The following is a 72,089-nucleotide window of genomic DNA, read 5'->3' as shown; positions in this document are numbered from 1 at the left end:
CCTCTCCTTTATTGAGTTATATCTCTTTTTTGTGCATGTAACAGGTTTGCAAAGTGAAAAAGCCCAAAGTCCAGCCCAAAGGGAGTTCCCATCTCCCACAGAAAGCTCTGCTCTGAACCGCTTGAAAACAGCTCGTTTGTAGTCCAGACCTTCACTTCCTTTACTTGTGACATTACAATGAAAACGCATCATAAAGCTTGCCAAGCGTCTAGCGGGGTCAGGCACGCCCTCAAACCAAGCTAGTCTGAGCGGAGGCCCTTTGGCTCGACTCGCCTTTGTTTGGTTTTCCATTGTAGAAATGTTGTACCTGTACCTGCTTCCAGGTACTTTTTTCATATCACCTGACCTCCGTCAGGTTCCAAGCGAGCTGAGGGATACTAAAATGTAACGTGAAAACACGACAGACTGCTGATTGGTCAGAGAGAATATTCACTATTCACTGCATCATCATCGTTTCATATGGAATTTCATCACTAAATCCACTTCTGAGAAGTTTTGAGGTGAGAAATCAGCTGTGTAGATTTCAAATATTGACAGTTTTACGAGAAGTGATGGCTGAACAAAAATGTGCTTGAATATTGTTGAGTTGAGGAGCTCTGCAAGTGGCTGCGGGGGAAGCCTGTGCCAACCATGTGTGGTTGTGTGGAGGAGCATGTGTGGCCGGCCAGCCGCCCGCTCACAGAGCCCTCTGCTCAGCAGAGGAAAACACAGCTGGAAGGTTTTCATTCCGCTTATCTGTCTTTACATTCTGAGGAATGTTGAAACGTTTTAACTTAAAAAAGAAAAAGATGTGTGGATCGCTGGTGTGTGTGTCGCATTGAACATTACGTCGCGGCAGTTGTGTGTGGCATCGCTATGACGACAAGCTACGTACTATCTCTGGGTACTATCTGCAATGGAAAACGGAGCAGGGCCGAGTAGAGCCGAGTCTATTGATTTGCGCTATAGTAGCATTTTTCAGCAAGGCAGCATAGATCGTCAGAACACAGTTCAACGTTTAGTCCTGCTGGTAAGATGTGGAACAATGGTGTTGTGTGGTTGTGGACTTGAGAGTAACTTATACCATCTGCTAGGTTACGCTCTCAGTCTGAAGCGGCTTTGATTTGGATCACACTACCTTGTTTCTTATGACCCGCACTTCTCTGCTTCTGATTGGCTAGTAGTCCTTACCTGGGAACTGCGCATGTGCAACTCCCAACAAAGATTTTGTAAGTAAGATGCATCACTCTGTAGCTCAAGAGTGGAGCGTACAACACACAGAGTGAAAAGAGGAGCTGCAGCAATGTGCAGTATGAGAAAAATATGGTGTTTTTTGAAAATGAAACCATGTAAACCTGTTCTGGTACAACCCCTAATTAAGATTTTGAACCTGAAAATGAGCAGAATACCACCTGTTTAAGGTGATAATAGGGTGACTTTGTAATACTCTTTGTGTGGCTGTTGAATTTCAGGTCTGAGTCCATGACTACACAACTAAGATTTCTGGCTTGGTTTGTCGTTTTTTAACATTACCAGTTGAAGCTGAATGCTGAATTCTGGCACATCCAATACTTGCACTGAAAAGTGCAATGACATAACATTTGTTATGAACTGATGCTATATAAATAAAGTTGAACTGAATACAGAGATAAAAAGTACTTAGATCCATTGTTGAAGTAAAAGTACTAATATCACAGGTAAGTGAAAGTCTTTCATTCAAAATTTACTAAAAGTACAAAATCTATTAATATAAATAAAATACTCATAATATGGTTTGACCATTTCAATTCAGATATTTATAGTAGTATTAATGGTAATAATCGTAATGTTAATGATTATATTAACAATATTAATAATAACAATAGGACTAGTAACAATAGTTGTAGCAGAGGGTGTCGAGCAGGAACACAGGGGCAGCAGGTGACCCTCAACCACAGATCCAGACTCCACAGCTCCAGAGCCAGAAACACCTGCAGGAAGTGATAGGAGGAGAGAGGAGAGGGACGAGAAAGCACAAGACTACCGGAAAGGGGAGAAGTTGTGTTAGTAACATGCAATAATGGGATGAGGTTGCATACAGAGGGAGAGAAAGAAGAGGAGAGAGGAGCTCAGTGCATCATGGGAAATCCCCCGGCAGTCTAGGCCTATAGCAGCATAACTAATTTCAAAGTACAAATTATATGATAGGAATATAATAATTGATGCATTAAAGGCAGGGTAGGCAAGCTGTTTCTAACACTTTTTGTCATATTTGTTGAAACTGTCTTTATATACCAATACATATTAAACAGTTAGGTGCTCTGAAAAAGAGATTTAAGAGATGTAGGCTGTGTTTGAAACGGGCTAAACTGCTGTCTCAGAAGGTGTCTAACAGGACAGCGAGGCATCGAGTGCCGTTCGAAATGGCTCGAACGATCTCCGATAAGGAACGTAAGTTTGTATTATGGAGTTTAGGTAGATGGGTGCAGACCCAGTAGTCACTCTGTATGCAAGCATTAGTAACTTGAATTTGATTCTGGAGGCCACGGGAAGCCAGTGGACGTCACTGTGTAATGAAGTGACATGCGTGCTTTTGGGCTGATCAAAAACCAGACGCACTGCTGCGTTCTGAACCATTTCACCGCACAAGCTGGAAGACCCACTAGGAGGGCATTGCAATAGTTGAGGCGAGAGATAACCATGGCCTGTACCAGAAGCTGGGTGGTGTACTGAGTGAGGTAGGGCCTGATTTTCCTTATGTTTTATAGAGCGAAGCAGCACGACCGAAAAACAGCAGCAACATGGTCTGAAAAGGACAGCTGGTCATCAATCATGACACCCAAGTGTCTCACCACCCTGGTTGGAGTGATGGTTGAGGAGTCAATTTGTAGTTTGATGTTATGGTGGATAGATTGCTTGGCTGGAATGACCAAGAGTTCAGTCTTAGAGAGGTTTAGTTGAAGGAGGCAAGCCTTCATCCAGGCAGATATGTCTGAGAGACAGTCCGTGATCCGCACCGAGACGGTGGGATCGTCTGGCAGGAATGATAGGTAGAGTTACGTATCGTCTGTGTAGCAGTGGTAAGAAAACCGTGCGAGCGAAGGATCCGACCCAGTCAGGTGGTGTAAATTGAGAAGAGAAGGGGCCCTAGCACTGAGCCTTGGGGCACCCCTGTGGAGAGGCAGTGGGAGGAGGATAATTGTCCTTGCCAGAAAACATCGTAGGAACGCTCCGAGAGGTAGGATTCGAACAACAGGAGTGCTTTACTCGAGATACCCATTGCTGAGAGAGTGGATAGCAGGATCCTGTGGTTGACTGTGTCAAAGGCAGCTGATAGGTCAAGCAGGATAAGAACCGAGGATTGGGCTGCAGCTTTAGCTGACCTTAGGGCTTCTGTTACAGACAACAGAGCCATTTCAGTAGGGTGGGCACTCTTAAAACCAGACTGATATGGATCTAGGAGGTCATTCCGTGAGAGGAATTCTGACACCTGTTTGAAGACTGCCCGTTCAATAGTTTTGGATAAAAATGGTAGAAGAGACACTGGTCAATAGTTCTCAACTTGAGTTGGGTCATGTGAGGGCTTTTGAGCAAGGGTGTAACCCGAGCCCTTTTGAAAGTGGTTGGGAAGGTTCCTAATACCAGAGAAGTATTTATCACATGAGTGATTGCCGGGACCACGGTAGGAGATATGGCTTGGAGGAGATTTGTAGGAATCGGGTCCAGTGGGCATGCAGTGGGACGGCTATGGGTCAGGAGTTCTGATACTTTGCTCTCTCTGAGAAGAGTAAATGAGGAGAGTGAAGAGCCATTGACCTGGGAGGGCAGAGGAAAAGATGTAGTAGGACAATGGTTGAGTTTGAGTGTTTTAGAAAATTGGCTAGTTATAGCTGCCTCTTTGCCTGTGAAGAAGGCAGCAAAGGTATGAGCAGACAAGTTTGTGGGTGGTGGAGGTGGAGGAGGATTTAGTAGCGCTTTAAAAGTGTAAAATAATTTCCTATTCCCTGTTGTTCCCACCCTCCATCCCCCTTCTCTTGCATGTGTTGTCCTTTCTCTGTGCTGTCTGTTTGTGCCCCCCGATCCCCATGTCTGACCCCCTGTCTGGCCTGGTGAAACAAATCTAGTAAGTAAAATCTGTCTGGCACAATATGGTATCCAGCTCATAGTACTGTATACCAGTATACTGTACGATGCATCATTAAACTAACAAACATCTGAAGTACAACGACTTCCCAAAACTGTCATACCTTGTTGGTTCCACCGTGGTTTGAACTAACTTAGTCTGAACCAACATAGTTCGAACTTACATGTTTCCAGGTGTATTCGTCTGATTTTCACAGACCGAAGCTCACAAAACGTTGTCATATTCTGCCTGAATATGTCAGCTGTGACCGATATTAAGTGACATTATTGTGCTAACTAATTATTTAAGCTTTTCATATTTGAGATGTACCGGCAATAACAAGAAAATCAACAATAGTATTAATGAAATCAACTATATAAATAATATAAACCTGTCATACCAAGTCTTCTGCTTGAACTGGGCAGCTGCCATGTGCTCCTGTACCAGCGCAGTCATTTTTTCCAGTTGCTCTCTCATTTGAAGAACACAAGAAACAGCATTAAGGAGTTCTTTCCCACTTGAGGGTCCCTCCCACATTTCTTTCAGGAGGGTTAAAGGCCCCCTCACCTCATGACCAAATAGCAGCTCGAATGGTGAAAACCCAGTGAAAGCTTGTGGCAATTCTCTGGAGGCAAACAGAAGGTAAGGCAACCACCAGTCCCAATCAGAGCCAGTGTCATCAACAAACTTACAGAGCATCTGTTTGAGTGTCTGATTAAACTGTTCAGTCAACCCATCAGTTTGTGGATGGTAAGGTGTAGTTCTCAAACCTCTGATTCCCAGCAACTGATACACATCCTTCAGCAGCTTAGACATAAACTTGTTGCCTTGGTCAGTGAGTATCTCCTAGGGAAACCCAACCCTTCAAAATCTTAATTTGGGGTTGTACCAGAACAGGTTTACATGGTTTAATTTTCAAAAAACACCATATTTTTCTCATACTGCACATTGGTGCAGCTCCTCTTTTCACCCTGTGTTGTACACTCCGCTTGAGCTACAGAGTGATGCATCTTACTTGTACAAAATCTTTGTTGGGAGTTGCACGTGCACAGTTCCCAGGTAAGGACTACTAGCCAATCAGAAGCAGAGAAGTGCGGGTCATAATAATATAATAACAATAATCCTTATTTGTAGAGCACTTTTCAAAAACAAGTTACAAAGTGCTTTAACAAGTGTAAAGAATAATAAAAAAACAAGATAAGAGCATGAAAAAATTATATAAAATTAGTAAAATACAATAAAATAAAAGGGATAAAATAAAGTCAAATAAGATCGGGAAAGGCTCTCCTGTAAAAGTATGTTTTAAGAAGGGACTTAAAAGAGTTCACTGACTCAGCTGACCTGATTTCCTCGGGCAGGTTGTTCCAGAGCCTCGGGGCCCTGACAGCAAACGCTCTATCCCCTTTAGTTTTCAGTCGGGACTCTGGAACAGCCAACAGACCTCTGCCCGAGGATCTCAAGGTACGTGCTGGTGCATATGGGACTAAAAGGTCAGAAATATAACAAGGCGAGAGGCCATGAAGAGCTTTAAAAGTGATCAATAGAATTTTAAAGTCAATTCTAAGGAAGTTTTTCCTTGCCTCTGTCGCCTAGTGCTTGCTCTTGGTGGGAACTGTTGGGCTTCTGTAAATAGCATCACAGAGTACGGTCTAGACCTGCTCTTTTATGAAAAGCGCTGTGAGATAACTGTTGTTGTGATTTGGCGCTATATAAATAAAATTGAATTGAAAAATTGAATTCTAAAACATACTGGGAGCCAGTGTAATGAAGCTAAAATAGGAGTAATGTGGTCATATTTCTTTGTCTGGTTAAAAGCCTGGCAGCTGAGTTCTGGACAGTCTGGAGTCGATCAATAGATTTTTGGGTTAAACAGGTGAAAAGGCTGTTGCAATAATCCAGGCGTGATGACATGAAGGCGTGTAAAATGGTCTCGGTGTCCTTAAAAGTTAACATAGATCGAATTTTTGCTATATTTCTAAGTTGATAAAAACATGATTGAACAAGCTTTGTGGTGTGCTGCTCGAAATTTAAATTACTATCAAACCACTATCAAGCCACAGGCTTAATGTGATTTACTAGGGAACCATCTGCCATCTGCTGGGACCCGATGACCAGGATTTCTGTTTTGTCTGAGTTCAGCTGGAGGAAATTATTTGACATCCATTTTTTAACTTCACAAAGGCAGTTGTTAAGTGAACTCAGCATTCCAGGGTCTGTGGATCTGACGGGCAAGTATATTTGTGTGTCATCAGCATAAATATGAAAAGAAATGCCATGTTTATGGATAATATGTCCAAGGGGAAGCAGATACAAGGAAAACAAAATGGGTCCTAAGACCGACCCCTGAGGCACACCATATTTAACTGGACAGAATGAGGAGATATAGTTGTTTACAGACACACAAAACTTCCTATTTGACAGGTAGGATGAAAACCATTCTAGGGCAGTACCAGAGATCCACACCCAGTGCCTCAGTCTGTCTAACATGATGTTGTGATCAATGGTGTCAAAAGCAGCACTAAGGTCCAGGAGTACCAGGACTGAGCACATGCCTTCATCAGCAGACATTAAAAGGTCATTGGTGACTTTAAGCAGGGCAGTCTCAGTGCTGTGGTACTTCCTAAAACCAGACTGAAACTTTTCAAATAATTTGTTATTTCCCAGTACAGTGAGCAGCTACACAATTCTTTCTAGAATCTTTGCAATAAAAGGCAGTTTTGAAATTGGTCTAAAATGATGTGGGAGGGAGGGATCTAAACCAGGTTTCTTTAAAAGTGGGTTCACGCAAGCCGTTTTAAAATAATCAGGGATACAACCAGTAGATAGGGAGCTGTTGAAAACAGAGTTCAAATGGGGCCCAACAGAATCTAGTACTTTCAGTAAAAAGTTTGTAGGTATTACATCAAGTGGGCTGGAGGACACTCTCATTTGTGATACTGTTTTTAAAAGCTCAGACAAGTCGATGGGATAAAACTGGTTAAAACTCTCTTGTTGCTGGTGAGGAACCTCTCAGTAAGAGGCCACGGGGGTAATAGAGGCTCTGATTGACACCACCTTATTGGTAAAATAAGATAAAAACAATTCACAGTCATCATTACTTCCAGCTGAGGCACAAGGAGGGGTTGGGTTTACCAGCTGATCCACAGTCTTAAACAGAAACCTGGGATTGTGTTTGTGTAGTAATGAGTTCAGAAAAATAGTGTGTTCTCGCATCCTTAACCATGTTATTGTAGTTAATTAATAAATCCTTCAGACTGAGGTAATGGACTTCGAGACTGGATTTTTTCCATCTGCGCTCTGCTTTCCTGCATTCCCTTTTTAGGCTGCGAATGCTGTCATTTATCCAGGGTTGCTTACTAGCTTTAGACGTAGGCCTAACCTTTAGAGGAGCAGTAATATTTTGACGACAAGCAGATATGATTGAAGTGATCGACCAGATTGTTGGTGTTGGAATCAGACAGGTGTTGGCTTTGGCTCTGAAAGAATGCGCAAAACTTTGAAACACTGTTCATTAAAGATGCGAGAACACACGGAGCTCGGTGAGGCGGCATGAGTAACAGGTGAATCACAGCTAAAAACAATACATCTGTGGTCAGATATGGTCATGTCCACTAATTCCACAGAGGAAATGCTGACACCCAGGGTAAAAACCAAGTCCAGTGTATGAGCACGGTTATGTGTTTGCCCTTTGACATGTTGTTTGAAGTTAAAAGAAGTGGCCATATTTAAAAAGTTAGTTGCATTAACATTGTTGGGGTCATCAACATGAATATTAAAATCGCCACAAAGAACAATTCTGTCATAATTTAAAACCAGAGTAGATAAAAATTCAGGAAGTTCTGATAAAAATCCTCCAGGTGGTTTTGGGGGCCGATAAATTATAACAAATATGATAGGTTGCAGCCCTCCAACTTTAAGAGTGAGAACTTCAAAGGAGTTAAAGTCATCACAGCGTACTTGATGACATTTAAAATTTTTCCTATACACGCTCACTAGCCCACCACCACGACCACTGACCCTCAGTTGACTAAAACAATCATATTGAGGTGGACACAGTTCAGCTAGCTGGCTATAGTCATTCATTTGCAACCATGATTAACCAGACAAGATAAAATCATTTAAGATAAAAGTCTTACTTGAAAGTGATCTCACATTGAAGAGAGCCGTTTTAAATGAGTTTGTTCTGGGTGCTGGAGTTGGTGCAGTTGTCCTAATCCTTAAGAGATTACTATTATTTCTGTGTGGGATGTGCACATTTCGGTTTACTGGTCTATGCGTGATGATGACAGGAATGGAAGTCTTTGGAACAGCGCTGGGAGCAGACGGCTTTACACGCCAGCAGGTGGAGACAGTTGTTTGTGGCAGTGAGCCAGAGATCTGTTCAGTGAGCGGTGGTGCGTCCAGGTGTGCTGCATGAATGATTAGTCATTCACGTAAGTCATGTGTGGACCGCACCACATGCTGTTTGTACGCAGCTAACATTTCTGAGCCCCGTTTGTTTGGGTGAAGTCCGTCTGTCTTAAAAAAGACGAAAATATTAAAATTATCCACATAACACACACGGTGAGCCCTGCAGGCGGACTGGAGCCAGTCGTGGAGGCCAAGGAGTCTACTGAAGCGGCCAGCACCGCGACCAACTGTGGGAATAGGACAAGAGATAAAAACGGACTTTCCACACTGCTTTAAAAAGTTAAAAAGAAGGTTAAAATCTGATTTTGTCAGCTCAGACTGCCGAAGAGCTGTGTCATTTGTTCCGACATGGACTATCACTCTTGTGACGGGAGCGACGGCATCAGGTCCTGTAGTTTTTTTTAAAAAGAAACAAGGTAGTGTGATCCAAATCAAAGCTGTTTCAGACTGCGACCGTAACCTAGCAGATGGTATAAGTTACTCTCTAGTCCACAACCACACAACATCATTGTTCCACATCTTACCAGAAGCCAATACAAAACAAAAAAACAGCTTTCTCTTTTTTAAGTTAAAACGTTGCAACATTCCTCAGAATGTAAAGACAGATAAGAAATTCCATACAAAAACTGTAAAATATAAAACCTTCTGTTGCTGGCCTCTGTCTGGCGCACACAATGATGATGCAGTGAATAGTGAATATTCTCTCTGACCAATCAGCAGTCTGCCGTGTTTTCACGTTACATTTTAGTATCCCTCAGCTTGCTTGGAACCTCGACGGAGATGAGGTGATAAGAAAAAAAGTACCTGGAAGCAGGTACAGGTACAACATTTCTACAATGGAAAACCAAACAAAGGCGAGTCGAGCCAAAGGGCCTCCGCTCAGACTAGCTTGGTTTGAGGGCGTGCCTGACCCCCGCAAGCTGCTTGGCAAGCTTTATGATGCGTTTTCATTGTGACGTCACAAGTAAAGGAAGTGAAGGTCTGGACTACAAACGAGCTGTTTTCAAGCGGTTCAGAGCAGAGCTTTCTGTGGGAGATGGGAACTCCCTTTGGGCTGGACTTTGGGCTTTTTCACTTTGCAAACCTGTTTCATGCACAAAAAAGATATACAGTATAACTCAATAAAGGAGAGGGAAAAAGCCAAAAAGCATAATACCACCTCTTTAACTGACTTCAGGGAAAACACTTCTGGGTACTTTGTAGCATAATCCGTAACAACAAGCATAAATTTTCCTGACTTACTTCTTTCCACTGGGCCAACAATGTCCATTCCAAGACATTCAAATGGTGTATTGATCACTGGTAGAGGCTGGAGGGGAGCTCTGGTTGGACGTTTTGTTGATGTTTGCTGGCACTGAGGGCAACTCTGGCAGAACTGGGCTACATCCTTACGTAAACCAGGCCAATGAAAATAGAGGTGGATACGAGCTGTTGTTTTATGTTTCCCTAGGTGCCCTGCTCAGGGAATGGAGTGACCTAAAGTAAGTACTGATTCTCTGGCTACTTTAGGAACCACCAGCTGTTTTCTTGATCTGTGTTGATAGTAAAGGAGACCGTTCTGTAAGATATAGCCTTCAAACCCGTGCTCCAAATCCGATCTCCCTTCATTTGCCTCTGCTCTTTGAATGTAGTCAGCTAAACTAGTATCTTCTTGCTGCAGTTGCACCATTTTCACAGGTAATTGGAAACCCATTGGCAGCTCAGGGGTTGACCTCACAGGGTTTTTTTCCACTGTGTGATAGAACTTTTCCTGTCATCTCTGCCTACGAGACTTGCAAGACAATCCTGGCTCTGCCTCAACCTCGGCATCATAAAAAGGCAGATAATGTAGAGTGCAATCTGTCTCACCTGGATGCAAAGTTGATGCCCGTGCCTGAGCCCAGGACAGGGCAGGTGGGACCTTGTTGGATTAGCTCAGGAAGCACTGGCAAATCATGACCTAACACAACTGGGAAAGGCAGATTATCAGTGACACCAACATTTAGCAGGTAAGTCTGTCCTTGCACTTTGGTGGCTGGTTCTCCTTCACAGGTGGCTTACTTATTGGTGATCATGGGTGCTGCTGAGCCAAGACAGGTTTCTGACAGTCCTTTGAAGCCTTCCAGTACTTGTAAACCCTTGTAAGGGGTAAGTACCTTGTAAGGTACTTGTAAGGAGGGATTTTTACAGCGTGCATCTACGAACACATCTACCAATGACGCAGCCTCTGCCACAGTCCGTGGGTCATGTTCTGTGATCCAGACCTGCTGCTCAGGGGACAGCATACGCAAGTATTGCTCAAGAATAATAATTTCACCAATATCATCAACAGTTTTATCTCTGGGTTGAACCCATTTCCCATAAAGCTCCTTAAGTCTTACATACAGCTCTTTTGGGGTCTCCTCAGGCTCCACATTAAGAGATCTAAATCTCTGCTGATATGATTCAGGGTTAATATCATATTTCTTGAGTGGATGTGAATGGCACATTTAACTTTATCATAATCAAGAGAATCATCAAAATCCATGTGTACATAGGCACTTCTAGCCTTACCAGTCAACAACGGAATAAGTCAAAAGCCCCAGTCATCTTTTGGCCACTGAGAGGCCACTGCTATCCTTTCAAAGGTAATAAGGAAATGTTCAATATCATCTGCATCACTTATTCAAACTTAGGCTCTTTAAAGAAGCATGAATGAGACTGAACATACTGAGAGTCACCCTGCTGGAGGGCTCTTGGTGGATAAGCTACCTGAGATGGTGAACTGACCTGGGCTCCATTACCCTGGGTATTCTGCTGGGGAGAGGAGGATCCAGAAGCAGGTGAGGTCCTTGCTTGAACCTCCAATTGCAGAAGACTGAACTGGTGTTGAAGTGCCTTGAACCTCTTCTCTTGCCTGCTGCTGCCCCGTGTGAGTACTAAACCTCATTGTCTATTTGTCCTTCAATTTCTGCTTGTAGTCCTTGACCGCCTCCAGTTCTTTTCCCTCCTCCTCCTCATGAAAAAACGAAAAAAAAACACCCTTGTGTCCTCTCCTGAATGATCCCACCCCTGCCACCAATTGTCAGGGACCAAGCGGTAAAGGCAGGGACACAAGGTCAAGGTTTTGTAAAGTTTAGGCTTTATTTAGCCATCAAATCAAATAAAGTTTCAAACCACATTACAGATAGTGATGTGTCTGTCTGTATCGAGGCTTCAAAGTGTGTGTCGATTAATCCAGGATGATTTTTGTGTAGCGAGGCTTGTGTTGGTGACGTATGTAGTGACTTCCGAAGCCTTGAGAGCTGGCCGTACCAAGGACTCATTCAGGGCACAATTAGATTTTAACTACAGCTTATTTTAAATGACTAAAAAATTGAATCAGAGTCAGAATTGCTTTGATCAAATAACTTCAAAAATTGTGATGAAAGAGAGGAAAATTTTAGTTGAGTAAGAAAGTGTTGACATTTTTTTTTTTTTACATTTTGTGGTTTTGGTAAGAATTAAACTCTTACCCCATATTACCCTAATATACACTGCTCAAAAAAATAAAGGGAACACAGTGTAACTGCAAGTCAGTCACACTCCTGTGAAATCAAACTGTCCACTTAGGAAGCAACACTGATTGACAATCAATTTCACATGCTGTTGTGCAAATGGAATAGACAACAGGTGGAAATTATAGGCAATTAGCAAGACACCCCCAATAAAGGAGTGGTTCTGCAGGTGGAGACCACAGACCACTTCTCAGTTCCTATGCTTCCTGGCTGATGTTTTGTCACTTTTGAATGCTGGCGGTGCTTTCACTCTAGTGGTAGCATGAGACGGAGTCTACAACCCACACAAGTGGCTCAGGTAGTGCAGCTCATCCAGGATGGCACATCAATGCGAGCTGTGGCAAGAAGGTTTGCTGTGTCTGTCAGCGTAGTGTCCAGAGCATGGAGGCGCTACCAGGAGACAGGCCAGTACATCAGGAGACGTGGAGGAGGCCATAGGAGGGCAACAACCCAGCAGAAGGACCGCTACCTCCGCCTTTTGCAAGGAGGAGCAGGAGGAGCACTGCCAGAGCCCTGCAAAATGACCTCCAGCAATGCGAGCTGTGGCAAGAAGGTTTGCTGTGTCTGTCAGCGTAGAGTCCAGAGCATGGAGGCGCTACCAGGAGACAGGCCAGTACATCAGGAGACGTGGAGGAGGCCATAGGAGGGCAACAACCCAGCAGAAGGACCGCTACCTCCGCCTTTTGCAAGGAGGAGCAGGAGGAGCACTGCCAGAGCCCTGCAAAATGACCTCCAGCAGGCCACAAATGTGCATGTGTCTGCTCAAACGGTCAGAAACAGACTCCATGAGGGTGGTACGAGGGCCCGACGTCCACAGGTGGGGGTTGTGCGTACAGCCCAACACTGTGCAGGACGTTTGGCATTTTCCAGAGAACACCAAGATTGGCAAATTCGCCACTGGTGCCCTGTGCTATTCACAGATGAAAGCAGGTTCACACTGAGCATGTGTGACAGACGTTACAGAGTCTGGAGACGCCATGGAGAACGTACTGCTGCCTGCAACATCCTCCAGCATGACCGGTTTGGCGGTGGGTCAGTAATGGTGTGGGGTGGAATTTCTTTGGGGGGCCGCACAGCCCTCCATGTGCTCGCCAGAGGTAGCCTGACTGCCATTAGGTACCGAGATGAGATCCTCAGAGCCCTTGTGAGACCATATGCTGGTGCGGTTGGCCCTGGGTTCCTCCTAATGCAACACAATGCTAGACCTCATGCTAACTGGAGTGTGTCAGCAGTTCCTGCAAGAGGAAGGCATTGATGCTATGGACCGGCCCGCCCGTTCCCCAGACCTGAATCCAATTGAGCACATCTGGGACATCATGTCTCGCTCCATCCACCAACGCCACGTTGCAACACAGACTGCTGCCGGATGCTTTAGTCCAGGTCTGGGAGGAGATCCCTCAGGTGACCATCCGCCACCTCATCAGGAGCATGCCCAGGCTTTGTAGGGAGGTCATACAGGCACGTGGAGGCCACACACACTACTGAGCCTCATTTTGACTTGTTTTAAGGACATCAAAGTTGGATCGGCCTGTAGTGTGGTTTTCCACTTTGATTTTGAGTGTGACTCCAAATCTAGACCTCCATGGGTTGATAGATTTGATTTCCGTTGATCATTTTTGTGTGATTCATTCATTCAGATCTAGGATGTGTTATTTTAGTGTTCCCTTTATTTTTTTGAGCAGTATATATTTTTACAGCAGGTGAAATCATCTCCAAAAAAGCCCAGCCCACAAGTTATTTAAAAAAAAAGATGAATAAAATGTTGTCTCTATTATCTAAAGTCACAAGCCAAGTCAACATAACCCTCTCCCTTGTTTCCACTTTCCCTTTGACCCTTGTCATTGTATCATAAAGACACACCTTATTAAAAAGTTAATCATTCATGTATTGGCATCACAAACATCATTCATTAATTTAGTCAATTCAAAGCTTCACACACCAAAGCCGTGGTGCCGTTATAATCACTCTGTTTTACATTCATTGTCCACTAATGGTCAGGCACTATCTTATCATATTTCCTGAACCATCCCTTAGTTATGCTGCTATAGGCCTAGACTGCCGGGGGATTTCCCATGAAGCACTGAGCTCCTCTCTCCTCTACTTTCTCTCCCTCTGTATGCAACCTCATCCATTATTGCATGTTACTAACACAACTTCTCCCCTTTCCGGTAGTCGTGTGCTTTCTCGTCCTCTCCTCTCTCCTCCTATCACTTCCTGCAGGTTTTCTGGTTCTGAAGCTGTGGAGTCTGGATCTGTGGTTGCGGGTCACCTGCTGCCCCGTGTTCCTGCTCGACACCCTCTGCTACAACTATTGTTACTAGTCCTATTGTTATTATTGTTATTATAATCATTAACATTACGACTGTTATCATTACCACTACTATAAATATCTGTACCATTTTTTCATTTAGTCTATAGCAACATCACCTTTACTGTCTGTACCTCTGTGTGTGTATATTGTGTAGGCTGCCTCCCTCCCCTCTCTCTCCTTCCATTCCTCTCTTTTTCTCTCTGTTCCTCTCCTGCCCTCTCCCTCTCTCTCTCTCTCACTCTCTCTCTCTCTCTCTCTCACCCCAACCAGTCGAGGCAGATGGCCGCCCACCCTGAGCCATGGTTCTGCTCGAGGTTTCTGCCTCTTAAAAGGAAGTTTTTCCTTGCCTCTGTCGCCTAGTGCTGCTCTTGGTGGGAACTGTTGGGCTTCTGTAAATAGCAGCATAGAGTACGGTCTAGACCTGCTCTTTTATGAAAAGCGCTGTGAGATAGCTGTTGTTGTGATTTGGCGCTATATAAATAAAATTTATTGAATTGAAATGCTGTATGTTGAGTTTATTGAAAGCTTTTACTATGAAGAGGACATTCATAAGTTTCTGGCTGGCTTGACACATCTCTGAAAAAGCCATCAGTAAACCTGTGATTGGATTCCCCTGAATTTTCTCATGGAAATGAAAATAAGTATCCATAGGTTTATGAATGTGGATCAAACGCCATGCTAACCCTAACCTCTGGGAAAAATTTAGAAAGTTGCGTGGCGCTGCGGAGAGCCCCCAGTTGCAGAAGTGCATGGATCATGCGTAATATTCATCCAGCCAACGATCACGAACCGCTCACAGCCTGTTGGCACCGGAGAGGAAGTGGGGCGGACCAGGGAAAGGAGATCGCGAGCGACTGACCCGCTGTGATTGTTTCCTCTGACGGGATGAAGTCTGACGCTTCGCATGATCCATGATAAGATTATTGTCAATAAAGCATGCTGTCAATATTTTAGAGACCCCCCAAAATATTGCAATCATCCTTTTAGGGGACCTGATGTCATATTAGGGGGAGCTAAGCTCCCCCTGGCTCCCCCGTAGTTCGCACCCTGAATTTCCTCAGGGAAATGAAAATATGTTCGTTTTATGAATGCAGATCAAACGCCGGGCGCACACACACTGCAGCACGTGTCTTATTGTGAGCATGTGCAAAAGTGTCCTTAAAATCAAGTAATAAGGGGGGGGTTATACGCAGTTAATTGGAGTTGATCTTCCAATCTTCCTAACGGGAGTCCCGCACACCTACTGAGATAAACATGCACATGAGTATACAAGGATTTGAAATAATTTGACTTTGTTCTGACCCGCTACATAACAGCTTAAATAAAATTTGGCCCGATGCCAGACTTATTTGCCGACCCCTGACGTATAGTATTTTTACAACAATAGCTAACACTGAGCGCTTCAGTTTACCAGCTGTTAGCAAGTTAAGCAAGCAGCCAAAAAGCAGTGGGTGGTGTCACGAATGTGATTCAAAGTGTTTTTCCCCCTTTTGCAGCGATTTTCTTTGATCATGTTTCTCTCAGCGCTCTGAAGTGTTTTTTGTAAGACTTGAAAAATCTCCAAAGCACCGTCACTGCCAGCTGCCATGTTTTCAATGACACAAAACATACTCGCATTTTTGCATGTGTATGATACGCTGCCGTTTGCTATAGCGTTGCAACACCTGGCAGCTGTAGGGTTAGCTGGTCGACATGCATATATTTACTGACTTAGATTTAGGCACTAACTTCTGTGACGGTTAAGGTTAGGGTAAGTCGCCTCGATGGGCTGCCAACTCCTTACACAAACATCACTAGCTAGCTAGTTAGCGACTGGAAGCACTACTAGTGTTTCAGGTCACCCCAGGGCGTCATATAGAGACACGCGTGGATGCGTCTCATACACACGCACCTCGGGGCGTCTCCTATTCACGGAAAATTGACGTTAATATCTTACACTAAAATGTGACGCTACGTTTCAATGACACGCCAATGGGTCTTGACCATGTGTGGCGCCCTGGGTATTTCAGTGGCTAAGGTTGGTTCTAGAAGTGTTATGGTATTATTTAAGATTGTTACCATAGCCCCCCCCCCCCATCATTTTCGTTTTGTTTATTACTACTAAGCGTGCTTTGTGTCACCGTTAATCTGGAGAAAACTCACCTGACTCAGAGCTATACTTATGCCAGCAGTAGCGGCTTTGGTACTGGAGTGACTGGCGCTATAATCCCGTTTTACAAGGAAGTTAGCCCAGTCGTAAACGTAAGACAGTCAACAAAGCAGCAGATGAAGCCAATATTCATTCAAGACTGTCTTTGTGTTATATTTACAGCAAAATAAACTGAAACTGGCACCTGAAATCACCATGTCTTCTTTTCGGGTATAACACATGCACCCATATGTGATGACTTGGGAGTGAGAACAGGTTGCTCAAGACATTTAAAAAGCAGGAAATGTATCAATGTATTGGCAAAGTAACATAATAAAAAAGATTTATGTCAATCGGTTAAAACCTGGAAGGAATAGTTAAAATAACCATGACTCATGAATGTCACACGGGTGTGATTAGGAGTGAGTCAATAACCATATAAAGTTGGTGGTCGCTTGAAACACTGGTGAGTTATTCCTACTTTGGCATGGTGTTGTGCATCTGCCATCACAACCCCGTTCTACACATTAACAGATGCTGCTGTGTATTAAGTGTAGACCACACAATTCGATTTCATGTCAATTGAATGATGTTTGTCACATTTGGCTTGCTTCCTGTTGTTTTTTCAGGTAGTGCTGTGACTATGACACAATATTGTTGTGTAGAAATATTCAGTTCAGTTAATGGAAGCAGATATCTGAATATCTGAGCGTTATCCCAACTAAGGCCTGTCATGCATTAGGTGCCCCTGTGTATTCTTGCAGTGTTCATGGGTCCTGATATGTGTGCCAAATTGCCAAGAGTGGTCGAGTACACCAAGGTACAAAAAAGGGTTTGAGCTCTAAAAGTAACAAAGGGTATTGAAATCTGCTTTATTGTATAACCTAATTTAAAATGCTGTATTTCTTCAGGCTGCTTCTGTGACATAGTCAGAGGTCCATTACAATCAAAACTATTTGAGGAATGAGGACAGGAAAGCAGGTATTACCACAGTCCTTATCATACGTAGTCCTAATCATAGCTCTGGTCCACCTCTGAATGGACATGAAAATTACTTATCAGCTGTCACAGTGACATTACTGGTGAAGAACGTGTTAGAGCTCTTGTATTCTTCTATCCTCCCACAATGTTGATATTACACCCTTCTGCTGAGTAAATGCCCATGAAAACCCAAGATGCTGCACACATTGAAATTAGGGATTATTATGATAGAGGAAAAGCGAGACAGGATTGAGAGGTGATTTTCTGTTGAAACATGACAGCATAAATACTTTGATAGTTCTGACTCTGCCCCGTTGTCGGAAAAAACAACTGACATGGGATATACTTGGGTGCCTGACTGCCAGACATATAATTCCTCTGTCATCATTATCAGAGCCATCTCTGATTCAACAGCACCAATTTGACTTGCAGTTTGGCTGAGGGATTAATAAATACTAAACAAACATCACATCCCCATATTCCTGGATATCTTGTTCAGTCTGCTGGTGAGTGACGGCTCAGCTCTTACAGACTAGTTTATCCATGCATCACTGATGGTTGAAATATCCAGGTGAGCAGCTTGTTTTTATGAAGTGCAGTATTTTAAAATGAATGACAGTCAAAAATAAATAAATAACTCAGTAATTGACTGAAATTGCCATTAATGCACCAAAATGATTGATTTGAATGAATGATAATTTATTAATGTGATATAAATTGATATTTCTGTGTTACCTTTGTATCAATATTCTTATTTATTTACTTTCTCATTTAATTTTCCCTTTAATTTATTCTTTTATTGATGTCTGTATTATTTTCCTATTGCATTTCCCCTATTTATTTCCGTAAACTTATTTATTTCTGTGTTTTCTTTTTGCATTTCTGCTTCATTATGCAAATGAGGGGCCGTCACTCAAGGTGTGTCATGGGGTCTACTTTTCGCCTTTTGGTTGATGGACATCAGCGTGCATGGACCGGCTTTACATGTCTTGCTCCTACAAACACACCGGTGGCCACTGAGACAGGCAGACAGAGAGTCAGGCTCACCGCTGTCATTCCGAAGTGATTCCAGCAGTTCCGACCAGGACTCTGTTCAGATTTTATGTAGAAAATATTTTCTGTTTTTTTCTCTGATGTCCTCCGGCTGCCCCGCCTCAGCTATCGACCTTATTCACCGACCTTATTTGATGGACAGATAGTATTAGCTGTACTTGTTAAGTGAAGCTGTCTTCAGCTAGTTAGCTCCATTAGCAGCAGACAACAAAAAGGTAAGACATCTGTCCATTAGGAAGATCCATAAATCACCAAGTTATGTTCTCCATCAGTTATGTTCTCCATCAAATACAATCCAGTTTCAATGATCTGTCATTTTTCCAACCTAATTCTTGTCTCATTTGCAGAGGTGGGTAGTAACGAGTTACATTTACTCTTTTGAATAAATTGTACTTGTCAGAGTACTTTTAATGCATCATACTTTTACTCTTACTTGAGTAGTTTTCAAGAGAAAAATCATTACTCCGCTCCATTTGAATACTTTCATTGCGCAACTTCGCTACTTATTTATTTACTGCAGTCAAACATCCACATGACTCTGGTAGAGCAGAATAATGGCTGGAGCTACAGCAGGGTAGTATGGCTTTCAAATGGCACTAGCAACTAATACTTAGGCTCCAGATTAAAATGTAGCGCACCATGTAGCCAGCCCCGTCTCATCCCAGGGCGTCCGATACCAACGCTTTCTCAAAGGGCTGGGATCCGACCCCCTGGGATGAGACGGGCTGGCTGCAGGTTTCGGTGGTGAAGTCAGTAGGCCACACCGTGCTGACACCGAGCTGACACCGAGCTCTGTCTGTTGTGTGTTAATGCTAATATGATTAATAATAAATAGCCACACACAGTATATCGTGCTTAAAAAGTCATGCTCGTTGGTGTAGCCTGATGAAGACAGACCAAATTCTGCACACACAAAACTACTCTTAGTTCATGTGGATGTGACTGATGTAATGTTTCAACCACAGATGATCTTCCTCAGGTAAACCTGAAGAAGTGAGCACACCTGTATTTAATAGGCAATAAATTATGAAACATCACAGAATTGTCTCCTAATTTGATTTGTTTGCCAAATTTAGGGGCAGCTGTGGCTCAGGAGGTAGAGCTGGTTGGCTGTTAATCGGAAGGTCAGCGGTTCAATCCCTGGCTCCCCCTGGTTGCGTGTCGAAGTGTCCTTGGGCAAAATGAACCTCGAATTGCCCCTGGTGGCTATTCCGCCAGTGTATGAGTGAGTGTGAGTGTGAATGTTAGTTTCCGTTTGAGCACTTAGGCTCAGTGTATGAATGTGTGTGACTGGTGGATGTAGTGTAAAAGCGCTTTGAGTGGTCGAAAAGACTGGAAAGGCGCTATACAAGTACGGAGCATTTACAAATCATAATTTAATATTGGGGACAGCAAGACAAGAATTAATATTTTTAAATAATCTTCACTTATCATCACTCTTGATGGGAATATTGTGTAAATGGGTGGTGTAAATGTGGCAGGCTGTCATTGACTTGTCATTTCATCACAAATCACAAATGTTTACGTCTTTACCTTTACCTGAGGAAGACCATCTGAAATAATTCTAGTCACATCCACATGACCCATTGTTTTTTCTGAAGTAGTAAATTGTACTCTTACTCTTACCACTTTTACATGTTCTTTGAGTACTTGTTTTTGCAAAGTAACAGTTTTTTTTACTACCCACCTCTGCTCATTTGTGGTCTGATAAACCGTAAATTTATCCAATTCAGTGCCTCATATTGCTGTTTTCCAAGCTACTGCAGCTGTCATATTTAGCGGAACCCAGGTCAGAAAATACCCTTCGTGGCCCTCATGGTTGGACCCTGAGCCCTCTGGGGCAGTGCTGTTCCTGGGGGTTTGGCTGACGTATTGCGGTAAGCGTGTCGACTCATTTCCGTTTCCGGTGCTTGTGTGTTGGTACCGTGTTGTGCTGCTCTCGCTAAATAACAGTTACATTTGTTTGATTACAGCGGCCAACTGTTCGCTAAACACTTATTCTTTACAGTAATTTTGCCTAAGCACTCACAGTTCTTTCCATCTTTTAGTGACTGCTGTTCAATCTCATACTTGTTCTAAAGTTTTGGTAGCTGACGCTACAGTACTTTAGCTTAGCCGTTAGCGACTTTAGCTTAGCAGCTAGCGATGGCTTCTCCTTCTACCTCTCTCTCTCCTACTTTCTCCTGCTCGGTGTGTCAGATGTTCAGTTACTCCTCTGCCTCCTTTAGCGGTAATGGTACATGTAATAAGTGTAGTTTATTTATAGACATGGAGGCGAGGCTCAGTGATTTAGAAGTCCGGCTCCGCACCTTGGTAGATCAGTCTTTAGCTACTGTAGCTAGCCAGTCCCCGGTAGTCGGTGCGGAACGGCCTGAGTTAGCCTCTGGTAGCCGTCCTCCGGCATCCCCTGTGCAGCCAGGAAAGGGGGGCTGGGTGACTGTCCGAAGGAGGAATAGTCGTAAGCTTTCAAAGTCCACGGGGCATCATCAACCTGTTCACGTTTCTAACAGATTTTCCCCACTCAGCGACACACCCGCTGAGAAACCAACTCTGATCATTGGCAGCTCCATTTTGAGAAACGTGAATTTAGCGAAGCCAGCGGCCATAGTTAAGTGCATCCCTGGGGCCAGAGCGGGCGACATTGAGTCTTATTTGAAACTGCTGGCTAAGGATAAACGTAAATACAGTAAGATTGTTATTCACGTCGGCGGTAATGACTCCCGGTTACGCCAATCGGAGGTCACTAAGATTAATGTTGAGTCGGTGTGTACATATGCAAAAACAATGTCGGACACCGTAGTTTTCTCTGGACCCCTGCCAAATCTGACCAGTGATGACATGTATAGCCACATGTCGTCATTCCGCCGCTGGTTGTCGAGGTGGTGTCCAGCAAACGATGTGGGCTTTGTTGATCATTGGCAGACTTTCTGGGGAAGACCTGGTCTGATCCGGAGAGACGGCATCCATCCCACTTGGGAAGGAGCAGCTCTCATTTCTAGAAATCTGGCCAAGTTTATTAGTGGACCAAATCCATGACAACCCAGAGTTGAGACCAGGAGGCAGAGTCGCAGTTTAACACACTTCTCTGCCCTTCTTTTTCAGCAGTTACCCACCCAAAACCCTACGCAGAGTCGCAGTCTAACACACTTCTCTGCCCTTCTTTTCAGCAGTTACCCACCCAAAACCCTACGCAGAGTCGCAGTCTAACACACTTCTCTGCTCCTCCATTTCAGGAGTTACTTAGTGAAAATCCTATAGTGACGGTGTCTGCCCCCCGACCATCGAAATTATTTAAAAAGGTAAACAGAAGAGAAGCTGTGCATAAAAACCTTATAAAAATTAAAACCACAAGAGCAATAGTGCAAACGAATAGGAGAGTTAAATGTGGACTCTTAAACATCAGATCTCTCTCTTCTAAAGGTGTACTAGTAAATGAACTAATATCAGATTATGATATTGATTTATTTGGTCTTACTGAAACCTGGCTGGGTGATGGAGAATATGTTAGCCTAAATGAATCCACCCCTCCCAGTCATATTAATACTCACATTCCTCGAGGCACAGGCAGGAGGTGGAGTTGCAGCTATCTTCGACTCTAGCCTATAATCAGCTCTAAACCTAAACTAAACTATAACTCATTTGAAAGTCTTGTTCTTAGTCTTTCGCACCCAAGTTGGAAATCACTGCAACCAATTCTTTTTGTTATAGTGTACCGAGCACCTGGCCCGTATTCTGAATTCTTATCTGAATTTGCAGAGTTTTTGTCAACTTTAGTCCTTAAAACGGACAAAGTTATTATTGTAGGGGATTTTAATATTCATGTAGATGTTGAGAATGACAGCTTCAGTACTGCGTTTATCTCTTTGTTAGATTCCATCGGCTTCTCTCAGAGTGTTCATGAACCGACTCACTGTTTTAACCACACCCTTGACCTTGTTTTGGTGTATGGTATTGAAATTGAACATTTAGTGGTGTTCCCACAGAATCCCTCTTTATCCGACCACTGTTTGATAACTTTTGAGTTTGTATTGCTGAACTACTCGCCATTGGGCAAAAATTTCTATACAAGATGTCTGTCTGATAGTGCTATAGCTAAATTTAAGGATGCGATTCCATCAGCTCTAAATACATTATCTAGTCACAAAGTAACGGAGGACTCCTATGCTAATTTCAGTCCCTCCCAAATCGATCATCTTGTTGATAGTGCTGCAGGCTCGCTGCGAATGACACTCGACTCTGTAGCCCCTCTAAAAAAGAAAATACTAAAACAAAGACGGTTAGCTCCATGGTATAATACTGAAACTCGCAAATTAAAGCAAATATCACGGAAACTTGAGAGGAATTGGCGTTCCACCAAAGTGGAAAATTCTCGTTTAATTTGGCAAGATAGTCTTAAAACTTATAGGAAGGCCCTCCGTAATGCCAGAGCAGCGTACTACTCGTCATTAATAGAGGAAAATAGGAACAACCCCAGGTTTCTTTTCAGCACTGTAGCCAGGCTGACAGAGAGTCACAGCTCTATTGAGCCAAGTATTCCCATAGCTCTCAGTAGTTACGATTTCATGAGCTTCTTTAATGATAAAATTCTAGCTATTAGAGACAAAATTCACCAAGACCTGCCCTCAATTGGCACCGACTTATCTCTTAACTCAGGAACCTTAGAAACAGCTGTAGAACCAGATACATGTTTAGACTGTTTTGCTTCCCTCAATCTTTACCAACTAACTTCAATAATTTCTTCATCTAAACCATCAACCTGCCTCTTAGACCCCATCCCGACTAGGCTGCTTAAAGATGTTTTACCCTTAGTCAGCACCTCTATACTAGATATGATCAATCTATCTTTATCAACAGGCTATGTACCACAGTACTTTAAAGTAGCTGTAATTAAACCTCTTCTGAAAAAGCCCAAACTTGATCCGGATGTTTTATCAACTATAGACCTATATCTAACCTTCCATTTCTCTCTAAGGTTCTGGAGAAAGCAGTTGCTAAACAGCTGTGTGACTTTCTACAGAGCAATAGTTTATTTGAGGATTTTCAGTCAGGATTTAGAGCTCATCATAGCACAGAGACAGCACTGGTGAAAATTACTAATGACCTCCTTATTGCATCAGACAAAGGACTTGTCTCTGTACTGGTTTTATTAGATCTTAGTGCTGCATTTGATACCATTGACCATCAGATCCTATTGCAGAGACTGGAATATTTCATTGGCATTAAAGGAACCGCTCTAAGCTGGTTTAAGTCCTATTTATCAGATCGATTTCAGTTTGTACATGTTAACGATGAGTCCTCCATGCACGCCAAAGTTACTCATGGAGTTCCTCAAGGATCTGTCCTTGGACCAATCCTCTTCACTTTATATATGCTTCCTTTAGGCAATATTATCAGGAAACATTCCATAAGCTTTCATTGTTATGCAGATGATACTCAGTTATATCTATCGATCAAGCCAGATGAAACTCATCAGTTAGCTAAACTTCAAATGTGCCTTCAGGATGTTAAAACCTGGATGAGCTGTAATTTTCTTATGTTAAACTCAGATAAAACTGAAGTTATTGCTCTGGGGCCTAAGCACCTCCGTGACGCATTATCTAAAGATATAGTTTCCCTGGATGGCATCGCCTTGGCCTCCAGCACCACTGTGAGGAATCTTGGAGTTATCTTTGATCAGGACATGTCGTTTAAGTCCCACATTAAGCAAATTTCAAGGACCGCCTTTTTTCACCTACGTAATATTGCGAAAATCAGGAACATCCTGTCTAAAAATGATGCAGAAAAACTAGTCCATGCATTTGTTACTTCTAGGCTGGATTACTGCAATTCCTTATTATCAGGCTGCTCGAAAAAGTCCATTAAGACTCTTCAGCTGATCCAGAATGCTGCAGCACGTGTTCTGACAGGAACCAGGAAAAGAGATCACATTTCTCCTGTTTTAGCTTCTTTGCATTGGCTTCCAGTAAAATCCAGAATAGAATTTAAAATCATTCTTCTTACCTACAAAGCTCTTAATGGTCAGGCACCATCTTATCTTAAAGAGCTCATAGTACCTTACTACCCCACCAGAGCACTGCGCTCCCAGAATGCAGGGTTACTTGTGGTTCCTAGAGTCTCCAAAAGTAGACTAGGAGCCAGAGCGTTCAGCTATCAAGCTCCTCTCCTGTGGAACCAGGTTCCAGTTTGGGTTCAGGAGGCAGACACCATCTCCACATTTAAGAGTAGGCTTAAGACTTTCCTCTTTGATAAAGCTTATAGTTAGGGCTGGCTCAGGTAGTCCTGAACCATCCCTTAGTTATGCTGCTATAGGCCTAGACTGCCGGGGGATTTCCCATGATGCACTGAGCTCCTCTCTCCTCTACTTTCTCTCCCTCTGTATGCAACCTTATCCCATTATTGCATGTTACTAACACAACTTCTCCCCTTTCTGGTAGTCTTGTGCTTTCTCGTCCCTCTCCTCTCTCCTCCTATCACTTCCTGCAGGTTTTCTGGCTCTGGAGCTGTGGAGTCTGGATCTGTGGCTGCGGGTCGCCTGCTGCCCCCGTGTTCCTGCTCGACACCCTCTACTGCAACGACTATTGTTGCTAGTCTTATTGTTATTATTGTTATTATAATCATTAACATTACGATGGTTACCATTAACACTATTATAAATATCTGTACCATTTTTCATTTAGTTATAGCAACATTACCTTCGCTGTCTGTACCTCTGTGTGTATATTGTGTAGGCTGCCTCCCTCCCCTCTCTCTCTTACATCTCTCTCTCTCTCTCTCTCTCTCTCTCTCTCTCTCTCTCTCTCTCTCTCTCTCTCTCTCTCTCTCTCTCTCTCTCTCACTCTCTCTCTCTCTCTCTCTCTCTCTCTCTCTCTCACCCCAACCGGTCGAGGCAGATGGCCGCCCACCCTGAGCCATGGTTCTGCTCGAGGTTTCTGCCTCTTAAAAGGAAGTTTTTCCTTGCCTCTGTCGCCTAGTGCTGCTCTTGGTGGGAACTGTTGGGCTTCTGTAAATATCATCACAGAGTACGGTCTAGACCTGCTCTTTTATGAAAAGCGCTGTGAGATAACTGTTGTTGTGATTTGGCGCTATATAAATAAAATTGAATTGAATTGAATTGAATTAAATAGATTAGAGATTGGGTGGGTTGAACCCTTTGAGGAAAATGATGACATTCTGAATTAAACACATAATTTTTTATGAAGCTGATGATGGAAATACGTGATCCCCTCTATGCAGTGACACATGCATGTTGCAGAAGCAAAAGTCCTTTCCATGATGAGTCATGTTACCACCATTTGTGCCTGCTTCAACTTGCAAAACACAATTTTTAATGGATTGGTGAGTGAGGCGCACACTTCTCTACAATTAGTTACTATAATTCATTGCTATGTGAAGATTTAAAAGTACATTGTGTAAGATATGGTCATAATTTTAATTTAAAACATTCAAAAAATTAACTAACATTTTTAATGGAATGTTAAGTTTTTATGTTACACAAGCTCTCTGAGCTTTTTAGTCAAATAACCAAAATACAGTCGACAGTATCAAGAAAGGAAATATTCTCACACTGATTTTCTTATCAAAGACACAACTGCACACCTTATGAATTTAAAACCTGGCTCCAGTTCTGGTGCCCATTCCGGACTTAGTCAGCACATAGGACCACTAAGTTAGCATAAAGCTAACTAGCTGATTTTAGGAAGAACCGTTTTAACCCAGAAGCCAGCATCATTCATGGCGAAAATGTTGAAATTGTAGAGACATATAAGTACTTAGGAACCATGTTTGACTCCAACCTCAAGTTTGACAAAAACACAGATTCAATCACTAAGCAGGGGACAACAAAGAATTCACTTGTATCTCAAAGGATCTTATGTAACTTTTATTATTCATTTATTGTCTTTTAACATTTTCTTTTATCTGCTGCTTTTATGGATTGTCTGTGAAGGACAAGAATAGCCTCAGCAGCATTGTTATAATCTGTACCAAGATTATTGGAGTTCAGCTGACAGACCTGAGCTCCCTCTGGAAAAAATGGGTGCTCCAGAAGGCGAGACAGGTCATGAGTCATCCTGACCACGTTCTTAGTCAGGAATTCTGTCTAATGCCCTCAGGACGGCGCTACCTCACCCCCCTAAGGAAAACTAACAGAAATGCAAATTCTTTTATTCCTTCTGCCATCAGGCTTTTAAATACTGCTGACAGCGGCAACTAGTCATGTGCCAGGCATCGTAAACCTCTGTATTTATTTATTTATTATTTACTTAGTATTATTATCTATTTATTTATTTATCTTCTTGAACTTTGCTCCCTGCTTAGTCCATGTATTGTGACCTGGGTATTCGCTGCTTTGTTCTGGTGCCCAAATGCAATATGATGTCATTGACAGTGTTTCTCGATTGATTGTTGTCTTCTTGTCTTGTTTGATACGACTGGTAGGCTAAAACTGAATTGCCCTACGGAGATAAATAAAGTTGTTTGAATTTGAATTTGAATTTGATTTGCTGTGTATGAATTGCACACATCCTACCCCAACACCAACTGCTGTTGTAAGCCATTTCTTTATCATTAGAGGTGGTTGGTAAGCTACGGCGCAACCTAGGCTTGCACTAGCACTGTGGCTAAAACATATTACGTGTGAGGCGCAGCATGTTAATCCCAGTGTCAGGTGTCATGTGCCTTGTCTTACTATATATTTTTGGGGAAAAGGTTGTACTTCTGAGGTAGTACAGTTACACCTGAAACTGCCAAGGTTGATAGTAAAAAGCAGAAAAGTAATTCACTGTATAACACTAAATTTCTGTCAATATGTATTTTTTAAGGGCTCTATATATTCCAGTTCATTTGCTTTACAATATAAAAACCACCATTTGCATAGAGAAGACAAGAAACCAGAGATATGAATGGAAAAACACAAGGCAGTGGAAACCTGAGGAAAGCTAAACCTGAGAAAGCTAAAATTACTAATTGGTTTACTGATCAGTTGTACTTTGTTCGATTGATTTGCAATTAATTCTGGTTTGCGGTGCATAAAAGACAGAGGCTGGCGCCAACCTTGGAGCTTGTGGATACCTTATACTCACTTAGAGGGTGAAGGGGGGAGAACATCAATACGTTGTTGTGAGTCTGGCCTGGGACTCACGCTGATACTGTCTTCTTCATTTGTTGGGGTTATGAGGCAGAGTGTATGGAACAAAACATTTTCTGAAAGTGAAGTGATGGATGATTTATCCTCTTAAGTGCAGGTGGGAGGTGTGTAACCCTGATCTGACAGTGGCATTAGTGTTTTCTTACGCTTTGGGATACATGTGGTGGAATTAATGTTTTATACTCCATTGGGATGCATTATACAGAGCTGTGCAGTAAATATAGCTCACCTTCCAATAATATTGTACCTCACTAAAAAGATTTTGTGAGCATATGAGCATATTCCAGGCGGCACGGTGGTGCAGTTGTTAGCACTGTCGCCTCACAGCAAGAAGGTCGTGCGTTCGAACCTTGGTCGTTCTAGGCCTTTCTGAGTGGAGTTTGCATGTTCTCCCGTGTCTGCGTGGGTTCTCTCTGGGTGCTCCGGCTTCCTCCCACAATCCAAAGACATGCAGACTAGGTTAATTGGTGTCTCTAAAAAAATTGTCCCTAGGTGTGGATGTGAGCGTGAATGGTTGTTTGTCTATGCCCTGAGATGGACTGGCGACCTGTCCAGGGTGTACCCCGCCTTTCGCCCGATGCCAGCTGGGATTGGCTCCAGCCCCCCCGCGACCCTGTACGCAGGAGAAGCGGTTGATGATGGATGGATGAGCAAATTCCAAATTAAACTCATTCTATGCTAATGTCAGGTGATCAATTTAGAGACCTTGCTTTCCAAATAACCTTGACAATTGGTTATATAACATCCCGAATGGGAATTCCATTGGCTTATCTTTTAAAATTGATCTTTTGATCGGAATTTCAGCATTTCAATCAGCCATGGAAAATGTTCATGTAAGAATTTACATTTTTTCATTCATCATTTTTTTTCCTTCAAGTCCTGCTAGCTTGTTAAAGTTTAATCTGCATACCAGTAGTTGAGTAGAGCAGAGAACTGATTGTTGTCATTGGGTTTGCTACAGTACGTTTTTGGTCCCACACATCAGAGAATGTAGTTTATCTAACTTTGCCCAAATAGTGCAGCTGGGCGACCTCTGAAGGTGTTACGATGGATTTAGAATGATCATGTTCAATTGTCTTTGCACTGACTTCTGCACCCTAAAAGCACTTCTGCAACTTTTCAATTCAACAATTTTTCGAGCAATGATCTCAATAATCACTCTTTACCCAGCCTGCATTCTGTTTCTTCTATTCCATGAGTCTGTTCCTGATGCCTTTTTTTTTTAAAAATTCTGGGATTAACTGGGGTGGGATATTGAACAATAGATTCTTAGTGGTGGTAGTGTTGATTACTGATTGGTTGTGTGAGTAAATCAGAGGTGCTCACTGATGGAGTGCACTTGAAGGGAGTTGCTTCCTAGATTTGAAATTAACAGGATGGCAGAGGAAAGCTGGGAAATAACTAACAGGAGTCTTCAAGTGAGACATAACAGTGAACGTAGTATTCAGTCTGACAGAACTTTTTCTGGGCTGCTGTTGGATGTGTACAGTATATTTCCCATTCATTCCATTTACATTTATTCATTTAGCTGACGCTTATATCCAAAGTGACTTACAATTGCTATATATGTAAGAGGTTGCACGCCTCTGGAGCAACGAGGGGTTAAGTGTCTTGCTCAGGGACACATTTGATGTGTCACAGTGGGAATTAAAAGTATCCAACACCAAAGCCATGTTTTTTATCCACTGTGGCTCAGGAGGTAGTGCGGGTTGGTCATTAATCGGAAGGTCGGCGGTTCAATCCCCGGCTCCCCCTGGTTGCGTGTCGAAGTGTCCTTGGGCAAGATACTGAACCTCGAATTGCCCCTGGTGTAGTGTGAATGTTAGTTTCCGTTTGAGCACTTAGGCTCAACTGGTGAATGCAGATGTAGTTTAAAAGCGCTTTGAGTGGTCAAAGACTAGAAAGGTTCTGTACAAGTACGGAGCATTTACATTTTAATTTCATCTGCATGACTATCTACTATTTACTGTAGATACTGTATGTATTAGAACAAAGAAAAATAAATGTACAATGTACTCAATGTACTCCACTGTGCTCACTGTCCAAAGCCCGTCATAATGTCACTGCTGGCAGTGAATCACAGCAGACAGGAGGAGGAGGAGGACAGGAGAAAGGACTGACACTGACTGATGTCTGAGGTCTGCATTGTTTCCAAACTTCACTCAGTATTATGTTGTCTGGAATATTAGGCTATTTATTTGACTGACATTTAAGATTTCTTTCCAGTAAGATATTTTTGAGTGTATCGTAGAAGACTGGACGATTGACCTCTGCACAGGTCTGAGCTCTCCGAGTGCCCTTCTAGTTGTAAATATTTGCTTAAAGCACTTTGTGTTGCATTTTGTGCATGAACTGATGGTAAGGTATTGTTAAACTTGCAAACACATTCAGCATTTATTTCAAATTAAACTCCTTTTAGGAAAAGAGAGTGGTTATGGCCTTTTAACTGCTGGAATGATTTAAATGTGAAACATCTGTCCAGGAAGTGTTAAGTTACATTAACGGTGGCTTAACAGGAGCTGAACATACAATTGGAAATAATTAGTGAATGAAAACAACAGAGAAACACAGAGCAGCGGAATTGTGAGACATGACATGACTCTGTTGATGCAATTAGCGCTGTGAAAATGTACATTTTTCTAAATGTATTAAGACAGCAGGTAAACATATATGTTTAATATTAACATTTTCTTGTTATTTCAATTTAATCAAACCTTTTGTAAAGAACATACCATGTAAAATAAGTTGTATGTAAATGTAATTTTTTTGAAGACAGGTTGGGTTTTGTAATATTGAGTATATTTGATACTTGTGTCAAAGTCAGTTTATAAATGTGTTGAACATAAAATTGAGAAGATGACTCCATTAAACAAGTTCCCAATAATATTATATTTTTACATGAAGAATGGGCATGTTAAGGGTTCATGTCCACTTGAAGGTGTGGATGGAGAGGAATCTCAAATTCTCATACTGATAAGAACAGGAATTTCCCTTATCCTTGCTCCCCCACTCCCCTTTTCCTTTCTCTCCTCTCCTCTGTGCCTGATGTGTGGTGAGCAACAGCAGCCTGGAGGAAACAGAGATAAGGAAGTGAGAGAAAGGGAAGAGAGAAAGTATTGACCACAGATGCTTTCTGAGTCCAGACTGTTAGCCTTTTAGCGCTGTGTGTGTAGTGATCTGGTTACCCAGCGTACCACCACCACATTCAGAGACACACTAGAAGCTTCCCGGGAGACACCGGAGAGCAGATCTGCTGTCTCCAGTATGGCTGAGAGAAAGATCTGTCTCGGACGTCACGGTGTCTGACCAACTGCCCCCAGACACACACATGGAAACACACACCACAGTTACCTGTCCACGATAGGCAGCGGATGACAAAGGTGGAAATGCCCTGTGAACCAGTGGCAGAATGTGCAGCTTGTCACTCCTGGAGAGGGACTGTTGTGCTGAAAACAGACCTCAAATCTTGGCTTAAGAAATAAGTGATGGCAAATTTATCCAGAAACATATTTTTTTCTATAAAGAAATGTTGTCACATACTTTTACAAATTATAAATGATATCAAAAATAAAAGTTCTCACCATTTGTATGATCATGGGTTTTAGCTGTAGTAGAGAAATAGTGGGAAAGGTCAGATATTATATTTTGTTTGATTGGTTGGTTTTGACACAGCTGTTGATTTTATTGGATGGATTACTTTGGAGGGTATCCAAAGTGTTTTTGGAAGGCAGGAATTCCACAAAAGGGTAATATTTTATTAAGGTATATAAAAGTTGTCTCTATCAACTAGGTAGACTGAACCCAGGACACACGTACTGTACCCAGGTATTAAGCAAGTGATTCAAACTGTTAGAACTTCCAACGGTCTTATGCCTGTAGGTTCACCGGTGCATTTTGAGTTCTTTGAGGCTACAGAGGCTACAAGGCTTTTTCTGTTGTTGCATCAACAGAATAAGGTACTAAGATGTCTTGAGGATATCCTTGAAAAAGTTTTAAAGGTCCTTTTACATGTCCACAGACTGTGACAATACACTAACTTCTGTGGTTTAGTGTCCAGCACAACAAAGAAAAGTTCCATTTCTGTCATGTCAGTTGTCCCTAGATGCTTCAGAGCCTCAACAATCATCCCTGCAGCAAATAAAAATCTGTTGTAACCTGTCTGAATGACTACAGCCACATTGCCCTGACCCCCATAGTGATCAAATGTTTGGAAAGGCTTGTCAAGCCTTACATCACAGCCAGCCTGCCCATCACTGGACCCCTTACACTTTGCATACCGTACACAGAGGATGCATTTCTTCCACACTGCATACAGTTCTATCTCACCTGGATAACAGAAACACATACGGCAGAATCATGTTTATTTCATCTCAGCTTTCAATACAATCATCCCACTGACACTAGTGGAGAAACTGTCGCTGCTTGGCCTCAACCCTACTGTTTGTCACTGGATTCTGGATTTCCTGACAGAGAGACCACAGTCAGTCCATGTTGGCAGGACCAGATCGGACTTCATCACACTAAGCACAGGATCCCCACAGGGCTGTGTGCTCAGCCCACTGCTGTTTACACTGCTAACACATGACTGCAGCGCGTTCAACATGATGGTGAAATTAGCTGATGACACCACAGTGGTAGGGCTCAGAGAAGATCATAGAGGTCTCCCTACCTAAGACCTTTTCCAGGTGCGTTGCCTCAAGAAGGCGCAGGACGTCCTGAGAGACCCCTCACACCCTCTGCATAAACTGTTTGTCCCTTTACCATCAGGCAAACGGCTCAGGAGTATCAAGACAAGAACTGTGAGATTCCTGAAGAGCTTCCTGCCACAGACCAATCTGAATTGTACCTTGTTGCTCCAACTCTGCTACTATATGCATACATGTATAGGTATATATACATGTACATCTGTATATATTGTATCCATGTGTATTTATGCATGTATACATGTGTCCCTCCTGCTATATCACATTAATTGTAGATTTGTTAGGCTACATGGTTGTGCTCTCTGTAAGTGAAAAACAGGTTACAGGTTTAATGTTGATCATGTAATGTTACTGTTTTATTCAGTTAACGTTACACTGGTTTGATAGTCTACGGTTGGTGTTGACTTACAATAAGTCAACTGTCATTAATTGCATTGCACATTACATGGTTGGGTTCTGTAAGTGAAAAACAAGTTACAGTTACAGAATTCGTTATAGCCATGCAGTATTATAAGCAGCCTGGATTGAACGCCGCAGGTGATACAACATTCGTTATAACCACGAGAGACTTGAGACTTGACTTAGACTCTTGCTCAGAGACTTGAGACTTGACTTGGACTCTAGCTCAGAGACTTGAGACTTGACTTGGACTCTAGCTCAAAGATGTGAGACTTGAATTGGATACTAGCTCAAAGACTTGAGACTTGACTTGGACTCTAGCTCAAAGACCTGTGAGCATCTCTGCTCAGTAGTACCAAGTGAGTCCGTGAAGGTAGTCATCCAAAGGTTAAAATCAAGGGCAACTGGACTTGGTTGAAGATACTAGAATATGTTTCATCCCTCATCCGAGAGACTTTTTAAGTTCTGAAAGGACGAGTAGGGAAATTTAACCTCTGTGAGGATTATTGATGCTGCTGGTTCGTTAGTGCTCCTGACTGTTGTAACGACAGTCGTTATGGTCGTTAGAACCACCTGGGGCCAAGTCTGAACGACCATCATGAAGTGAACATTTGTAAAGTTTACTGGGAAATGATGAAAGCACAGCATTGTGTGTATATATATATATATATATATATATATATAATATAATACAGGTCTGTGCATTCCTCACTGTATTGGACCGCATACACTAGATTGCTTTTCTTGTGTTTGGGTGTGCGGTCTTTGGGGTTTACCAGTATCTGTCTTAGCGTGTTCTTGGGTTTAAAAAACACAGGGATGTTGTGTTTGTTGAAAATCCTCCTGAGTTTCTCTGATACTCCAGACATGAATCACAATGTTGTTGCGGTTGACCTTCTTTCCTCCTCCCCTGTAGTTTTGTTCTTCCTGGATCTTGTGGCTGTTTTCACTAAGGTCCATTTTGGGTATCCACAAGCTGTAAGTGCCCCTTCAGGTGGTTCTGTTCCTTCTCTCTGGCTTGGGCACTTGTTGGCCCCCCTGGTGATTCAAATAGGCCACCACTGCCATATTGTCGGTCCTGACGAGGACGTGGCGACCTTGGAGGTCGGGCAGAAAGCTCCGCAGAGCGCGGAACACCGGCAACATTTCCAAGCAATTTATATGCCACGAGAAATGACGCTCCTGCCAGGATCCTCTCGAAGAGAAGCCGTCCATGACCGCGCCCACCCCGTGAGGGAGGCGTCTGTCGAAATAATTGTCCGACCACATGTCACCCCCAACGTGGGCCCCTGGGACAAGAACCAAGGTTTCTTCCATACAGACAGGGAATGAAGGCACCTGCTCATAACCCATATCAGACGAACCCTTGGGGAGAACCCCTTGGTCTTCAACCACCAGTGCAGGGCTTTCATATGCAGCAGGCCAGAAGGTATTACGCTGGATGCAGCTGCCATGAGACCCAACACCCTCTGAAAGTGTTTCAGTGTGATGGTGCAGCCTAGCTTCACCCCGGTTACCGTGGACAAAATGGACTAGACACGTGCAGGAGATAGTTCAGCCCGCATCGACGTTGAGTCCCATACCACCCCTAGGAACGTAGTCTGTACCTTGAACCCGAATCTCCTCAGAGACCGGTTCAGGCGCCGCAGATCCAACATCGGACGCAACCCTCCAGCCTTCTTGGGAACTACGAAGTACCGGCTTGTAAAACCCGGACTCCCTGACTGGCGGGGGAACGAGCTCCACGGCCCCCTTCTCCAGCAGCAAGCGAACTTCTTGTCCCAACACTGGGCCCTGCTCCAGGTGCACTGCAGCCCAGACCACCCCGTTGAACCTGGGTGGCGGACCTGGAACTGCAGTCTGTACCCACTCACTACAGTGCACAGGATCCATGGGGAAATGTTCACCAGGCTCCGCCCCTCGGGGCTGGTGGCCGGCGTTGTGCGTAGGTCCCAGACAGCACCCTGGAGCGGAGGTTCAGCGGAGGGGCAGCCCCGCTAGAAGCCTCAAGACCTCGTCCCCCGACCCCGGCGAGACTGAAGAACGGGCAAGGGAGATACTGCCGGAACGCCTCTCCTTGCGTCCTGGCAACGTTGCTGTAATCTAGGAGCAGGGGAGTAGTCAGGCATGCTGATTGCTCTTTGTGCAAATCCGGAAAGAACGGCAGAGATCGGCGCGGAGGTGGCGCGCGGTGCTGCAGGAAAAACTCATCCAGCTTACTCCCGGCATTTGTGTCAAGCACAGCCTGCGGCCAATCGATATGGAGCTTGGCCACTTCATCATAGCTGGGCGCCGACTGATGACGTCGGCCCGGCTCCCAGAAGTCTTCCTCCTCCACAATGCTGAGCAAATCCAATTCCTCAGAATCGGACAGCCGCAGCCTTTCCGGGCTCATGCCTCGAGCGGGAGAAGCCGAGAAGCGGGCTCCCGGATGGGAAGAGGGGAGTCGGAGCCAGCAGATGAGGATTGGGAAAAAGCCTCAGCAGTCCCAATGCCCTCAGAGATATCGTGCTGCGAGCCCCATGACCGAAGCCACCGCAGGAGAGCGCATCTGGCCGTCTGGGGAGAGCGCATCCGGCCGTCTTCGGAGAAAAGGGCTGCATGAGACCTCAGCACCCTCAGGGGCAGGGCCTCACAATGGCCGCAAGCAGCCCCCTCGAGAGCTGCCTGGGCATGCGACATCCCCAGACAAGACACACACAGGTCATGAGTGTCCCCAGCCGTGATGTAGCACAGGCATGGAAAGACACACTTTCGGAATTGCTCACCAGCCATGATCTCCTCTGCAAGACTTCCAGGTAAGAAAAATTCTTGTGGTTGTGTGTGGAGCTTCAGATTATCAAACATACCAGAGCACCTGCTAAGAGGACTGACAGATTGCATTTTCATTTTCATTGTGTCCCTCGGAAAGCTGCTTGTAAATGGAAATGCAATGCAATAGACTGGGGGCACTGTTTCACTCACTGCATTTGAATAAAGTCCCCTATAGAGCATGTTAAATCTTTGAAATGTAATGTCAATGATGTTCTCATTTTCATTTTCACATAGTTAGGAAATGGCATGTTAAACTTGCATGATAATTTTAATTTAGTCTCCTATATGCTTCCATAGTGATGAGGTCCACTATAGGCAGCTGCTGTGGTGTGATGGCCAGAACGTCTTGCTCTGGTTGGGTGAGTTCCCTATCTGACAGGTTTTCCACCCATCTGTTATGTGTTTCATGCCTTGTGGGGTTGTTGTCCTTTCTCCTCCTAGCAAACTCCTAGCTGTTTTATTTGTGTTGCTGGTCTGTCTTTCCTCGCTCTTGTTGTGTTGAGATAGCTTCTTGATGAAATTAATGACATTTTCCTGTACTGTACTGGGCAGATGTGTTTCCAGTTTGTGATGTATGTTGTGGAATAGGCCGTGGAGCCTATGTGTAGGCTGTTTGGTATAAGTTTGTGTTGTCGCCATCTCAGGTTAAACCGTAGGTGGTTTCTGTAATTTTCCTGGCTATCCTTTCATACTCACATACCAATCTAAGGGTGGTTATCCCAAATGATTAGCAAGATGTCTGTGAAGGTTCTCAGTCATCCAGGTCTTATATTCAAAGAAGGTTAAAATCAAGGGCAACTGGGCTTGAGGTCGTTTGCCAAGATCATCAATACTTCATGAGCTTCATTAATGATAAAATTCTAATTTTCAGAGACAAATTCAACAAGGCCTGGCCTCAACTGACACTGGTTTATCTCTAAACTCGGGAACCTACTCAGGAATGCTTACGGTTTGGATCTGACCTCAGCCTGGCGTCAACTCACACTGGAAGCGTCTCAGAATCGTTTCAGCAGCGGAGCGTTTAGCCTGCCCCACGTTGTTGACTTGTTTATTTGTCATTTTGTGTGCTTCTGCTACTGATCACAGCACTCTATGAACCGTTTCTTTCCCTTTCCCTGCAGGGCTGCACATTCCACATGGAGCATTTCAGAGTAAGACTGTTTTGCCTGACTGATTTTGCTGAATTGTTTAGATTTAGTTGATTTGGTAAGTTGTCCTTGTCCTTTTGTGCTTCTACCATAGTTGAGTAGTCTACATAGTTAAATTGTTATTTTAATATCTGTTTTGACTGTGTTTATTGTTAATATACGATTGGGAGTCTGCTCATGGTATTTTATTTTGAAATTAACTGAATTCTCTCTTTCGTTTCTATGTCTGACATTCTGCCAAGGTCATCTGCTCTGTGCTATATCTAACCTTCCATTTCTCTCTAAGATCCTTAAGAAAGCAGTTGCACAGTTGTGTGACTTTCTACATCGCAATAGTTTATTTGAGGATTTTCAGTGCAGGTTCAGAGTGCATCATAGCACAAAAGCAGCACTGCTAAAATTACTAATAACCTTCTAATTGCATCAGATGCAGGACTTGCCACTGTACCAGAGCTTGAAGTGGAAAAAATATGTACCAGTACTATCCATTCAGTTTTATTGGTTTTAGTGTATTCATTATAATTTCAGATAATAGTCTACACTAGGCTACTATACAGCTTACCACTGGTAGGCTACAATATTCATTTTATTTTTGTGTATTGTTTTCATTCATTAAATTATTGTGCAAGAAAAATGCTCTACATGGTGTTCAGTCTCTGTCAATAATCATAAACATTTATCCAGATCAACGAGTTAAACAATTTGAAAAGTTTCCAAGTCACCAAGGTTTTCACTTTGTGTAGAGAAGTGGTGGGGACATTAGGGCTCAGGTTAGGCTGTGACAATACACTTGGGTCACAAAACTGCTCACAAGTCTTTGAGCTAGAGTCCAAGTCAAGTCTCAAGTCACTGAGATAGAGTTCAAGTTAAGTCTCAAGTCACTCGTGGTTATAATGAATGTTGTAACAGCTGCTGCGTTCAATCCAGGGTGCTTATAACACTGAATAGCTTTAAGGAATTCTATAACTGTAACTTGTTTTTCACAGAGCACAACCATGTAATGTGCAATGCAATTAATGACAGCTTATTAACTACTGTAAGTCAACACATTCCCCAGACTCTCAAACCCAGTGTAACATTACTAAATAAAACGTAATGTTACATGATCAATAAACCTGTAATTAATGTGATGGCAGCCAGTGGGACGTAAATAATTAACTTAATCGACCACCGCAAGTTTGGCAAGTAAACAAACGCTCATTCATCTTTTCATAACGAATGACAGTCGGACCTAGGTCATAGCTAAAGCAAGAAGCAAGCTAACGTTAGATGCCAATGCTGAGCTAAACATGTTTACTAACCTCAGGTTACTAACCTATTTTGATTTCAGCGCTTCTTTGTTTGGGCCTTGTTGGATGAAGTTTTAAAGCCAAAGTCACTGTGTGTGCGACTTAAGTCGGACTCGAGTCCCCATCTCAGCCTACGCTGACCGTGTTCTGTGATTTTATGTGGACTACCACTTTGTGGCTGAGTTTCTGTTGTTCCCAATCGCTTCCTCTTTATTATAATACCACTAACAGTTGACCGTGGAATATTTAGTAATGAGCTAATTTCACGAATGGACTTATCACGATAAGTCTAACATGGTACCACACTTGAGAGCCACTCATTCTTTGACAAATATTTGTAGAAGCAGTCTTCATGCCTTGGTGCTTGATTTTATTCACCTGTGGCCATACAAGTGATTGGAGCACCTGAATAAAAGGATTTGGAGGTGTCCTAAAACGTTTTGACACACAGTAGGCCTATAACCTATATGTTACTGTATGCTGACATGACATTGTACTTACGGGGGACTTGAGGAGCTTCAGGTGGTACAGGTTTATGAGGAGAGACACTACTGTTGTACAGGGTGCTGTTCATTGTTATTATGGAGAACAGAAAGTACAACTTTTTTTATGATGAGGCTTCCACAGTAATACTGCTCATCTGAAAACCAGGATTGATAACAGGTGTAGAAGATGTTATGTTAAATGTTATGTCCTGTCACAGTGTAACTGTCATGAACAGTTTGGACCCGAATACATTGAAAAGCTTTATAGAGAACCATTGCCAGCTAAGTTAAAACTATTTAAACTTACATCCAGAACTGAGCAGACCTAATGTTAAAACCACAGCTCTCTATACTTAACATCTCCAAAGTGTTCCTCAACAACAGCTCCACACAAGACACTGTATGACCTATGTGCAGCCCTCAAGGATGGTCACCCACATACCCCGCAGGGGTAAAAATGTAAATTACAATGAAAAATGTAATCAAGAACATAATCCAAGTACCACAAAATTAAAGTAATGTAATCTTACTACTTTTAGTTACTTTTGGATTACTTCAATGCCAAATGGCCAAATGAAAACAAGAGAAGTGTCAATGATGAGTTTTCTGCTCAGTGTATTTTTAGAGAAACATAGAATAAAAACATCTCCCGTTCCCAAAATCCCTGTTAAAATGTTTTTATAAGATATGATTTGCACTATGTCACCACTATGGCAGTATCTGGCCAATCGATGAAAAAAAAAAAAAAGAAGTTATTTTGTAGGTATTCTTGATGACATTTAAGACTTTGTCATTTGGAAAACCATTTTAAAATGTTGATGACTCATTCTGCATCTGTTATATTAATTTAGCGTCAATTCAAAGATTTCTCAATGTAATGCTGCTGAAGCACTGTTTCTGGGACTGGGCCCAGTGATAACTGTACAAAAACAGAAAGTGGATCATATTTGATGGAGAAATATTAGAAATATGGATCAAATATTTTCTAGTTTTCTGATATCTAGATGTTGATTCTGATGACAGCTGCTCTGCCTCATCTCTGTGATTCAGAGTTTCCTGATGGACAGATAGCTTTACTTGATGCTGATGTTAGTCAACAGCTAACTTAACTAGCTGCTGTTATTGGCACAGTTAGCTGTGCAACCACTGGTCAGATTAGCTTAATCTGCCTGTACTGGGAGCTCCGAGTACCGGGGGAGGGTTTATGTTTACACCTTCACTGAAGGTTTTCAGGCAAGGGGCGGGGGGCCCAGCAGGGAATTATGGCGGGGATAGCTTTACTTTTTGCTAAACTGCTAACTGTAGCCTAGCTGCATCTATTTGTGGCTGGTTAGCTCAGTCAGTTAACTTAGCCGTGCTTCTTGCGGTTCTATTAGCTTACTCAGCCCCGGGGTGCCAAGCAGGGACGTTACTAGGATTGAAAGACAGTGGGAGCTTAGCCCCCAGGGTATGCGTAACTTTCGCTTGCAAAATATTTGCACTCGCATCTTTTGTTACTCTATTACTACACTTGTGTCAACAACCAGTGAAGAAGCAGAGATGTTAACAAATAAAAAGCGACAGACATTCTCTGTTCATACTACTGTTTTTATTTCTCCTCTGTTGAACAAAAGTTACCGTGTTACATGGGTGTCGGAAGCAAAAACAATGTGGGTGGGTCCTCCTCCAGGATTTTTCATCTATATAGACTATATATATATCAAGAGAACAAGATGTAATGTTTTTTAACACTATTTTATTGAAATCCTCATTGTTTATTGCGGTAGCACTTTATAATAACTACACACTATAAAGCATTAGTCATGTATTAGTATATACGGAATTCATCATTTATAAAGCATTGTTCATACATTACATTAGTAAGTCATTCATAAACACAGTTATAAATGTTTTATTTCTTTATTATCTGCACACTATGAATGCTATTTAATTACACTAGTTACTGCACTGTGGATTGGTTCGATCAGAGTGTGATTTTGCACTGTAGTTTTGCTTGCATACAAACAAGCTGTTGATAAGGATCCTAATTAAAGTGGCTACTGTCTGAAGTTAATAACCTGATGGTGGAAGGAATAACAGATTTGGATTCCTGATATATCTGTGGGTATATGCTCATGTATAGCCTAGCCATTTAGGCAACATATTTATTCAATTTATTACAGCCAATAAATGCAGAAAGTTAAGTTGGTCAGAATATAGCAAATATAATAAATATTATATTGGTGCCTAGATCAGCCAATAAATGTCTGTTGTTAGAAGAAAACAAAAGAGCCAACATTTCCTTCGACCTGTAGACCACTACTGACCTGTAGACCACTACAGACCTCAGAATCAGCTGCCCAGCCAATCTCCTGCTTCTCTCTCTCTCTCCTAAAATACCTTCAGTATCCATCTGGTCAATGAATGGAAGGATATACAACTGCATTAACAGGGACACTATGACATTTTGTTTTCACTGACAACAACATCCTATGGGAACTGATATTGTTTTGAAATAGGCTACTAGAGACAGGTAATATTAATGGCGTTCACTTTATCAACACTAGTGTTTTCCAGCTAACTAAAATATCCCCTTTCCTTTAACTCAAGGAAAGTAGCTTCTGTTCAGCAAGTAACAGTCACTAACAACAACTTACAGTTTCACTCTGTATCACTCACTAGTTGACTTAATCTTCCTTCACCATGTCTGTGTGTCGCTGTGTGTGTGTGTGTGTGTGTGTTTCTCTGTGTGTAGTAACATTGCTCGGCAGCTTGGCAGAGCAGGGATGAAAGGCAGACTCCCTCAGGGTCCTAGTGTATGGAGCTAGAATTGTGTCTTTATTACATGCGAGAAAATAAATGATCTGAGAGAAAAAAAAAAGTTTGAGAGAAAAAGTTATCACACTGATAGCAAAGGTAGGTGCTACACCTATTTATTCTGGGTTTGTGTTGTGCAGACCTACTCACACACCAGTAGTGAGCACAGACCATGTTACATCGTAAATAGCCTACACCACCCCTGCTTCCAACTTCTGTGTGTGTGTGCTGAATGAGTGAGTGAAATGAGCGACAGTAGCTACAGCTGTTGGAGCACAAGTTAACTTGAGCATTTACCGTGGCCACAGCTGACTGCACGCTGTGTTCAGGCGGAGTGTAACTCAGCACATCGGCTTGCCAGTCACATTGTATGATGCATTATTACCTGACGTTGAGTTGCTGTCAGACGAACAGTTTGTCATCAGCCTGTAAGTGAACAGTCTGGAGTTACACTCCGCCTGAACACAGCGTGCAGTCAGCTGTGGCCACGGTAAATGCTCAAGTTAACTTGTGATCCAACAGCTGTACTACTGTCGCTCATTTCACTCACTCATTCAGCACACACACAAAAGTTGGAAGCAGGGGTGGTGTAGGCTATTTACGATGTAACGTGGTCTGTGCTCACTACTGGTGTGTGAGTAGGTCTGCACAACACAAACCCAGAATAAATAGGTGTAGCACCTACCCCAAAGCAAATTCCTCATATGGCAATATATAATACAACTTGATCTCACACTGATAGCAAAAAATATATATTTGAGATTTTTTTTTTGTATTTTGAGAGATTATTTTTCTCAGAAATAATTTTAAAAATTAAAAATTAATATTTTTTTATGTTCTATGAGAAAATACTTTCTCTCAAAACTTTTTTTAGTCTCAAATATTATTATTTTTTGCTATTGATATGAAAACTTTTTGTCTCAAATATTCTTTTTTCTCCCATGAAATGTTTTTTTGCTGTCAGTGTGATAACTTTTTCTCGCTAAAATAGGCCTAACAATGTCCATGGTGCCAAGAGCCAAACCCGAAAAAAAACACACCTCGGTACTGTTTTCCCAGTGGTCAAACTCGACTTTGGCTTAGGCTGTGCTCGGTCCCTGTCCAGCTGCTGTGTCCACTGAGAGCTGGAATCAGTCCGTTTAGAGTCTGCATGATGGGGCGGTGTGCGTAATGTTCAGTGCTACTGGCCACTGTAAACGCCAATCAATATCTGCGACACGTCCCTCCCCAGCTTTGTGTTTTTACAGAAACACACATACATATACCATCTGCTGTTTATAAAAAAACATATATGGAGGCAAACAGCACTGCGTTTTTTGTTTCATGGAAACTTTCTGCTTAAAGTAATCCCAATGAGTAATCCCTGATTTTTCAAAATGTACCTGTAATCTGATTACATCTTTATTTTCTGTTCTGTAATGGAATACAGTAATTTTGTTGTAATCTGTTTTTATTATTATAATTGGCCCCACCCAACTACTTAAAAATACTTAGTTTGATAATATCATAATAAAACAGGTTACAATAAACCTAAAGTATTTTTAAGCTCCTAGATTGTTGCACTTATTCCTTGACGTATATAGAAGTATACTGTAGCCTACTGGTACACCATTCGCATAAACAATTACACTGTAAATTGCAGCATAAAGATTCAAAGTTCAAACACATGTACTAAGCACAGGAAGTACAATAGTCATCTTTTGGTAACTTTAGCTATCCTCACAGGAATTGTCAACTTCTCTCAGTTTGGCTTCACAATAAATGCCTACTGCTGCCTGTACATTAAAACACGCTTATTGTAAAGCTCATGTACAAAGTGTAAAGTAAAAGTAAAGTAAAAATCAACAATATCTATAGTCATCAATGAGAGCAGAACAAAAAACAACAGAGCTTGTACTGTGACAGAATTGTATTAACCAGCAGTCATGTTTAGGGTATGAATAAGGTAGCTTGGATGAAGACCATACACTAAGTAACAAATCCATAGACATCATTACCCTGTGGGTGAATAATTCCACTGTTATGTCAGGGTATTTTCAATGAGATAAGAAAAAATCCATAGGCAGCATCATTGGAAAGATTTAGTTTGAGGCCCCTGTGACCCATCCTCTGACCCCTGACACAGAAGTCAAATATTTCTGAGGGTCTTTAAATTTGCCTCTTAGATATAGCCTCACCCAACCTGCTATTGATAGTTGTATTGATTTGTATGTGTCAAATGACTACAAAGCTGAAAAGACTAATCTAAAATCAAGAACTCATATACTGCAGTGTCCAGTCAAGCAAATATGCTGAGCCTAAATGTAAATCTATTAATCTAATCTATCAGTCTGTTGCCGGCTATTATGTAGTTAACAGTAAGTAATTCACACCTTTACCCAGCCTTTACTTTATCTGTGAATTAATGTGAATGTGACTTAATTAATTGAGAAAAACTGAAAGGAGGGAATGTAGAGAGTAAAACAGTGAAGGGGAGCCAGAATCTCTTTAGATGATACAGTACTCACATGATGTATGTGAGCAAGGGTTGTTAGTTACTGTTATTCCTCCTCTCCATATCGGCCTTGATGTATCCCTTCGCACTGTAAAAAACACTGAAGGAGAGGTCCTGTTGTTGTAAATAAAAATGCATTTTGAAGTTCAGCTGAAGACAATATGACACTCCAGAACTCTAAGTTAGTCAAATCAATCAGATATCCTTGGTCACATGTAGGTTTATTGACACTGTTTTGTAACCAACCTACAGTATACGCAACTACCACTATTCCCCAACCGCATCTTAGCAAGGACACACTGTCTATGGAAACCCAAAGATGGAATTTATGAGAGCAACTTCTGATTTAACCCTCGAAGCAACTAGAGCCTGAGCCGTAAGTCCGTAAGACTTTGAGATGAATGTGAAGCAATGCTATTTGGAGCTTTATACACAATGAGTAAAATGTTGTAATCAATTCTTAAACTAATTGGGAGCCAACAAAGGGATCTGAGTACAGGTTTAATGTGATCTTTTATTTTTAAAGTCTAACCGGACGTTGCATATTTATTATTGCTAATTTGACCACGTCGAAAGGGGTACCCAGGTTGTTAAAAAGCGACGACAAGGGGTCTTGTCCAAGAGTCCATATGTGACGAGTTGGGAGTGAGAATGTGGTGACTCACCACGTACTGAAGTGGTCTACCTTATTCTTTTACACCATAACCAAATATAACTAATAATATTACTATCTATACTAAATCCATGACACTCTCATTCTGTTGCTTGACTGCCCGCTCCTCCTCCTGGCGGTATGGTATGGTATCGAAGGCTTCACACAAATCTGTTAATACCAAGAGAGAAACTTCTCCATTGTCGCTGTTACCCATAGATCATCAAGTAACTACTAAAAGTTTACTAAAGAAACCAGTGACCCTGAAGGGTTTTGCTCCTGTGATACAAATTTTTTGTTTCAGAGAATAGCTTAAAGAGGTGGTATTATGCTTTTTCTCTCACTTCCGCTTCCGGCTCATGGGACCTTATTTCAGAAAATATCTGTACGGTAGTCAATGGCGAGAGACAACTTATCTTTTTATCCCGTTAGAATTGAGCCTTGAATTACACATATGATGTTGGTCAATTTAAAATATAATTTTGGAAGTCAAGAAAGTCGCAGTTTGTCATAAAACAGCAAAGTTACATGTCGTTTTGTGTGAAAACTGTTCAACGAACTACATCTCTCGTCTCGCACAATATATGTCACCAACATGTTAGCGCGGTAATGCTAACTAACGTTCGTTGCTTGGTTGCTACTAGCTGGATTACTTAGCTGTGTTCCACGCAGAAATATATCTCACCTGATGTGTTTAATCCAACGACTCTCAGTCCTTTTATCACATCATCCTCTCATGTAAGTTTTTTGACGTTAGCTTCAGAAACGTTAGCTTCAGTCACTGAGAGAGACAGTTACGACGTCACACCCCACTCTGAAACTCTTGCTCCAGTCCATGTTGCCAAGCTGGTTGGCAACATGTACAGCTGAACCGAAGCCCTGTTTACTGGCTTTTCATTGGCCCGCCCTTCTCTGCTTCTGATTGACTAGTAGTCCTTAACTAGGAACTGAGCATGTGCAACTCCCAACAAAGATCATTTAGAGACAAGATGTATCACTCCATAGCTAAAATGAAGCCTTCAACACAGGGTGAAAAGAGAAGCTGCAGCAATGTGTAGTATGACAAAAATATGGTGTTTTTTGAAAATTAAACCATGTAAACGTGTTCTGGTACAACCTCTAAATAAGATTATGACTCTGAAAATGAGCATAATACCACCTGTTTAAAAATTACAAATTTACATGACATTTCTTGTCTATAATATGTCTAATCAAAGATATTTAATTACAAATATATGTTAGTTGAACCATAAATAGCATGAAAATCTTAAAAATCTCAGATTTATTAGATACACAGATCTCATACATTCATCTATACTATTGTCCATGCTGTGAGACACTGGTTCTTTCAAGCCTTAAAATAAGTCAATTTGCTTTTTTGTGTCTTTCCACCAGTAAACCCACAGTAGATGTTTTCCTCTGTCTTTTATGCATCTGTCCTAGCAGACACCAGCTTATTACAACTGATTTATTTTCTTTTGTGAAGGCCATTATGAAATGCTGCTCTATAAATAACAAAGCAGCAATCCATAGGCAGCTTTCACATGGCCTCAGAGAGTATGTAGCCTGTACAAAAGAACGCCCGGTTGCTAGGAGCACAAAAGCACAGCCATTAGGGGACTGATAGGGTTTTGCCTCCTGCCATCAGGACAAAACTATAATTAGACATTAATTGGGGACTCCATGGTGTGTGTGTGTGTGTGTGTGTGTGCATGGATGATGAGCACACATATACATGTATGTCTGTGTGAAATGTAGCCCATGACATGTTATAGAGGAGCTCCTTGATGCTTCATTGTGCATTTCTCAGTTTTAATGCATGTGTGTTTGTGTGTGTGTGTGTGTGTGTGTGTGTGTGTGTGTATGAAATTAGGGTTTTGTTGAATTTCACTTAATGTAAATCAATATTGTTTGATAATAATATTCAAGGAAGAAAAGTGCCTCAGTCTTAATGTATGTTGCTGCAGATCAAACTTAAATGAACAGTGTTGCATGTCCTCTACATTTCACCCATCATAGAGAACCTTTATAACACAGTGGTCTGAACTGGACTTAAAATCCACACAACAACATGCTAGACTTTCCTTCAAATGTAGAACACTCCGAAGAAGCTCAAAAAATACCAGATTTTTCATACTGGTTCTGTGTCAGAAAATACACTTTTGTAGGGAAAATGGCATTATTTTGTGCCACTGCACCTTGTCCAATGGCATCTTATATCCCTTTGAAGGAACAAGAACTTCAGATGCAGGAAAATGAAAAAATTGCAATACTTTTCTGTCATTTTGTCTGGCTATTTTGAGTCAAATTAGATCAAGGGGTGTTGCATCTGTCCTGTGTAATACAATGAGACGCATTGGTTTGTTGGGAATAGCAGATGCACCTCTCCAGGAGATCAAAAGGGCTTGTGATAAAGCTGTATTCCCTTGTCATTTGTCAAGACATATCAGTATTCCTCATGAAATTACACCAGGCTAAAGCAACCCCTCAAACAGGACTGAATAGGAAAGATACGGGCGCAGTTTATTTAGTTTAGCTACTACAGTTTCATGTGTTTTCTATGCTAATTATTTTCAACTACCTACATATAGTGTTCACGAAGCACAATTCATTCAAACTAAAGTACATCAAATGAATGCTGACTTTCTTTTGGGTAATTAATATTAAGAGGGTCATTATTTCTCTGCTATTTCCACAGTGTCCAGGCTGTCAGCGTAATCCACACATACTCTGTGACAACGAGCAGACATGTATGGAATAATTATCTCATCGTCATCCAGAGGGGGAAAAATCTTGGCTGTTAGACTGCTGGAAAATCAAATCTCCATGCCAACTAATTGATGTATTTCCAAAGGGAAAGGACCACACATAACTGATTTGCACGCTTGACAAGCTGCTACAGGAAATTCCTGGAAATATAGACTGCAAACATATATGAAGAATATAGACGTTGAGCACCTTCACGTGTTACCAAACAGACCTGAGCCACACAACCTCCTGTCTACCATAAAGACCTGGAAGTGGACAGACTACACAAACAAAAGAGAAAGGACTCAAGCACACCATTCACACAGGTAGGAGAAAGGAACAGAGAAAGAGAGAGAATGAGAAAGACTGTGCCCTCAAACCCAACGTGTTCTCAGCCCACCATATGACTCTCCACCTGGACTGGACTGGAGAAGTTTCCACTGGTCGCCCTCACGGCACTGAGATTTTTATTCCATCAACAAAAAATCCCACAATCACCCAAGGAAGAGGCATTCAGGAGGCATGATTATTTGGAATAAATCAGAACTGAGCCAGTCCATTACAGTTATTAAAAAAGAAGAATCTTATATATGGCTGAAAATTTACAAAAAGATCATTTGTGCTAAGCAATATGTGTGCAACCTACATATCCCCATCAGAATCCCCCTACCACAACCAAGATATTTTAGATAGAAAATTAACCATAAAAAGCCATGGGAAATGTTTGGATCTGTTGTGCCTTGAACGCTTGAACAGGGGAAAGAGCTGACACTATGAACAAACTAATACAACAACTACTACAAGCAGTATGCAGCTTTTACAGCTCTGCCGTACGCTGGGTCGGTACAGAGTCAACGGCAGGCTACGAGGGGACTCTCTGGGCCGCTACACTTACTGCTCAGTTCTTTGCAGTAGTACAGTAGATTATTTCATTATAGATCTAGATCCCATGTCTCTCAGAGCTTTCACAGTCAACCCCCTCACACCCCTCTCAGAACACAGCAAAATCACAATCTAACTGACAAGGGCGTAGTCTAACTCTGGAGCCCCTAGTGCCTGTGAACTGTTTAACAGCACATACTCATATAGATGGACCCCAGACAGCATGGGGTCTGGGGGCGTACCAAAAGGCACTGGAAAATCAAAAAACATGACTTAACTAATTTTTTTCTAACATTTCCCCATAATAATTCTGGTGTAAATTCTGCTGTGGACAAAATCAGTTCAATGTTTCATAATTTGGCTGTATTGTCTAATTTAAAAATCTCCAAACCAAAACCAAATGAACAATAACAAATAACCCTAACCCTAACCCTAAACTCAACTTTAAGAAAAGCTTTGTTTCAACTCATGATGTTACGTTATACAATTTGTTTAATTAATTATAATTTATTGTTTGAACTTAATACTGTGAGTTAAAACAATTATCTATATTACATTACTCTTGTCAAACAAACATACAATTCTACACCCCTTCAACTCACATTTTTAAGTTTAGATAACTAAATATAAGACATTGTTGGTGCGCCTGTGCACGCCACAGTCAAAGTTCAAAATAGCAGCAAATGTCACCTCCTTTCTGAAAGGGCCTTAAGGCCGATGTCAGGAACCCTTTCCACCGGTGGCACTAATCTTGTTTACCACAGAAGTGTCTATATTTTGGTTTGTTTGAGCACTTAGGCTCAGTGTATGAATGTGTATGAATGCAGATGTAGTGTAAAATGCGCTTTGAGTGGTTGAAAAGACTAGAAAGGTGCTATACAAGTACGAGCATTTACAATATATGACGTATCTGCAAGAGACCACTATCTCTATCTGTATCTGTTAAACAAATTAAATTTTCTGTATCTGTACTGAGAATGGGCGGGGCTTAATCTTTAAATGGGCGGTATTAAATGGAAGTTATTTAAGCCTGAAATTTCTACCAGAACTTGCTGTATTTATTAGAAAACTTTTTACAGAACAGCCTCAGAATTGAGCTTCAGAGCAATGTTTTTGATCACAATAGTAATTGATAAAAAAGGTTCCTATATTTATAGTTTTTAATAAAACAGATATTGACACATTTTACTCTGATGATACTCATTAAAAGTATCTGTAACGGATACTTGTTTCAACTGAGTACTCGCTAAACCCTAATAATTAGTTGATTATGTATGTTTTTCTCAAACTCAAAAGACGCAGCACCTAGGCAATCCTCGTACTCTTTTTTTCAACTGATAACTTAAGTTCAATCAACACGACAAAAGTGTGAAATAGTCAACACAATGAATTAATGCAAGTTTAATTTTCTAAAACTCATACAGTTGAGTTCAAAATCCAAACTTGTCAGAGCTATTTGAGTTAAAAAGAAGAAGTAAGTTGACATAACTAAATGGGTCTATGATTTTTCAGTGTAAAGAAAAGAAACGTATGTGCCTGTTTTGCTGACTTCAAAAAACATTTTCCACTTCATGTACACAGCCTTACTAGAACTAACTAGAAGATTGTTGAAAATGTTATGAAATGCACAGTTAACACCTAAAATTGTATATTTAACCACTTATCCTGCGTACAGGGTCGCGGGGGGGCTGGAGCCTATCCCAGCTGACATTGGGCGAAAGTTGGGGTACACCCTGGACAGGTCGCCAGTCCATTGCAGGACCATACATAGACAAACAACCACTCACACTCACTTCCATACCTAAGGACAATTTTAGAGACACCAATTAACTGCAACTAGCCTGCAGTGGGAGGAAGCAGGAGCACCCGGAGAGAACCCACGCAGACATGGGGAGATGTATCAACCCCTCCCACCCAAATCTTTTTTATATGTGGTGGGAATGGAAGCAGATTTCCATCAGACTTCTTACATCCTGCGTTGCTTCTCTCGCCATTATGCATAGATGATGGTTGCCTTGGCAAGGGGTTGATGTCAAAAGACGGTACCCAACCTTCCTCAATTGTTTCGACCCTTAAGGCTCGTGCAGACTGCATGACTTTCAGCGTCGGCCGATGGCCGTGCCATTCACACTACACAGCTTGCCGTCTTGTGACGGGAGTCTTGAAGTCACTGTGGCGTTCACACGACATGACTGATCGGTGACAGGAGGTCACACACTACACTGCTGACAGCGGCTGAGTCACCCGACACTAGTCTCCAAACCATGTTTGGTCAAGAAAACATGCGTGAAATGTGAAACGGGAAATGACGCGAACCTACAGACAAAACAGCTGTTGTTTGTTATTACAAAGATACCAGTTATAAAGACAAAGAATATGAGTGAAAGAATGGATTAGCACACGCAGGTCACAGGGATTTTCTGAGCTAGAGCGAGAGCTGGAGGGGCGTGAAACGTGTGTGAAAAAGTAGCTGCCTGCTCTTATTGGCTGGATGTGGATGTCGAGTCGGCCGACTCCGCCAAATATTTGGCATGCTAGATCTCTGGCAGACGTCGGTGATGTATCAGAAATGTGTCACAAAGCCGTTGTGACGCGTCGTTGAGTAGTTCACACATAACGACTGGCGACCGTCACCGAGCTCGTTATGTGTGTAAAAGTCGTTATGTGTGAACTAGGCTTTAGCCGTAACACTCTCCAGTTCACCAGTCTCCAAATCCTTCCCATCTTCCCCTGGCTTCCAGCTCTCCTCCCTCCAGTTCTATAACCAGCAGGAGGCTCTTTCAGCTGCCTCTCCCACGAGCTATAGATCTCCTTGCATTTCCTCTCATCCTATCTATGGCTGTCAACAGACTCCATACCAATTGAGCAGGGAATGCTCTACATCCCACCTCCACTGGGAACATCCAAGCTTGCCAGCCTTAGTTCCTGCACTCCTGCGCCAGATCCTGGTATTTGGCGCATTTCCTCTCAGCTGCTTCCTGGCAGTTATCTTCCCATGGCACAATCAGTTCCACAAGGATGATCTTCTTTCCCTCTGTCGACCACAAGACCGCATCTGGCCACAGGGTTGTCAGTAGGATTACTTCTGGGTACTGGAGCTTTCTTCGCACGTCCACTCTCAGCTCCCGTCCTTGGGCTGACTGCTGCAGGTTTGGCTTTGCTGTAGTCAGGGATGATGGCCTGGCTCCTTCCTTAACAAAGGTGATGGCACGCATTGACATTGCTCTGGCTTAATGTTTACTTCTTCTCTCCTGCTCCAAAGTAGCCGCGAGCATGGTTAACACCTTGTCATGCCGCCATCTGTATCTTCCCTGGGTCAGTGCTGTCTTCCAACCTGACAGGATGTGCGCCATACTTCCCCTCTTTCCACAGAGCTTGCAAAGTGGGTCTTCCCTCATTCCCCAACTATGCAGGTTCAGTGGGGTTGGAAGGGTGTCTTAGACTACCCGCAGCAAGAAAGATATTCAGAATGGTTTCAGCTTCCACAGGTCGGCCTGGTCCATGGATCTCCTCTCCCTTGAGTTGGACTTTCCCCATTGCTGGAATTACGTCATACCCAGCCCGTGCCTTCACACGTTTAAGCGCCCCCTCCACCAAGGCTACAGATTCAGAGGCTGCCCACTTCTTTCCTGATCTTGTGATGACCCCAGCATCTCTGACTTGATCATCCTGGGAGTCTCTGTAGGTCATGACCAGTCTGCATTTGGCTACTTTAAACTCATCCACTACAGGGGTAGATGTAGCTGGCCATCTCTTATATATAGTCCAACTGATGTGAAACTTGTAGGGACTCCGCCACCTGCCCAGGTGCTTGTTGATCTTTCTCTCCACTCTTCCTGTTTTGATGGTTAGGTCATCCATGAATCCTCTGATGGCTGGCTGTCGGATTCCAGAGGCCACTTTGGTTTCTTTCCCAACAGCTGTAATAATGAGGTTCATTCCCATAATAAACAGGATGGGGGAGATTGTGCATCTTGTTACAATTCCTTTCTTCAGACTCTGCCTGTTGTAAATTTTTTGGTTCTGAACCATAACTCGATGCATAGGTTGATCCATCAGTTTCTCTGCAGTGAAGACTTTCTCATATTAACCACACCTGGGCTAATAAGGGAGTCAGCTGTTTATGAATGGGGTGCTTTTCTGTTGCATTTCTACTTCTTTATTCATTCTGACAAGTAAGTATTAGGGCACATTCTCACTCTCAGCTTGTCACATATGGACACTTGGCTAAGACCCGTTGGCGTCACTTTTTACACCCTGGGTACCCCTTTAGCATGGTTTTGCGATGGGCTCTGATGTAAAAACAATAAATATAAAGGCACTTTAATGTCACATACATGTTGAGAAATTCATTCTCTGAATGTAACCCATCCCTCAAGGGAGCAGAGGGAAGTGTCCGGTCAATGTTCAACATGCAAACTCCACACAGAATGGCCGAGACGACCCATGAGGCCACAGTGCTATCCACTGGGCCACTGTGTCGCCCCTATGCAACAGCCGGTTAGACTTTGAAAATAAAACTACATGTTAACGTTGTGAAACATCGCAATTTGGTTAGGTTTAGGCACGAAAACTAGGTAAGGTTTAGGAAAAGATAATGGTTTGGGTTAAAATAATGTTACTTGTGTCACTTCACTTACGTAGGCCTAAGTTAAACAACTTTACTTGCGTAACTTATGTAACTTAAGCAACATAAATAAAATCATTCACTGTTGACTTTTTGTTTCACACAGAGAAACAATCACTGGTCTCCTGAGTGGAAGTCCAGTTTCTGGCCCACCCATCCACCTTCTTATTCAGCCTTCTTTTGTTAAATATCCTACACCTACATTTAGCATTCAAATGTGATTCTACAGGGCTTTTCCCCAGTCCACTGAACTATGACACTAAGGGGCACCTCAGTGCGTTACAAACTGATGGCAACGAGTCTTGACCACGCGTCCGTATGTAAATACTTGGGAGTGAGAACGGGTTGGAGTTAGGATGAGTGACTGCATGTCCTCTTTGCTTTTCACTGATCTATGCTATGTCCAGACTCATATACTCATACGATATAAAACACACAGTGAATTAACTGCTGGATGTCTATACTAACATATAATTAATCACATGTAACACAAATCTGGAGTATTTGAAATTTTGTTGAGAAAGCAGCAGCCAGACATTTCACCCAAATTTGGTCATCCCTTCAACTTCAAGTGTTGAAATAGAGATTTAAGATAAGATTTAATTGTTTATTAACAAAGACAAATGTGAGCTTGGTCGTTATCCAGCCAATATGTTCTTGGGGCTCCTGTAAGGGTTAATGATGATCTCAATAAAATATGGGCCTTGTGGTAGATAAACACTGGCAAATGTATAACTTTGTCCACAACCTTTAATGTTTTATTGATAGCGAATTCTTTATTGACTCTATATTCATTCAAATTTTAAAATGTACAACCAGCACTTAAACAGTACTCCAGAGTGAAAACCTGAGTCTGCATATTATGACAGTGTTTATATCTATCCAGTGTCACTACACAACACATTCTCACTCCCCACATGTCACATATGGACGCTTGGTCAAAACCCCATGGCGTTTCTTTTTAACACCTGGTTTCCCCTTTTGCATTGTATTTGGAAGTGTAGGGCTATGGTACTATATAACCTACGTATACAATATACGTAACTTAACTAAAAACAATCAATGCTGACTTTTTGTTTGAGACTGGGAAACAAACACTGGTGTCCTGGGTGAGAGTGGGGTTTCTGGCCTACCCATCTACCCCAACCACCTCCTTACTTGGACTTTTCTGTTATTTAAAATGCTTTTAGCGTTCATAAATGACGCTACAGGGCTTTCCCCTGTGCGTTACACTATGACACTTAGGGGCTTCCCAGTGCATTACAAACACAGAGGGGTCTTGAACATGTCTCCATATTAACAGTTTGGGAGTGAGAAGGGGTTTTACTACACTGGGAAGCATCCACCCATTCACCTCCCATGTGACTCAGGTGAGGTTATGTCATGTGCCTACTTTTATCCGACAGCTTGTTACTTTCTAGATTAAGATCTTACATAAGAAGACCTAGATGTTGAATCATGCGGAGTAATAATCTTCACATAGAATAACTCAGGGGCCATCTCTGCTGATATTTATTTCATACTTTTACTTTAAGATTTCTTACTAACTTTTGCCTTGATTTTAAATTATGACTTTTTTGTACAATATCATAAAATAATCTACTTCTACTACTGACATTCAGCAGACACAGAGCAACATTATCATTCATTTGGAGTTGTGTTTGTGTCTACCTGATCAATGTAAGTTCAATATTCACATCTTTTAAATCTGTTTTTGAACTCCACCAATTCCACAAAAGAAACCGTAACTGGCTCTTTAGATGCTAAATGATCCACTATGTTCACCAGCTAGCCTCCAAAAATGCTAATGGAATATAGAAATAGTTATATAGTATAGAAATTACTGTTAATATTATTACTAACAATAATATTATCAAAATTTTACCTGTACAGCTTTGAATCCTGTTGCAAAATCCCGTTAACTTGTGTGTCATTATTGTGTCCTCTGCCCTACCCTCATGAGCCACATTCAGTAAATCTCAATGTAGTGATAAATGTGTGCTACAGTGTGTCGGAAAAATCTAATTCTCAAGGCCATTTGCTTTTAATCATCCTCATATTATCATTGTATTAGTAAAATATTTTCTTCAGTGCCATGGCAGCAGTGATTACATTATCATAGCCACCTGATAGCAAGCTGTACATGCTGCAAGACTGATATGGCTGGCAAGCTGCAGGCTCACTGTAAAGATAGCAACTTTAACAAGCAGGCTTAGTTTTCACTATATATAGGATCTCAAAAACTATCACATTTAATAATCTATAAACAGCAACCTAACCCTATTTCCCATTTCTCTGGTTGCTATATGTTCAGTGTCACCTCAATTTGTGTCTGTTTGTTTCTCACATATGAAAGCAATACCAAGTTAAATTGATGGACATTCTGAAAGCAATTATATTTATTATTTGCTTGTCATTAAAAATTATAATAACAATGTATGACACCATGCAAGCTGGAAGAGTGCTGGTAGGTAGGTATTGAATGAAATAATATTATTGCAGTAAACCTTCACCAAATAATCAAGTTTCCCTTAACCATTCATTGTAACAACAACAACAGATTTCATTATGACCTTGAGTTCATAAATTAATTTTAAAAACACTTCTAAAATCTAATTGTGTTTAATCCTCACCAAATTAGACACCAAATTACAAAAACCAAGTCAAGTCAAATCAAAGATAAGTATGCCAATATTGAGAATATTCCAGAAAACATTTCTAATCAACTACAAACTATGGTCCACAAGACAATGGCGATCGGGAGGACTCAGTCATGGAATAAATAACACCAGCAGAGAGGCAGCTGCAGTGTAAAGTTGGTGTAAGACTGCCCTCTGCTGTAGCTGTCTGACTGACACTGGGTGGGGGACACCTTTGTAGCCTGTGATCATCATGTTAGGCCTTGGCAGTAACTGCACTGCTTGACTGTTAGTTGTAAAAATTGTTTTTGAAAAATGGCAAATTATTGCAACCACTTTGAGCTCTGTATTTAAATCACTTCTTTCTCAACTCAAAAGCAAAGTGTTTCTTTATATACAACTGCATTCCTTCTGTTCAGTATAAAAAACTTGTGAAACACCATCATGGGACACTAACACTTGTTGCTGGAAAAAAAAGTATGAAGGCAAATCTTACAAGCAAGTGAGTACCAAATTGTACAACTTAACCACATCTGAATATTTAAATATCACTGAATGTATTGCATTGCATTGAAGTGGATATTCAGTAGGTCATTTCAAGTGGTTTAATTTCAAGAACCTGATTTCTAAAAACAAATTTCCAGCTTACAAAAAATTTAGTGAGTCACGTTTGGTGACAAAATTCATGTCTGGTCAAACAGTCAGGTTGCCAAAACTGGACTTGAAATTCAGACAAAAAATCCAAGCTGAAAAATTCAAACTGAGCCTGAATTGAATCAAATGTTGTCCTATCAAGTTATGTTCTGTCGCATGATTGAGGTGTCTAATCTGTCTAAAATAGAAGAACATGTACAAATTATTATTATTATTATTATTTTTACCTGACTTACATTTTGAACATAGTTCTTTGAATACTGAACTTGAATGTTCTATCTGGATTGGTGAAACTCTTTTTAAGATTTTTACACCACTTTAAATGGCTACTACATTTTTTTCATAATTTTAAAAAGAGCAATTCAAACCGTTTACATTCAGATGCTATTACAGCTGCCATTAGAAGTTCCATTTTTGCTAATTCATATTTTGTTGAAGTTGGAGTGGCGACCTGTCCAGGGTGTACCCTGCCTATCGCCCAACGTCAGCTGGGATTGGCTCCAGCCCCCCCGCGACCCTGTATGCAGGATAAGCGGTTGACGATGGATGGATGGATGGATATTTTGTTGAAGTTGCTTTCCAGTTTTTGTCACTCACCCATTCATGTCACTTAATCTTTCTTTCACATCACCTCATGTTTATTTTAAATCACTAAATTGAATTCAGAAAATATGCTTGCTAACCCCCTAGCTGGAGCTATGACATCCATGTTTTCACATTTTAATCTGGACAGGTGTTAATTTTAATGTTGAAAGCAATTATCAAAATAATATTATATGTGATAATAAAAATAAATACATAAAATATAAATATTTGAACAATATATTGCATAGCATAAGGTGTGCCCCAATAATTGGGACAATTGTTCGATTTAAGTCAGAAATCTCCATCACAACTGAGCAAACTCCATTCACTGATGAAGATGAATAAGAGAACCTTGATTTAAAGCAGAATAACATTAACATTAAACCAGAATAATCTAACCTAATCTTATACCCAAAAACAAAGCCAAAACTTCATCAAATAAGTGTAGAAAACAACGTCGTTTTTACAAAGAAATCTCACCTCAAGGTTGATTTACAGAGTAGCTATTCAGGACTTTGCATCATGTCATATCTTTATACCATGTATTCCAATGGATAAGACTATGCCTTTGGTGTGAGAGACCCGGATTCAATCCCCCACTGTGACCCATCCACCAATGTGTCCCTGAGCAAGACACTTAACCCCTCGTTGCTCCAGAGGCGTGCAACCTCTGACATGTATAGCAATTGTTAGTCGCTTTGGGTTGATCAGATAAATCAGGATAAAAGCATCAGCTAAATGAATAAATGTAAAATCAATTTACTTTGAACCTAAATTAAGTTTTCTGTTTCAAAAAGTTTAAATTCTATATGGGGTCACGACAGCGACCGCAACAGCGACCGCAACAGCTGCGCACAGAGCAGTGCCAGCGTGAGCAACGGCCGCTCCCTCCACCGTCCAGTGGGAGAGGGCGTACCGCACTCTCACAAAGGAAATCACTCAGTCAATACACTTAGCACTGAGTGAATCAGCGAGAAACGGGAGACATCGTGCAGGTAGAAACGGACGAAAGTGCACGGGGAAGACCAGGAGGTCGCCGTGTAGAAGTCGTCCAAAGTCATCCCGCCATGCAAGGCCACGGAGGAGGAGACGCCTCTCGTGGCATGCGCCCTGATGTTGTCCGTGGGAGATTCACCAGCTTGGACGCCACGCAGCCGACATCAGAGCCACGAGTAAGGCATCCTTGGCCAAAAGAAACTCAAGGTCCTCTGTCTTCAAAGTCTCAAAAAGGGCTTAGGTTAGCGCATGTAAAACCAGCACCAAGTCCCACTGTGGAGCAGCAGGCCGCGACACCGGCCTATGGCTTCGCACCCCTTTCAGGAAACGCTTCACCAGCAGGTGAGCAAACACCTGTCACTGAACCCTTCGTGACAGGATGACATGGCGGCAGCATAGGTTTTAACCATACTGAACGCCAGTGCTCGTTCCATGAGCAGCTGGAGGAACAAAAGCACCCCCAACAGTGGACAGGCCACTGGGTCAAACCCCTGGTCCAAACACCAGTGTTGGAACGCTGACCATTTGGAGGAGTAAGAGGAATGAGTAGAGGTGGCTCTTGACCCCAGGTTGGTGCACACCATCTCATGGGAGAGACCTAGACCCTCCAGACGCTGCCTTTCAGTGGCAAGACCCACGGGGGCTTGCTGAGAAGCAGATAGCTCCTGATCTCGCCCTCCACGGGCATCCCCCCTCTAAGGGATTTTCCACGGTCGGCCCGCCAGCAACTGCTGGAGGCAGGGAAACCAGGATGCGCTTGTGCACTTCGGAGCCACCAGGATCACTGCCAAGGCTGAAACCTATAGGTGGTCCAGCAGGCATGGGATTAGCCGAAGATCTCAGTGTAACCCACAGGACACACTGAGCGTTCTCTCGGTTGGCAAACAGGTCCACCTCTGCCACACCGAACCAGAACCAGATCCGGATGGAGGCACCACTCGTCTGGGCAAGGGGCCCCCCCCAACATGATGATGACCCCTCTGTTTAACACGCCAGGGATGTAGTCTGCCTTGATGTAGAGCAGATGAGTGTGCGGCCAGAGGAGGCTATCGAACCACCGTTGTAACCTCCCCATGTACAGGAGGCCCAGGGGGACCACCACGTGAGCCACCGACATGAGGCCCAGAAGCCTCATGATCGTCAGTGCTGTCACCACCACCTGTGGAACAACTCGGCGGAGCAGCTCCACCAGAGTCTCCACTCTCTCCTGAGAGAGGAGTCTAGCACCACACCCAGGTAGGTGAGCCTCTGGGAGGGGAGTGCTCTTTTTCCAGTTCATTGTGAAACCCAGGTGAGACAGGTGTGCAACAAGCTTGGCTGTCTGCACCACCGCCTCATCCTGGGACCGCGCCAGCAGAAGCAGGTCATCCATATAAAACAGGACCCTGAGTCCCAACCGATGCAGCGGCTCCAGAGCCATCTCGACACACTTGGAGAAAGTGCGCAAGGCCAGGGACAAACCAAACAGCAGGCAGTTGTACTGGAGACACCGCACAAGGTGGGGAAGCCAGACTCATAGGCTCATAACCATGTCGCTCCCGCAACGAGTGAGAGGAGGCAAGGACAGGCAAAAGAGGAAATGGTCTGCCTGCAACATCGGAGCCAGGTTGCATGAAGGCCTTTCGGCCAGCTGCAGCCAGTCTGCGCAGTGTGCACACCACTGACTCCATAGGCCAAGGAGGAAATATTATGCTTGTGACATTGGTCCATGTTATGCCGCTTCCCTTGTAACGGGAGGAAGAAGGGGCAGACACATTGCTAGCAGTGTTGGGCAAGTTACTCAAAAAATGTAATATAGTACTAGCTACTGATTAGGGGTGGTAATGGCACATAGATAAGATGCTTACCTTTGGTGTGGGAGACCTGGGTTCAATTCCCACTGTGAGATATCCACCATTGTGTCCCTGAGCAAGACACTTAACCCTTAGTTGCTCCAAAGGCGTGTGACCTCTGACGTATAGAAATTGTAAGTTGCCTTGGACAAAAGCATCAGATAAATGTAAATATTAGTCCTTAAAAAGTAATATTAGAGAAAGAGGGAGCTCCTGTAGAAATGCTTTTAAATAAGCCTAGTAAAAAGTGTCAGTCAGGGTTGATAATTATCCAAATTATAGGCTAATTGTTGGAAACACTGCTTGGCCTGTTGGAGGTTCAACAGCATGACGAAGGCCGTGTTACGGACGCCACACACCTGGACATTGGGGGCAGCAGGAAGCCCGCAACCACAGATCCAGACCCAACAGCTCCGGAGCGAGAAACACCTACAGAAAGCATCAGAAGGAGAGAGGAGAAGGACGAGAAAGCACAAGACTACGAGTTGCATTCATGAGATAAGAATGCATACAAATGGAGAGGAAGAGATAACTAAGGGATGGTTCAGGACTCACCTGAGCCAGCCTAACTATAAGCTTTATGAAGGAGGAAAGTCTTAAGCCTACTCTTACAGTTTTTTTAAATTGCTAAGATGCAAAGGTCAAAACTGAAGCCACTTTTTCAAAACTCTTCACACAGTCTGCATTACCAAAGCATTTTTTCTACATGTCTGTTACATATCAGGGTGACTGTGGCTCAGGATGTAGAGTGGGTTGTCTGTTAATTAGGAGGTTGGTGGTTCAATCCCAGATGTAGTATAAAAACGCTTTGAGTGGTTGAAAAGACTAGAAAGGGGCTATACAAATATGGAGCATTTACTTTTACTTTCTTTGTAAATGTTAACCTTAGGGGGTGTTTTCTTGTTTCCATTTCGAATTTTGAAATTTTTTCCGTCATGCTATGAAGTGCTGTAAAATAGTCTCATTTTTGTTATTTTCTGAATCATAATGACATGCTCTGTCAACAAATTACAGTGCATACAGTAAAAGTGGAACTGTGAATCTTATCCCAATCCAAACCCTTGCAATGTCTGCACTGTTGTAATTGATCTATGCTATACAGAAAAAGTGCTGCCTTGTGCATTTTCAATCATTGTCATCCAAACCTTAGCCATAGTTTACCAATAGACATAGTTTTGCAAATGTTACTGTAAGGATGATTTTAGAAATGTACCGAAGCAACTGAGAGAAACCGTAAGAATACAGTTTTTTTCAATTGCTAAGATGCAATGGTCAAAACTGAAGCCACTTTTTCAAAACTCTTCACACAGTCTGCATTACCAACATGCATCTTGGCCAAACAATTATTCTCACCTGCAAAAGTCACTCAAACCACCAAAACACTTCATACAAGTCTCAAAATGAACTCGTTCAACCAAAACACTGTCAACAAGTCTCACTCAGAAAGCATCCATTGTCACTCATACCACACTGACCTGCAAAACACTAATAACAGGAAGCATTATGTAAATTTGATTAACTTTATCTTCAAAATGTGACAGATTTTTCATTTAAATCAGTAAATTCTTATAGAATACAGTTGTTCTCAGTCACTTTGGTACATTTCTCAGATCAGAATTGAAATTCTACTTGTTCAACCTCCACATCATCTAGTCACGTGTGCACATCATATGTAAAAGCAATTTCCCAAATTGATCGAAATTGCAAATGGCAAATGCTTCGACACATTTATGCAAATGATTATGTACAATTGTCTGCTGTTTCCTACATTATCAGTTGCTGACTGTATGTCATGTTGATCACAATGTATTACAGTATACTGGTTCTCTGTTGAGTAGCCCTAAAACATCTAGTCATAAATTCATTGCGTAAGTCATAAGTCATGTCATAATGTGCAAATAATTTTTTCTACATGTCTATTAGACTATTTTTTTGTAAATGTGTGTAAATTGATGAAGATATCTATTGTCCTCCAATAGACAGGAACATCAACCTGAGGGGGTGTTTCCATGTTTCCGTTTCTTATATTGTAACTGTTTTCGTTATGCTATCCAGTGCTGTAAAATAGTCTTGTCTTTTTCTTTTCTGCATCACAGTGACATGCTCTGTCAACAAACTACAGTGCATACAGTAAAAGTGTAACTGTGAATCCTGTCCAAATCCCTGCAATGTATAACTCTGTTGAAACTGATCTATGCCATAAAGAAAAATTGCAGCCTTGTGCATTTTCAATCATTGTCATCTAAACCTTAGCCATAGTTTACAAATATAAATAGTTGTTTTGGTGTGTTTGGTGTGTGTTTTTAACACAGTGTGTTAGCATTTGAAAAATGTGCTGAATATATACAGTGTTTTGCAGGTGGTGAAGTAGTAATGAGAAAAGAGTTCATAGATTTTGGAGAAAGTGGTCATTGAATGCATTTTGTGTGAAAGCAATGAAAAATGATTTACAGTTTGGTCCACATACACTTCTGTTTCGCTGACTGTGTGAAGAGTTTTGACAGTGTGACTTCAGTTTTGACCAGTGCAGGTTAGCAATTGAAGAAAACTGTAAATGTGGAGATGGTGTCTGCCTCCAGAACCCAAATTGGGACCTGGTTCCACAAGAGAGGAGTTTGATAGCTGAAGGCTCTGACTCCCATTCTACTTTTGAAGACTCAAGGAGTTACTAGTAACCCTGCATTCTGGGAGCACCGTGTTCTAGTGGGGTAGTAAGGTACTATGAGCTCTTTAAGATAAGATGAGCTGTTTCTCAATCTGCGTTCTTGTCTGTATTTGTGTTCTTGTGAAACATCATCAGTCGCATCTAAGTACAGTGTCATACCCGTATGTGTTCTCGCGCCGCCCGTTTTATAGAGCCTGCATCAGCCAAAAAGTGGAAATGTCGGACTAGAAAACTCACAACTGTAACTTATAATACTGCTGTTCTCGTGTCACACATAGTAGTTTTAAGAGTTTTTTTTATGTGGGAATATAGTTGTTTAAACTCCAAATATGCAGTTGATTTCTCAAGACAGAGCTGATTTAAAAAAGTGATATGATGTTTTTGGAGATGTGAGATCTCGCCTGCTAACGGGTCCGGCCGTCATCAAATCGCCTGCTGTTCCAATTGCTTAATGACTGACTGCGTATTCCCGTTCCTGGGAGTTTGTACTCCCAGCTTTGAAGTACAGAAGTCAGAACTTAACGAATTCGGTATTGAGAAACAGCCATGGTCCCTGAACAGAAGGATTTTAAATCATATTCTAGATTTTACTGTGAAGCCAGTGCAGAGGATACAGAAATAATATGAGATATTTTCCTGGTTCTTAAATATATATATATATATATAGAGAGAGAGAGAGAGAGAGCTTTATGTAGTCCAAACTGCTGTAAATTCTCTGCTTCTGTTTTCATCGATTCTGTGGCAGTCTTGTATTTTTATTTACATCAATGCTTATATATAAGATGACCACTGAATAATAATGCAAATGTATTTTCTGCAAAAATATATACAATTTATGTCAAAGGGCTGGGTAATTGACCAGCCAGCTAATTGATATTCAGCACAGTCTCATAGGCAGCTGATTGACGTTCATTCTCCGCAGCCTAAGAACCACTACAGAGCAAACAAAGCCACTGTGAGGAGGCTATATCACTGATGAGCTGGTTGAATAGCTTTGTGTCCCATACACTCAGACTTCCTTTTTCCTTTTTTTTCCTTAAGATTTCTTTTAATGTATAAGAGCTGGGTTTTCTACAAAGAAGATCCAAGAGAGCACCTGCGTTTGATTTGTGGGCCCTCATTAGTTGTGTATTCAATTAGCTCCACGTCTCCTGTATTGTATGGCTAAGATCTGGGTCAAACACTCACGTCACTTTGAATTGCTTGAGCACTCTATCCATGGCCTCATGTTTTATACCAGACAACTGACTGAAGATTATCATCAAACACTTGTGGCTGATCTTGAGCTAAATGAGTGACAATGACTTTCTGATTAAATGTTCCTCACGCTACAGTCTGCTTATCTCAAAAACTCACCCACATTATAAAGTCTGAGTACAACATATCTGTCCAACAGAGTACTCTAAACAAATGAGTCTGCTTGTGTGTTTGATAATTGTTGCAAGATACTAAGCATGTAAGAGGTAAAAGGAGGAACATCAAACTGACAAGATCCTGTGCGGGAGTTCAAGACATCTTCATCAGCAGCTAAAGGCCAAGGGTTCTATCAGAATAGGAACAAAATCAGAGAATGAACAGGGAAACATTGATGAGAGCAAGTCAGAACATTACAGTGAGAACAGAAAAGCCTGTGTTACTTTAACTGACAATGTCCTGACTGACAATGTATGCTAGCGTTGAATGAAAAATGGGTTAAATCTGCCATTCTCCTGCAATGACATATCTTATCCTGAATAATTAATATGTATACAGAACTCTCTGTGACATCATTACATTGAAATCACTTGTAATGGAAAAAATCAAAGCCAATACTAACATTGACATTTCTAAATGTCACTTCTCTCAGTGTTCAGAAACCACACCCTCATCATATTTTTCCTGTTTTAGCTTCACTGCATTGGCTCGCTGTAAAATCCAGAAAAGAATTTAAACTCCTTCTTCTCACCTACAAAGCTCTTAATAGTCAGGCACCATCTTATCTTAAAGAGCTCATAGTACCTTGCACTAAATCACTGAATGGTTTAGGGCAAAAATACATTTCTGATCTTCTGCTTCATTATGAACCATCCAGACTCTCGGGTGGTCTGGGACCAGGTCTGCTTTCTGTCCCCAGAGTCAAAACTAAACATGGAGAAGCTGCGTTCAGTTTTTATGCTCCATATATCTGGAACAAACTCCTAGAAAACTGCAGGTCTGCTGAAACTCTCAGTTCTTTTAAATCAAGACTGAAGCCTTTGACTAAATCAAATTTAAAGCTGTGGATTGATAACTTTCACTGCACTGTAACTTTAACTGTCCTGTTTTCTTTTTCTTTGTTTGTAGATTTTCAGTGAACACTGTTTAAAAAGCTTAGAGTGCTCTTTTGATTGTACCATCTCACACGGCTGATCCTCAGTTAACAGGGCCGAGTAGAATTACAAGGGTTAGAGTCCGTGTTTTCCCCGCTGTTAACTTGTTGACAGGGCCCGCTGTCAACCACTTTTACCAGACTTTGTAGTGTGGATGTTCTGGATTTACAGTGATGACTGTATCTAAGGAAGGGCTAGAGTCCCCTTAGGGTTAGAGTCCCTAATTAAGTTGCTGACAGGGGCCCGCTTTCAAACACCTTTACCAAAGTTTGTAGCATGGACTATCTGGATTTACAGTGACGACTGTATCTAAGGAATAAGGGTTAGAGTCCCAAAGTGTTAAAAAAAAAGGATAGAGTGGGAGATAGGGAATCAAAGGAGTAAAATAAGCAAAGGTGAGAGACCTGCCTGCTTTTATTTTCTATTTAACTCTTGGAAAACATTTTTATATTTCCCTGTTGCTTGTATGTTTTATGTAAAGCACTTTGAATTACCTTGCTGTTGAAATGTTCTATACAGATAAACTTGCCTTGCCTTGCTACCCCAACAGAATGCAGGGTTACTTGTGGTCCCTAAAGTCACCAAAAAGTCGAATGGGAGTCAGAGCCTTCAGCTATCAAGATCCTAACCCTTAAGACTTTCCTCTTTTATAAAGCTTACAGTTAGGGCTGGCTCAGGTTATAATACTGCCGGAGGACTTCCCATGATGCACTGAGCTCCTCTCTCCTCTACTTTCTCTCCCTCTCTGCGCAACCTCATCCCATTATTGCATGTTACTAACACAACTTCTCCCCTTTCCGGTAGTCTTGTGCTTTCTCGTCTCTCTCCTCTCTCCTATCACTTCCTGCAGGTGTTTCTGGCTCTGGAGCTGTGGAGTCTGGATCTGTGGTTGTGTAATGTTACTAAGCTAAGCACTGGACAGTAGCTTTTTATTAGTGCACATGTCCCACTTTGTTTTTCACTGAGGTTTGTTGTTGGTTAACGTGATTTAAATTTTGTTCTCAGCCACTGCAAAAATTCATGTTAGTAATGTTATTCTTCAGACAGACACACAGTCTTTGCATTCTAACTAACTCATTTTAACTTGGCACCATTACACAGATCACATAGATAGACCTCTGATTTGGGACAACGCTACACAAATGAACATTTGTTGTAAATGTTACATTAATAGGGAGGTCACTTTACTGGATGTAAAATATTCTGCAAAAGTGCGGTTCAGATGGCCCTTCACCCAAACATTGTTACAGCTAGACTGTAGTGAGAACTCAATTGCAGGACAGTACAAAGAGTCAGGTACTTGAGTTAAGACGGATTTAATAACACAGTACTTAGTCAAAAGGAGCAGAGTCCAATGGATCCTGGGAATGTCTGGGTTTGAGCCTCGGCAGAGGCGTCAGGCACGGAAGCAGGTAGCGGAGACAGGCAGAGAGCGACCAGAGATCCAGGAAGTTAATTCCAATCGCACAAATCAGTCCACAGCGAACAGGAGCAGAGAAGGAGACTTACGTAGGGCACAATAATTAGCAAAACTTCAACAATTCGCTAAGCAGACAGAGCTTGGCTGGAGCGTGACTGACTAGTTAGCTGAGTCTATGATCTGGCAGTGTGTTGAGGCAGGAACCAGGCATTAAAAGCGGAGCAGATTGATGATGGCTGCACCTCGTGTCCCGACTCCTGCATACCTCACTCCACTCCTTTAATCAGAGCATGAACAGGAAGAGAGAGAGAGAAACGGAGCAACTACCAACTAGGCAGAAGCAGAGGGCAAAAGTAAGATAAAATATTACAACTAGTATTTGATCCTCAAACCATACATTTTTTTTTATACTGTAAGAAAATGTTAGATGTCTTGCAACCTGCTCTGACCTGTGAACTTTGAAGTGGATCCAAAAAATCTTCTCCCCAGTCCTGCTATGACATTTGGTGTCAGGTACAGGACTCCTTTGAGGCAGTAAAGTGGCATAGGCCACCACTGCTCCCCAAGGTCTTGTAAGCCTTGGCCGCAATCTATTGTCGGGCCATGCTGGGGTAAAGTGATATCCCACCCAGCACATCTGTGTCTGGCTCCTTAACATGGTAACTTCATCAACCCCTATCAATGTGATATCAGTACAGAAGCAATCATAGAACAAAAAACTGAGTTTTAAAGCAGGGTGTTTAAACAAAAAGTGCAAATAAATGCTCAGGAAGGTCTTGCTATTTTTTAAAAACATCAACTTTCAACCCTGCTCCCCACTTTCGTACAGCTCATTGATGGCAGTATAATTTTAAAAAGCTATGGTTGGAGTGTTATCACACTATTTACTTTTTCTATCACACTAGAAAAAGTAAATATTATTTGCAGGAATGAACTGTCATATGTCATGTGTTGCTCATCCAGGTCTCTTAAATCTTAAAAGTTGAGAATTTCATATTGTAAGCAGAATTAGCAAGCAGAAGCAAATAAAAAATGTGGTAGTAAATTTGAACACACTGTCTTCTGTCTGTGAAAGACTACATAACAAAACGGTGATCTGTACACCCAAATAAAAGTGAGCATAATTTGTACAACCTCCATGTGTTCACACAAGAGAATAAAGCCAAGCTCATGTGGAGATGCACTTATTTGCAACACTATATTGGTGAAATGAACCTTTATCAAATAGCAATATTCTCCATATACCACCTGCTAGTCTCATAATGAGAAATGATTCAAATTAGGGAGAGGCGCTCCTTTCTTCAATGGCGGCCTGTTCCTTTTCATCAGTGAGCGCTTCAATAGAATGCAATGATGGAGCAGAAAAGAGAAAATGTACAACACAAAGCAACCATTTTTCACAGTGTGAAGTCTTTACAAGGTGGAATTTTCTGAAGCAAAAGTGCTCATATTGTTCTCTTTACCGACATGCAGCTCACCATAACAGTTTATCTCACATCCACAATGTACTAATACAACCCAAAACACTTAATACACATTTCAACTTTTGTACCAGGACAGTGACAGCCAACTGTAATACTTTGTCACTTAGTGGCTAAACCTCTGTCTGTGGCTGCTTTTGCTCAAGTCAAAAACTCTGCCGACACAGGCGAACATCAAGCAAGCACAACACAAGAAAGCAAGCCAGTTAATAAGTTGCTACTAATAAGTTACTACTGACTAGTCCAACAGAAAGAAGGCCAGCTTGCCACTTGTCCTGCATCCTTTTAGCTCTTTTAACTCACACCAATGACCAAAAGCAAGTCTGATATTTACTATTGTCTGGTCTCTTGCTCCGTCACTCTGTCTTTTTCTCTTCCTCCCTTCCTCCGATATTTTCTTTCAGGGGTGGATTGATAATCTGGCATACTGGGAAAATGCCCGTGTGGTCCAACGCTCCTATGGGGCTGATATAACTTACCGTAAAACTTTGATTAATAGCCCGGGCTTTTATTTGCTAAAATCACTGAATTGACCCTGCTTTTGTTTGAAACAGGCCTTTAATTCGTCTTGCACAAAACTGAAATAGGCTATTAAACAGTTTATTTATTTCAAACAGAATATTACTTGTATAAAAATTATCCAATAATATCAAATACAATATAAGTACAATATAAGTTAGCAGACGGAGGACTTCACGTGACAGGATTAACAACTTGGATTCAAAGGAAGATAAATAATCAGGAACGGACACATTCACAAGCACTTCTACCATGCCAGTTACACCGGTAAATCTATATGAATTTGACTTTGTATTTGTATCAAGTCACAAAGTAACGGAGGACTCCTATGCTAATTTCAGTCCCTTCCAAATTAATCATCTTGTTGATAGTGCTGCAGGCTCGCTGCGAATGACACTCGAAATAATAAAACAAAGACGGTTAGCTCAATGGTATAATACTGAAACTCGCAAATTAAAGCAAATATCGTGGAAACAAACTGGCAAGATAGTCTTAAAACTTATAGGAAGGCCCTCCGTAATGCCAGAGCAGCGTACTACTCGTCATTAATAGAGGAAAATAGGAACAACCCCAGGTTTCTTTTCAGCACTGAAGCCAGGCTGACAGAGAGTCACAGCTCTATTGAGCCAAGTATTCCCATAGCTCTCAGTAGTTACGACTTCATGAGCTTCTTTAATGATAAAATTCTAACTATTAGAAACAAAATTCACTAAGACCTGCCCTCAACTGGCACTGAATTATCTCCAAACTCAGGAACCTTAGAAACAGCTGTAGAACCAGATATATGTTTAGACTGTTTTGCTTCCCTCAATCTTTACCAACTATTCTAAATAATTTCTTCATCTATCCAATCCTCTTCACTTTATATATGCTTCCTTTAGGCAATATTATCAGGAAACGTACCGTAAACTTTCATTGTTATGCAGATGATACTCACTTATATCTATCGATCAAGCCAGATGAAACTCATCAGTTAGCTAAACTTCAAGTTCCTTCAGGATGTTAAAACCTGGGTGACCTGTAACTTTCTAATGTTAAACTCAGATAAAACTGAAGTTATTGTTCTGGGGCCCAAGCACCTCCGTGACGCATTATCTAAAGATATAGTTTACCTGGATGGCATCGCCCTGACCTCCAGCACCACTGTGAGGAATCTTGGAGTTATCTTTGATCAGGACATGTCGTTCAACTCTCACATTAAACAAAATTCAAGGACCGCCTTTTTTCACCTACGTAATATTGCGAAAATCAGGAACATCCTGTCTAAAAATTATGCAGAAAAACTAGTCCATGCATTTGTTACTTCTAGGCTGGATTACTGCAATTCCTTATTATCAGGCTGCTCGAAAAAGTCCATCAAGACTCTTCAGATGATCCAAAATGCTGCAGCACGTGTTCTGACAGGAACCAGGAAAAGAGATCATATTTCTCCTGTTTTAGCTTCTCTGCATTGACAGTAAAATCCAGAATAGAATTTAAAATCCTTCTTCTCACCTACAAAGCACTTAATGGTCAGTACCTTACTACCCCACCAGAGCACTGCGCTCCCAGAATACTTGTGGTTCCTAGAGTCTCCAAAAGTAGACTAGGAGCCAGAGCGTTCAGCTATCAAGCTCCTCTCCTGTGGAACCAGGTTCCAGTTTGGGTTCAGGAGGCAGACACCATCTCCACATTTAAGAGTAGGCTTAAGACTTTCCTCTTTGATAAAGCTTATAGTTAGGGCTGGCTCAGGTGAGTCCTGAACCATCCCTTAGTTATGCTGCTATAGGCCTAGACTGCCAGGGGACTTCCCATTATACACTGAGCTCCTCTCTCCTCTACTTTCTCTCCCTCTGTATGTAACCTCATCCCATGGTTCTGCTCGAGGTTTCTGCCTCTTAAAGGAAGTTTTTCCTTGCCTCTGTGGTAGGTAGGGTGTGTGTCATGTGACGATGATGATGATGATGATGATGATGATGATGATGATGACAATTTCTTCAATTAAGGAAAATGATAATAATATAATTGTTAACGCTATCAATAAGTGAGACTGACACCTACTGCTGGTGATCACTCAAGCAGTCACTGCCAAATAGCGCAGCAGAAGCTTTTTGACACTGTTATTGTAGCTAGCATAGTTCACAAATGCAGTAACTGTGCTAATTGCTGACTAGGTGATGTTATTTTGTCAGCATCACGTTGGCTATGCCAACATTGCTGTAAGTGACCTAGCTCGATGTGTATCATGATAATATTAACAAAGACAATATCTTCCCATACTTTTCTGGGGGATGTAGATCCAATGGTAAGATGGAAAAATGTGCCAATGGTTAAGTCTACAGGTGGATTAGGCCGACCATCAAACCCGAGCATACAAAGTGTGTGCTTAAAAATTTGTAATAAACCTCAGTGTTCCATGGCAGACCGTATCCAGTGCTTCTAGACACGGATAAGGGATGGGTCCGTGTACTTGGTGACCAACAGATTTTTGTTTTGATATGAAAAAGAATAAAGAAAACGAAAAACATTTACCAGTTACCATTAGGAAATAGGGAAACAAAAAACAGAAAACAACCCATTTTTCAATACACTGGCCAAAAATAACAAACTAAGACTAAAATAAGCAAACTGATCATTTAACATTAGCCTACACATTCTAACAATATCCTCACTTTAATCATTTGACAAGACTAGTACAATAGCTATATGGGCTTCATTTATTTTTGACAGTTCAAAACCTTTGCATATTAACAAGTTATGGCATATGAGAGAAAAAGCTTAACAGCCAATGGTAACTTACATGGTAATCGACGTCCTTTATTTCAATTGAAATACAACACTTTATGGCATTTTTCGACAATCCAAAAAATAAAATATGTTGAAATAGTATTAGATTACAGCAAAGCCAAAAAACTCTAAATGTTTTTGGATGAATATGCAGGTTTTATAACAAAAACAAAAAACAGAAAATAGGATGTCTTGTAAGGATATAGCCGCTGCATTGTGTACACAGTTTGGAAGGATACGGGAGGGGTTTGAGAGGAGTGTGAGGACGTAAGTAGCCAAGCAGCAACTTAAAGATTTATAGATTTCCATCTATGAACACATCAAAGAATCCGATAAAGAGATTCCCTCTTTTAATATCAAAACAAAAAAATGAAAATGGGTTGTTTTCCCTTTTATGTTTCCCTATTACTAATGTTAATTGTGAAATAAGCCGTTTTTCAATTATTTTAATTTATTTTTTCATTTCAAAATGAAAATCCATTGGCTAGCATACATGTATATAACATTACCATAGTCCAGGAGAAACAACACTTTCACCCAATTTCAACTTGTATTTAGCTTACCCTGATGGTGAAGTTCTTGATTTACCATTCAATCTGCATCCAACTGAGAGGAGGCCCCGGGGCAATATCCAGAACATGCTGTAGATATAATATACCTATCTGGTCTGGGGACACCTCAGGATACCCCAGGGGGAGCTGGATGATGCGGTTGAGGAAAGGGATGTCTTGGAAACCTTATGCAGCCTTGCTAATATCACAATCTAGACCAGGATAAGCATCAGAAAATGGATGTATGGATAGATGAACGGATGTGAGGATTGTGATTCCTATGATGATGCATCTAGCAATATGTTATGGGAAAATCATTGCACAATAAAAATGTTGAGGTCAATATATACTTTTTTTACTTATAGTTTTACCAGTACTTTTCCTTGGTTGGGAAACAGTATTACAGCATTCCTGCTTTGACAAATCATCCAGGGTGTGTAGGAACCTTGTTTATAACAAAGCAGGGTTGTATAATTGAGCTTATTGATTTTGTTACAGCCAAATATACAGTACCCTCTTCTATTTTATGCAAGTCTACATGGGCAGACTGTCTGAAAATCACTACTGTGCCAAGCTTTGATTTCAGAAAGCAACTAGGATTGCATCACAGGTAGCTAGCCAGCTAACTGGCAAGTCAAAGTAGTAAAGGCTGACAAAAAATCTGAATGCATCCCAAGCTCATACAAGGTCATAGTCAGTGAGTGTGTAATAAATCGGGAGGGAGTGTGCTGAAGCCATTATCTTTCTCTCTCTGCTAGCTGAGCAGTGCAGTGACCTGACATTATAACAAATGGAGAGGAAAACTCTGCCATGAGATGTAAAATCCCACTCTGCTGCCCATGAATGGTGGAGTCTCTTTAGAAAGTGAGGCATTGACCCGTGGCGGCCACTAAGATCTGACATGACAGGAATGGAGGGATCAGAGAGATGGAGGGATGCCAGTGGAAAGAGGTGGGGGAGGGGAGAACCTGC

Source organism: Micropterus salmoides, unplaced genomic scaffold (genome assembly GCF_014851395.1).
Source record: "Micropterus salmoides isolate LMB-PRFRI ecotype aquatic unplaced genomic scaffold, ASM1485139v1 Ms_hic_scaffold_7, whole genome shotgun sequence".
Taxonomy (NCBI): domain Eukaryota; kingdom Metazoa; phylum Chordata; class Actinopteri; order Centrarchiformes; family Centrarchidae; genus Micropterus; species Micropterus salmoides.
Note: the sequence above shows the minus strand (reverse complement) of the source record.